Below are 60948 nucleotides of genomic sequence, written 5' to 3'. Positions count from 1 at the left end.
ACATGGGCAACATATCTTTGTGAGCTATCGAGCTGTACATTGCTTTCCCATGGCAGCTCTCATGCCTCAGGGCTGCAGTGCTACTCTCCCCTTGGATAGGAGAATACAGAAAGAAAGGGTTAGTTTAATCAGGGAAGCAACTAGGAGGGTGTGAAAGATGTCAGAGAGGGAAACTAGGAAGGAAAATGTAGTTCAATCTCAGGAAGTCACGTTTGTATTGAACAGTGCTGGAGCTGACTGGGAATAGAAGAAATTGAATAGTTAATGTATTAATGCCAGTTGGATAGTTTTGTGCAAAAGAAATTGGAAATTCTTACTGATGAAAGGATGTCTGTTGTAACTGCCATTGCAGGGAGTTAACAGGGTGATTCACCTGAATGAAATCTTTGAATCTCAGGTTGCAGTTCTCATAGGAAGGGCTGAGGGGGAGAGATGGCACCCTGCATTATCCTACCCCCTCTGAAGTGATCAGTGGCTGGAGGAGTGTGAAAATATGCTAACTACAAGCTCCAGAAGGGTTGTTGTGGACTGAGGGGGAATAAAGAGATGATGTCTGCTTCAAAACACTGAATCAAAACAGAAAGTAGGATGAATTACTCATAAAGTGTCTGTCTGTATTGTAAATTGAAAACTGCATTATTATGAGCAACTAAAGTTTGGAAGATCTGCAGCTGGTAGTAAAACAGTCGGAGTTTTAGTGATTTAAAAGTGTTTTTTTTTTTTTTTTTTTTTTTTTTTTTTTTTTTTTTATTTTTTCTCTGTGGAAAAGGAGATTGCACTTGACAGCTATGTGTTTGGAGCCTCATTCCAACAGATAACAATAGATTAATTCCAGGACTATAAATCGTTGATTGCCTGGGGCTTATATTGTTTGGTTACATTCATTATGAACAAACAAAGGACAGTCCTAACTAGTAATCTTTATATTTGGAGTTTCACAGAATTGAATTTCTCATCATTAAGGAATATTAAGAGAATCTGACTGGAGGGAGGATGCAAGTCAGAAAATATGCTTGAAAATCAGGAGCTGTTTAAGAAGTTTGCTAGATGGGCAAAAAGCCATGGCCTAGAGTCAAGAACAAGGATGACGCTGGCAGAATGCTCATGATGGTTGAAGGAGGGAGCCCGTGACAACAGGTTTCTTAAGCACAACAGGCTATAAAGGGGCAGTGAACTGTTGCATGGAGACAACCACAGCATATGGCTTCTAGCACAGCACATAGACATCCTTGGATATTGGCACTTTTTCTACAGCCTTTCAGGCCTTTTGGAATGATCTGGTGCAGAAGTCTGTTCACTAAGAGGATGACCCTGGCTGAATGACAAAGGTAACCTATGCAGCAGCAGTAGCTCAGGGCTGGCCTCATAAAGTTAGCAATTGCCTTCAGCTTGGCATCCAAATTCAAAAATATCTTCTTTGGTGTCCCTGGTGAAACTACTCTTTCCTCTTTGTGAATGATGAGCCTGTGTTTGAAACATAAAACTATTTTAACAGGAGGAGGAAAAGAACATTAATTTAGGAAAATAAAAACAAAAACAAACACCAAAACAACAGAAGCAAATCAATGGCTCAGCTGTACAAATAACAGGTGAAACATCTGCCTACACAGTAACCTCCAGTAGTTTATTTTCCTGTTCTTATAGCTGCCTGACTGACCAAAAAATGACTGCACTTTCACATGCTGCTTTCCTCCCACACTTTGCTTTTTGATGCCCCACTCTCATCCCAGAATCATTAGCTGACAAAGTACAGCATAGGGACTCAGGCAGGTTTATCCCCAGCCCTAAGGAGAATTGATACTCATGTTTCTGTGACAGGGCTCCTATGCCACTTGTCCCTGCATGACCCTGTGCCAGTCTGGTCCAGTCCTGTGCACCAGCTGCTGCCTGAGGCAATGGGGATTGCAATGCCCAGCAGGGAGGGCAGAAAAGGGGGAGGCAGCTCAGTTCTTCATAGCAGTGCTGCCTTCTGCAGCTTCACCACCCCATCAGCCCTGCATGCTTCCAGCTCAGCTTCAGAGGTGGAAGAACTCAGGACTCAATGCGATCAGGTTACTAGGCTGTATGTGGGAGCCACAGTTTCTCAGTTGTCTCCACTCAATCTATTTGTAAAGAACCTGTTTATTTAAAAAATAAAAAACGACTCGGGTGTTACACTAAATGACCCTGAAGATCACTTCCTGAAGCCTCTTCCAACCTTAACCATTCTGTGATGTGGTGAAAATTCCCTTCTGGTCATGAAAACATGCCAACCAAGTTACTTATTAAACCACCTTTTGGAGTCAAGTTTATGAGGATCATATCCCTCACTTGGATCAGTGTGGGACTTCTCATAGCCAGCAGATAAAAATCTGTTCATTACCACAAACTGAATCCAAATACTTCCCACCACAAAAAAGCCCAGAAGAGCCAAGAAACCTTGTGGGAGTATGTCAAAGCTCTTCTGTTTGAGGGGATGAAGGAATCATTTGTGAGGAACCAGGCATCCAGCTTCAGTGAGACCACGTTCTGGTTTGGAGTGCTCCCAGCCTCGAGAGGCGGCCTGCGTGGTGCAACACCTTGGTAAGGACAAAGAAATGGAAGCAAAAACCCATATAACAGGCACTCCATGCCCTGTAACATGACAGGCCTTCTGTCCCGAGAAGCCAGTGCAAGACGTTTCACTTTGTATCAGCTTGCACTTGTGCTGGCTTGTCTCATGGGGTTACTGCCAGGTTGGGCTCAAACTCCCTGACCTGTCTGTATTTATTGCAATTTCAGCTGTGTCTGTGCTAGAACCAGACCTCACTCTCAATTCCAGCTGAGGGTTAGATCTAGCATTTAACATAACGGGATGGTTTTCACATCTTTTCCTGGGTGAAAACCTGGAGGTCTGGTTTATATCAGGTTCATTATATTCATGAATAATTCCACTTATAAATACCCCTTTCTTAAAGAGTTAAAGGGGAAGCTGTTCTCCACGGAGAGATGTTTCTGGGAGATGTATCAAATCCAGAATTCAGAAACTCTGTGAGTGTGTACATTGATGTGAAGAATTTTTTTTACGAGACGAGGTGAAAATTTCAGCAATTTCTATTAGAATTTGTTTCAGATGTGTTTGCTTACTTTTTATTGTCCTTGTTTAAATATGATATATATTAGCTAGCAAGAGTGATAGGTGAAACAAATGACATTTTGAATGATTACAAGAGAATTCTCATCGGAAGTAATTTTGGAATTAAAAAAGCATTAGAATTGGCATTGGAAAACTCTTACTATAAGAATGTCATATAATCATGGAACAGAAAGCTATCATCTGATACATGTTATCAATCAATATTAAACAACACAGCTCAACAAATAATGTTGAATACTGCTGTAAATTTCTCTTAACAAACTATAAATCAAGAATATATGCTTAAATTATATGTCAAATAAATTCCAGCAATGAATTACATTGAGGTGAAAAAAACTTCTATATTGTTTGCCAACAATTCACAAAACAAGTGGTAAAGTGATAGAGTCATTGTGAGAAATAAACCTTCTTCTAATTTTTTGTAAATAGTTTTGCAATTGCAATTATATTTTCTGAAATGTTATCAATTTTTTTGTAGCTAAGTAATTTTGATTCAATGAGATTCAAGCTAAAAGCTCTATTCTTTTAAAAATGATTGCTGTGTGTATGGAAATGTTTCAGAGCTCAGATAACTGTCCCACTGAATGCACATTGCATGAATATTAACCTAACAATATATACTGATGGTCATGTGGGTCTGGAAATTATTACCTTCTCAAATACAAAAAATGGAAAATAAAAATGTCATCCAGCATTTACCAAAGCTGGGAAAACCATGAAAATAGACATGACATTGACAGTCTTTCAAAGTGCTATAGGATGTACTTCTGGTGCCAGGAGGGATGTTTGGGGAATGCAGCACAAGCATTATGTTGCCTTGCTCCTAGTCACCTTGTAGCATCTGCAACATCCATGTTAGACTCCCTGCACAGCGCATGTACAGAAGTGCTTGCCTTGAGATGGTTTCCAAGGAATTTCTCTGCTGTGAGAAGATGAAGATGGGCAACAGCAAATGCTAACAAATAGTGCACCTGCCTCTGTTGGACTTGAGTGTTCAGAAAGGCTTTTCCTTTCCGGAGATAAGGTGTTGAGTCTCCCTCATTCTCTGAGGCTGAAGAGGAGGGTTCTTAGTTAGGAGGGCTCATTGACAGGGCTTTAAACTAGATTTGAAGGGGGAAAGGGATAAAACCAGGCTTGACAGAGACAAGATTTGTGGTGGCATGACAGTTAAGGGACAGTGTGCTAGCAAGGTCTATTGGTCTGCTGCCCCTGTTGAGGTAGGGGACTGAGAGCCATACAGCTGCAAAGGCACAAGGCACATTGACAGGGTAGAAATCACAGAAGTGCCCAGGAATGGTTATGTAGGAATTAGGGCTTCTCCCTGTAAAAAGGTGGCAGGATCACTAGCACAGTTGAAAGGCACCTACACCAATGCACTCAGCATGGGCAACAAACTGGAGCACCTGGAAGCCATTTTGCAGCAGGAGGAGTACGACACAGCTGCTACCACTGAAACATGGTGGGATGGCTCATGTGAATGAAACACTGCAATCGATGGCTAGAAACTCCTCAGAAGGAATAGGCTAGGAAGGAAGACCGTGGGGCAGCCCTCTATGTTAGGGAGTGCTTTAACCCTAAACACAAGAGTTGGGAGTGGGGTGGTGTAGCAGAATTGCCTCCGTGGGCTTCCAGAGGGCAGTTTAGGAGACTGGTTGGCAGAGTCCCTTAGGAGGCAGTCCTGAAAGGCAAAAGAGTCTAGGAAGGCTGGACACTCTTCAAGAAGGAAATGCTAAAGGCACAGGAGCAGGTTTTGAAATATGCTGAAAAATGAGCTGGCATAAAAGACCAGCCTGGCTGAACAGAGCTGTGGCTAGAGCTCAGGAAGAAAAAGAGCGTTTATGACCTTTGGAAGAAGGGACAAGCCACTCAGAACAACTACAAAATGTTGTGAGGTTGTGCGAGGACAAAATTAGAAGGGCAAAAGCCCGATTTGAGCTCAATCTGTCTATTGCTGTTAAAGATAATAAAAAAACATTTTTATAAATACATAAACAAGAAGAGGAGGACTAAGGAGAATCTCCATTCTTTATTGGATGTGGGAGGAAACATGGTGACAAGAGATGTGGTAACGGCTGAGGTAAATGTAAAGGTAATGCCTTCTTTGCCTTAATTTTTAGAAGCAAGACCAGTTGTTCTCCAGGCATTTAGCCTCCTGAGATGGTAGATAGAGGCAGGAGAGCAGAATGAAGCCTTCATAATCCTGGAAGAAATGGTTAGCAACCTGCTACTCCACTTAGATATATGCAAATCTATGGGATCCACCTGAAGGTACTGAGGGAGTTGGCAGAATTGCTCGCCGAGTCAGTTTCCATCATTTACCAGCAGTAGTGGCTATCAGGGGAGGTCCCAGCTGACTGGTGGCTAGCAGATGTGATGCCCATCTACTAGAAGGGCCAGAAGGAGGATCCAGGAAACTACAGGACTGTCAGTCTGACCTTGGTGCTGGGGAAGCTCATGGAGCAGTTTATCTTCAGTATCATCATGCAGCACTTACCAGGTGATCAGGCCCAGTCAGCATAGGTTTATCAGAGGCAGGTCCTACTTGACAAGTCTGGTCTCTTTCTATGACAAGGTGATGCACTAAGTAGATGAGGGAAAGACTGTGGATGTTGTCCACCTAGACTTCAGTAAGGCTTTTGACACCCTTTCCCACAACACTCTCCTAAAGAAACTGGCTGCTTGGGCAGGTGTACACTTCATTGGATTAAAAACTGTCTGGTTGTCCAGGCCCAAAGAGTTGTGGTGAATGGAGTTAAATCCATCTGGATGACGGTCACAACTGGTGTCCCCCAGGGCTTAGTACTGGGGCTAGTTCTCTTCAGTATCTTTAGGAATGATCTGGATGAGGGGATCAAGTAATTATGCAGTATGACACCAAGTTAGGAACGAGTGTTGATTCTTCCTCAGGGCAGGAGGGCTTGGCAAAGGGATCTGGTTAGGCTGGGGACTAGACTGACTGTATGAGGTTCAACAAGTTCAAGTGCCAGGTCCTGCGCTTGGGGCACAACAACCCCATGCAATGCTACAGGCTGAGGGAAGAGTGGCTAGAAAGCTGCCTGGCAGAAAGGGACCTAGGGGTATTGGTTGATAGCCAGTTCTGAATATAAGCCAGCAGTGTGTTCAGGTAGCCAAGAAGGCCAGCAGCATTCTGGCTTGTATCAGAAATAGGGTGGCCAGCAGGACTGGGAAAGTATTTGTCCCTCTGTACTCATCTCTGGTGAGGCTTCACCTCAAATCATAGAATCATAGAATATCCTGAGTTGGAAGGGACCCTTAAGGATCATCAAGTCCAACTCTTGACACCGCACAGGTCTACCCAAAAGTTCAGACCATGTGACTAAGTGCACAGTCCAATCTCTTCTTAAATTCAGACAGGCTCGGTGCAGTGACCACTTCCCTGGGGAGCCTGTTCCAGTGTGCAACCACTCTCTCTGTGAAGAACCCCCTCCTGATGTCAAGCCTAAATTTCCCCTGCCTCAGCTTAACCCCGTTCCCGCAGGTCCTGTCACTGGTGTTAATGGAGAAAAGGTCTCCTGCCTCTCGACACCCCCTTACTGTGTTCCGTTTTGGATCCCTCACTACAAGAATGGCATTGGAAGGGCAACAAAGCTGGTGAAGCATCGCCTAGAGAACATGTCTTACGAGGAGTGGCTGAGGGAGCCAGGGCTGTTTAGCTTGGAGAAGAGAAGGCTCAGGGAAGACGTTACTGTACTTTACAAAGGAAGTTGTAGCAAGGTGGGGATTGAGCTCTTCCCCCAAGCACCAAGTGATAAGATGAGGGGAAATGGCCTCAAGTTGTGCCAGGACAGGTTTAGGTTGGATATTAGGAGAAATTTATTTACTGAAAGGGTTATGTAGCATTGGAACAGGCAGCATCAAGTGCCCCCTTCCCATCTCTCATTTCTAAGAAGAGTTTGATTATTCTGTGCTAGAGAACTTGCCCAGGAGACAGGCCAATGAGCCTGTGGTTAGGGCAGCTGACAGTGCAATTGGTCTAATCCCTTTGGGTATAGGGGGCTGACTGCACCATCCCAGCTGAATCCCTGAAATGGGGTGCTGGTGCTTGTAGAAAAAGCACCTTTGAGAACCCTGCTGCAGCAAGCCTGAAGAAAAGCACAGCCTCTGGTTTAGGGGTCCCAGCTGCACTTCTTGTCTGAGAAGGAGCTGAGCTGTGCACTGGGGCTGTGAGAGAGGCTTCTCTGGAAAGAGACAGAATCAGATACTGGTTGAGTAAAAAGATGAGTGAGAGCTACAGCCCTTAGGTGCTTCCAGAGTAAAGGGAATGGGGCTTACAAAGACCTGAGTTTTGGAAGCAGCATTTTAATGCCTGTGTGGATGTAGCTTCTCTTCTGGAGAAAAAAAAAAAAAAAAGATTTATTGTATTCAAATGTAGGGTTAATTAATGGAAAGGTGATGTTGAATTTATGACCAAAAAGAAAGACAAGAAAGAGTTTGATTGTCAGGAACCTCGTTTATACCTGTCCTACTCCCACTCCTGGCAGAAGTTCCCAGACCTTAGGCAAGATAAGAGAAGTGCAGAGAGAACAGATGAAACTGTTCTTACAGCCATAGAGTGGCTAAAAGAAAAGCTTTGAGAAAAGGGGTAGCTTCCAGTCTAAGCATATAAAGTGTGTTGTACAGTCAAGGCCTTTTAGTTTTATTTCCACAAAAGAAATCTAAAGATCAGCCAGAGATAGCTTCTCCCCCTCTTTTTGCCTGAACTTAATTACTTTAAGGTATACTGATGTTGTTCATGATAACCCTGTTGCAACTACATGCATGCACTTACCATTAATAAATAATATTAATATAATTAATAAATACACAAAGCTCTAAGTCTTTCTTAGCTAAGTTGAACAAATTTTTCACAGAACAAACTTTTGCAAACGTTTTTATCTTCATGACACTAAAACAGAGCCTTTTAAAAAGTGTTTCAAATCACTAATTTAAAAATGGCTTTGAGATACCATCTATTAATAGATTTTCCTGCAAAAGTGTTTTAATGTGCATACAGATAGTGATGGGATGGACAATTAATATTTGACATAGTAAAAATTCATATTGCAGTTTATGGAAGCTGTGGCCTGCACATTCTGGGGAAAAAATACTGAAGAAATTTTATCTTCCCTTCCTTTTCTGTGTGGGTGCCCCATATCACTGGCTACAGGAGAGAGAAGGCATCAGGCCTCTACGCAGAGGATGCTAAGAGAAGGGAGTTTATTTCATATTGCTGCTGCATGGTGGCTGTCCATACTTGTCTGGCAAAAGGAATCCTCTTCACTGCTTCCAGGTCTGGCCCAAGATCTCTCTGCTTGAAGCAAAAGTCAAGTAGGGATTATCTGAGTCAGCATAACCCCCTTGCTATTCCACATACCTGAATTAGGATTTATGTGCCCTTAAATGTAAAGGAGGAGGTAAATCTTAACCCTAGGGTCTTCATAGAATTTGGATATACCCCCAATGGCTTAAATTATATTAAAAATATCAGATAAAATACATCAGATAAACTATAACCATAGGTATATGTTTGTATCAACATGTTTTTCTGTACACACATGTCAAATTCAGAGGTTTTAAACACATATGTGGTTAAAATGAGTGTTTTCCATATATTTTAGTAAGATTTGTACAAGAAAACATTTGCTGTTAAGACAACACAAGAACACTCAGTTGCTAGACACTGCCCCTCACTTAGCAAAGATATTATGACAGCTTCATACTCTGAAACAAAATTCTACCAGTTTTAAATGAGCTTTTAAAAAATGGAATGGAAGCCTTAGCAGCAAGCAGGTATTAGCCCCCAAGACAAGGTCTTCAACACTGGCAGCTTTTTATCTTTGCAGCTGAAAGTTACATCATCAAATGCCCAAGCTGTGTTTGTATGAACATCCTTTTCTCCTTGGCCTTCCCTACACCTACTAAGAGAAAGAGCAGTAACATTTTCAAGAGGATGGCAGTGTCCCACATGATGTCTGAGTGAACCCAAATGGCACGGGTTATTTTGGGCATGGCAGCTTTCCACTCAAGAGTCATCACTGCAGTCATTCATGGCTCTTCTGTCATTAGACACCATCATTGGGATGGCAGAGACTCCTGCATGACTGCTGGTGGATTAGTGTTACACTTGTTAAACATACAGGTTCCCTGTGTGATTATTCAGATGAGCAATCAGGTGATTCATTTCCTCTTTTAAGCATCTAGACACCGAGCAGAGCACCCAGACTACTGCTATTATTTGTATTTGCAGCTGCGTGTAATGGCCTCACTCATTACTGCCTGTGCAGTACCATTAGTGGGTAGTGTATTACTGACACAAAGACACACTTGCCCTGAGGAGCCTACAGTCAAAAGCAGACACCAGCATAGTGTAGGCAACAAATATTCAAAAAGCACAGGAACGAGGGTTATAACACTGAAAGATTATGAGATATGCTTGTTATGTTCACCTCTTGCTACTGCCTTGTTTTTTCAGTCGGTGCTGACACCTAACCTGAAAGATCTTGCAAGAGAATCATGTTCTGAATTCATATAGCTTCCTGTGATAAGCTGTTGATGTGCTAGTGGTATTTTTAAGACACAGAGGAGATATGTCAGAGAAACAGGAGCCTGATTTCACTGCAGATAGAATATTCTAATCAGCAAGCAGCTTATCAACACACTTACGGGCAGCAAATGCTTCACAAATGCTGGGGAACGCCAGCTGAAAATCCCCATCATTACTGACATAAATTTCTCGATAAGCCTCCTCAACAATATGAGCTATTGTTTATACCGAGAAGCACTGCTGAGGTTCAGTGGAAAGGTGTGCGGAGCTTTTTCCCCCCCCAAACAAATGATGTACTGGATTCATGGGTGAGAAGCAGGCCTGCTGGCATTTGCAGCTCTTATTCTATTCAGTGGTCACAGCAAATGACGCCCTTTCATTTTCCTTTCCTGCACTTCACAGCACAAAAGAAAAACTTAAACCTAAACCAGCTATTTTTATTTTTGATCAAATCTTTCTTTTCCCTCTCCAGATGGTACATGCAGGGGCACGACATTAACCTGACACAAAAATGAGCATCCAGAAGCAAGTGTTCCATTAGCTCAGCTCAGCGTCTGATGTGTTTATTTTCAGAGGATCTGTGAAACAGGCTGACAAGCAGAATCTTTTGCTTCACATATCACTTATAGAGCTCCAGTGAGCAGACACTGTAGGAAACAAGCAATGGAAAAAGATTCAGCAAGACATGGCTGTTTATTTTATTTTTTCTTTTTAGGCACAGATACAGTCAATCAAAACCTCGATTGATGAAACAGGTTCATCAGAGAAAAAATTGAGATAATTGTATCATAACTACAAATTGTTATAAGAGATATTTTATGACACAATTATGTGAATTAGAGACTATTTACTTTAGAATGGTATATCTAGGCAGGAAAAATAAATTACCCTAAAAGAGTTACAGGTCCTCTGAATACAAATGGTGAGCTGTTTTTCAACTTCTTTTTGACTTCTTTGAGATCAGGTAGGATACTTTGATTTGCAGTCACCAAAATGGAGGGCTCAGGTTTCCAGGCTACTCTCATGTGCAGCAGACCCAGAAGGTTCACAGAGTGAAATCATATGGCTTTTTCTATGCTAGGGAAAGAAGCCAAACCAAGACACTGGTGTGCTTGTTGGCCCGGGATCATTTATACTGGAAGTTGCTTAGCAAGGTCGCTGACGTGGTTTTGTCCTGTGCCAGTTATTATCCCCCAGGTTTCGGGCACAGCCCTAGGGTTAGCACAGGTTAATGATCAGCAAAACTGCAGTCCACATGCAGCTCCATGTTCTCCAGAAGTTTATGTGTATGAATGTGAACAGTACTGTGCTAGTGGCCTCAGGGTCAGAGAGCAATCTCTGCTTATTCCTATGGCTGCACTTTCTGATATCAGAGAGAGAAAAGGCAAAAAATGTCTTCAGCACTAAAATCACAAAATCATGGAATGGCTGAGGTTGGAAGGGCTGAAGATCATCTAGTCTAGCCACCCTGCCAAGCAGGATCACCTAGAGCACATTGCACAGGATGACGTCTAGATGGGTTTTAAATATCTTCAGAGAAGGAGACTTTACAACCTCTCTGGGGATCTTTCCAGTAAATAGTTTTGGTAGCTGTACTTTCTTGTTATTGCGTGGTGACTGTGTAAGAGTGTTCTGCTGTGGTAAAGCATCTCAGCAGGCATGGCTAATTTGGAAATACATGTACAAAGGAGAAATTGTCTTCCTTTGAGCTATTTCCAGAGCTGGACATGCAGAAGGATGTGACGTACAGAAGAATGTACACTTGTTAGATGTGAGCCAGCTAGCACTTGGAGGTAGTGTAGGTGCACCATGGTGCTGCAGCGCACGGGATGAATCTCAGCTGACAAATACCAACAGCATCCCTGTGTGAAGGTTTTGGCTCAGGTCTCTGCTAGCTGGTGGATATTGCCTTTATGGTCTGGTGCCTTCCCCAAGCTTTCTGTGTCAGCCAGGAGGCATCTTTTCTTAGGTGTTTGTATGCAGTAGAGCACTAGGGTGGGAGGGGGTTGACCAAAGGGTTTAGCTATTATAGAAACAAAAGTAATAGATAACGGGAGTCACTAAAAATGAAAATTAACAGCATCAATTAGTGTGAAAGTCTGACTCGCCTGGAGAGACAATTAGTGGCTCCAAACCAGACAAAACTGAGATGTCCTCTGCCACCTCTAACTTCATTAAACCAATGAGGTTTTCCACTGAATGTACTTGGCAAGCACACCACAAATCCTTTCTGAATTCTCTGCTGCTTTCAAAAAGTAGCACCTCTTGGGATCTGAAATCTGCTGACACAGGTGTTATAAAAGAGTTTTTGTAGGATTGACAGCAAATAAAATATTCTGCTACTTATTGCAAGCCTTTTGACGGCATAATTATGGGTATCCTTGCTCCAGGCTTCCTGACTGATTCCCACGTGACAGACATCCTCACAGATTTTATGCATTCAACAAATGCATCGACACTCTCCACAATATTTCAGCATAAATCCAGGAATGGAGCAGGCATCAGATGACTGTCTATTTTGAATCTGTCTCACAGCTTTCGGTGTTGCCGTCTTTTCTGTGTTGCAGAAATTCTCGCTTTTGCCTCTCAGCTTTCTGAAACAGAAATAAAGGGATGTATCACAAACACCAGAAACAAAAGATGAGAACCACGGCTGAATCAGGGTTCTGTATGTGCACATGAAATGCATATTAGAGTGAGCAATTCAATATAATGTTTTCTATTAAAGATAGATTAAAGGGAATTTGAGAGAAACTAGAAAACCAGAGCCTTCTCTTCACAGGTGTTGAGCACCTGAAACTTCCATTAGCTTTCTAAAGGCCTCTGTTTCTTTTAGGTTCAAGGTGCTCTGGGAACAAAAAGCACTTAAGAGAAACATGCTGCTTTGTAAATGGCAGTGGCCAATGACAGACAATAACAATCTGAGGAAGGACAAGGAGCACTTTTCTATACAAAGACAGGAGCACCTCTGGGGGAAAAAAAAAAAAAAAAAAAAAAAAAAAAAAAAAAAAAAAACAAAAAAACAGGACAACTTGATTTTTTTATTTTTTTTTTTTTCTGTGCTTATTTGAACAGAATGCTCTAGAGCAAACCTATTAAAAATCTTCACTAAATCTTGTTTCCGTTAAGGATTTGATATAATTTGTGAACATGGAACCCATCTTCAGCTTTGACTCAAAGTACACTATGCTGCTTTTCCCTTATTCTTTGTAACTTTAATTGTGCAGTAAAGTATTCTTAACCTCCTTATGTGGCACTATTCTAGGAGTCCGCTTTCTACTGTACATCTATCTTCTTTTATCACATCTTTGGCTTTTCGTTCCATAGCTATTGCATCTCAGTACTGCTCTCATTTTTAGTAACCCGTAGCCTAGCTTTCAAAAATCCCTCTCTTTTCAAAATATGCTTTATACCTTGTATAATCATCACTTTCTACAGGCTTCTCCCAGAGCAACAAATTTCAGTGCCAATGTGCAAAGTGCAATGCTGTTTCCTTTCACACTTATGCAACCATTGAGATATGAGGAAGTTGTACAGGTGTAGCAAAGGCAAGTTCAGCTCATTATATTTGCATTCCCAAACCCCTTCTTGCTATTTCTCTGAAGTGTATATCCTCAGACATCTTTCTTGCTCCCATATGCCATGGAGCCCCAGGGATTGATCCCTGAGTGTGGGTGCTGCTGGAAGTCAGCAGTTGAGAATGCAGTGAAGACTGGAGGCTTTTCTTCTCGGCTTGTCCCTAATGCTAATCATGCTTCTTTGTAGTTACTTTCCCCTGGGTAATGTAAATGAGTGATAACTCAGCCTGTAGCCCTGAGACCTTTCAGTAGAAATTGTCATACCTGTGTTTCAACAATAGTGCTACTAAACCAATGTTACTGATAATGTAATTGGCATATAAAAGGAAAAATATTGTAATTTTGCATCCTAAAGCTGCAGAGAAGAGGACTAGAGCCTCTTAAATAACACCAAAGTTTGTAATATAACTGCAAAAGCAGTGGGAAGGCGAGGAGGAGGAGGAGGATATCCAGCTTAATTTTGACCTTTCTGAAAACAATTGGTGAGCTAAAGAACTGCCTGAATTTGTGGTCTGGAGGTGACAGGTAACATGTAATATACAGTTCACAGTTTCCTTCTTTCCTTCATCCTGTGTGGTACTTGATAATGCAGCCAACAACTCTCTTCCCATAAAGGACATTGCTTTAAGCATGGTTCAGTAATCCCCAAACTCATTCCTCATTGTGGCTTTGGAAAAGGGTTTTGCCTATGCTATTCTGCCCATGTTTGTGGAAATGAGGGCAATAACAATCCCTTACCTTCACCATGAGCGTGTTACAGGGAAGACATTATTCCATGAAGATGAAAAGGTACAGCCTATTTGAGATTTCTACTGTTATCCATCATCTTTCTGTTAACTTCCACATTCTAATTCTATTTCACCTTCCTAATTTTGATAAAAGCTTGATAAAAAAGGGAAATGCACAGGCACAGCAGGAGGATATCTAAGAGAATTAAAGTGTTCCACTTGGCACGGTGCTTCTGTAATTCTTATTTCCTATTCAGGGCTTGGGTGTACCAGTTCAGGGTACAAGATACCTGGGATTGAAACCTGCCTAATCACAGTGCTCCCTGTGCCTTGCACTCCCTGTGGTACCTCTGCTTTCCCTAGAGCATGTTCCTGACTTCAAAAGGTCTGAAAGGAAATTCACATTTCTGCATTATAAAGAACACTGCAATGCCCACATGGAAATAGCATTACCACACAGTAAATAAAGGGTGGGGTGAAAGGATACTATCTCTGCTCCAAATACCTGATATTTCTTCCAATAGGGGCAGTACATCAAACTCTTCACTCTATATAAGCATGTTAGGTTGAGGAATAGAACTCAGCATAGACTGGGGATGGTGCTGGGCTTTACACTGAATGAGTGAAGGACCAAAGGAGAAGGATAAAAGTTATTCACAGAGGACTGAGGTGTTTTACCAGGGTGACACTGAGTCCAGTAGGGAGAACAATCAATAGCAATTTTGCCAATTGTTACTGCTTAATATAATGTAATGAGGAATGAGCACAAGCTGTCATTTGAGAACCAATATTGCTTGTTAAGACCAGCAGTCCATTGATACTGCAGGGCTGCAGTGCAACATCTGGCAAGAAGTGCCATCACAGGGGTTGTCAGGAGCAGGCACCCTCACACAGGGAGCACCCAAGTGCTGTGGTGAGAAAAGCCAAAATTAGTTACATCATTGTCTCTGTGGGAGTTCTGAGCATGAAAAGACTCTGCTCCGCAGGACCTCCAATGTGATATCCTGGTGCTGCTGTCTGCCAAGCTCAACAGGCATCTGCCACCAATGGGGAGCCTCTTGGGCAGACAGAATTAAAAGGTGAAACAAATACTTGTGTGTATGGCCTATGAGAAACATTGACACTGAAAACTGATAAGACAAGGAGGCAGCAGGGAAAGAAGAAGTGTAAATGAAGTCCATTTTTGAGGGAAGCAGCAATGACCAGAACACAGTAGCTAGCCCTGAACTCTTTCTTCAAAAGCGGAAAGACCTGCTGAAGAGCAAAATCACGAATGTTCAATCCTGTTAAGTGAGCTCCCAGTAGGAGTAATTTTTAAAATGAAAAGCATGCCCACTGTTCAGAGATACAAGCAGGAGAATGGCAGGGGAATCTACAAAAGGAGAGAGGTGATGAAGAGAGACAGCAGGAAATCAAACTCCACTCAGAATAGCAACCTGCAAAGATCCAGCACACTCCTGCCTACAAAATAACAAATAAAACTCTCCCCAAGATGAATAAACTGCTAAAAGCACTGGTAGAAAAAAAATGAGTTGTACCTACAGGTACCTCATGGCCCTTTTAAACGGTAACAGTTAGAAATCTTAATGTGAATACAAACCTACTTTTTTTTTTTTTATTATTATTTTTTTTTCTTTCCTTTAATTCACATTATACATGCTTTTGTACTAGCAATGTATTGAATACAGAGTTTGGCAACTCAGGAGAAAACATTTTGTTTCCAACAACCTACATCACCGATAAAGTTTTTTTTGTGATTTTTGTTTTTCATTTTATTTTGATATATTAATCCTCAGAAAGGATATCAATTATAGATCCAAATTACTGTGAATGAGATACCTTCATATTAGATTTATACTTGGTATAGTGAGGGACGCCAGAAGCTAGTGTAATCTCTGTCTTAATCAGAAGAAGTCTGCTTAAGGAATATATTCTTGATTTGTAGGTGTTCTCACTGCCCACATTCATTATTCAGGTGTAAAAATTGCTCCATTTGTTAATCCATGGCATTAGCTTTCTGATAAGGAAGCTTGCAATGAGTTGCATATAATTTACCATTGAAATAGCTGTGACTCTCATATTAGGAATATCAAGCATTATTTCAGGCTGATAAAGTAAGTAGATTTATTTATTTATTTATTTATTTATTTATTTATTTTATTTTCAACTTCATTGCCTTCACCAAGTTCAGAGGCATTTACTCTACCCTTCTCCAAAGTCTGACACCATCTAAACTCATTAGAGTGAGGAGCTTTGAGTGGTCAGGCATGGTACTAGGCCATAAGGACTCGATCAGGAATTTAAAGTCACTGCTCAAAACTAGAAAGATAGGTTGATTTCATTACTATTGACAGGCAGGTCCTTGAGACGTTTACCACAGGAGGAACTAATTTAGATAATAAATTCTCACTGGTGTTTACAAAGTAAGCTTTAATTCCTGTCCAAAAGAAAAATAAAGGATTTCTTCTTTTTCCAGTAATGATATATTGGGATTTAATGCAGACATATTTAGATTATAGGCTGGTCAACAGTTTCACTGGGAAACTTTTGTCCAAGCAGTAATTTTCACTAAGTATAGCACCATTGTGTCACTTCTGCTTCAAGTTATAGATATTTCAGTACTGTACAAAACAACAGGATTACAAGACAGTTATTAACTTCCCATAGATATTTGTGAATTCTTCAAGACCAAAATGCTTGATTCAATAGTATGAAACTTCATTTAACTTACTACCTCCAGTTAATTTATCTTGTCCAAATTGCTTAGTAATCCTAAATCATTAAAGTGCTTAAAGTAATTAGTTTCAATTTTTATTTTGGCCCATTTTCATTAAAGCAGTTTCTTTTTCAGCTGGTTAGAGAAATCTGGTGAGGAAACAATTGTGTTGAGGTGGTATTTTTTGCTTCCACAGGTGTGGTACTTTTGGTCAGTGTCTGTTTATATGGCATCCTCTTCCACAAATACGCTGTGGGTAACTGAGCTAGGATGTCCCCGTTGTCTTTGGGACAGTCACTAAGTACATATTAGCAGCACATTAACCTGGATTCTGCGCACTTGACAGAAGTGGGGCTAGGAGAAGAATAAATCTTTCCTCTTCAGCTTGTGAAACCTAGCAAAGCGATTGTGGCAGCAGCTGTGAATAGCAAACACATTACTGATTTTTATTTAATAGGTTTAGTTGTTTTAGAATCCATGCAGGCACACCTGGACTCTTCCTTAAGACTGTTCTCTTTTCTGTTACTACTGCCTTAGATACAATAACTGAGTATTTCCTGATGCAGGTGGCTAATTTGCAGCAAAACCCAGAGAAGCATTGAATTTCCCCAAGAATGAGTTTCTAAGTAGTTAAAACAAGCACCCAAATTTGAGGAATTTTTAGGAGGGCTACAACAATCTATTGGGATGGTTTCAACTACACAGGATGAACTGGCTCTACAGCTGGAGGTGATTGTCCCTGTGGTCTTCAATGTATTGAAAATAAAGATAGTGCTCAAAATTACTGGCATAAGTAACTGTATACCCAAGAATATTCATGACAGTTGCACTAATTTAGTGTGTGATCAGGATTTTGAGATTGCTATGATAATTAGGTTGGAAAGTGTATGCCCAGGCACGTAATGTCTGGCTTTTGAAATAGACTGAACATGCAAATAGGCACTCTTGTTAATCCTTTACTTTGTTTAAAGCACTGGAGATCACCAGCTCTACTGTTCACTTTAATGGGTCGAGTAGTACCCTCTATACCTTTTTTTCTTTGTTTCTTTCTTTATAATAGAAATAACCAGTAGGCAGTATTTTTTCCAGAATGAGGTGGAAGCCAAGTCAGAGAAGTAAGTCTGCATACATACTCCTATGTGTAGAATCATAGAATGGCTTGGGTTGGAAAGGACCTTAAAGATCTTCTAAATCCAACCCCCTGCCATGGGCAGGGACACCTCCCACTCGGTGATGTTGCTCAAAGCCCCATTCAACCTTGCTTAAAATTTCCTCTTTAAAGGATACGACTGTTTACAAAATGAAGCTCTGAAAATTTAGGAAGTGACAGAATCCGGCTTGCCTCTGCACATTTTGTAGAGGTCTGCTCTGTTTTTTTTTGTTTTGTTTTGTTTTGTTTTTCATTATGATGAGTGCTTGATTATATGGCTACATGTTTTTTTACTCACAGGTGTCTGGGATGGATTAGGATCACTTGCTGAGCAGCTTTTCAATATTCTGTTTTATCATCATCGTTCAGCACGTGGCCCCATGTCTCGGGTATTGCTCTCCATTCAAGCTGTGCTCTGGATACATAATTATTAATTTCATCAACAGCTTTTTGGTGGCAGTTACTGCTATTGTTTTCAGGTGGCTTGCAAATAGTGGTGAATTCTATTTCACCTCTCTGAGATGACGGAACATTGTTATCTTCATTTTTCAGGTGGAACAAAAAGACGCAGCAAGATTAAAGTCCAGAGGCTCTGCTAATTTCAGCCACCAAAGATCTTTACTAATTACCCTTGTGGAAAGCTGATAGCATTAGCAATAGCCTTCATGTGGTTCAGTGCTAACAAAGCCTAGCCAACGGCTGTCACAGACATTTACTAATGGGAGAGGCTCTGGAGGCCTAAGCTCCTTCCAAACTCTGAAGGCAAATGTGCTGTAGACAGACACAGGCTTGCTGGCTTGTCCCCTCTGCAGCGTATGATCCATGAACAGCCAGATGCTCTGCTCTCCACCCTCGCCTCCAGCTGGAAGGGGGAGCTTTTCCCCATGTGCTGCCGAGAGCCAGCTGAGTCAAAACTACTGCTAGCCCTGGTGACTGGATCTTAGGAAGGCTTATAATGTGGTCAAATTTGGGCTGATTCACACAGAATTAGCAAAGGATCTGTTAACCTTTCCAGAAAATGATGCCAGGGTATATATTGTTCCTTCAAGTTGTTCTTAGAAAAAAAAAAAAAAAGAACAGTCTGGAGTTGGATATTTCCCTACATATTTAGCCTGCAGGAAAATCTGCCTAGAATACTTCAGCCCCACAGGTTAAAATGTAGCAAAATTAAGAAGCAGGGAAATCCTGGATGACTTTACTGTCGAAGAGTACTTGTAGTGGCCTTGCTGCTAATAAGAAGGCATATACATGCACAGATGCACCCACGGAGACTTCATGCACATACACAAGCACAATAATTAGCAGGACGCTGGATGCCCTCTCATTTATTTCACTTGTTCTTCTCTGTACAGCTTAATCTTGCAGACAGTTTGCTTTAATCCTGAGTGGATGAAAACGGCAGGAGTTTGTATAAAATTGGTGTAAGTTTTCAGCCACTGAGAGCAGAACACATCAGAAGGCAATGCTGAATAAATCCAGAGGAATACCATGGCATTAATTGTGCATCGTGCTGAGCATACCTACTGTGGTAGAAGGTGACTCCCACCCCAGTGATGGATGGCATCCTGAATGAGGTAGGACCTCCTCATGTTTCACCTACACAGAATTGCTGAAAGCTTCATGTTGTGGTCTAATGCAAATTAATTGAATTTAAATGGTAAACACTGAATTGTACAAACAACAGAAGTACAAAGTGAAAGAACCCACCACGGTCATTCCTCTTTTGGAAATGTGGTAACACCTTCAGAGAAAAAATGATTAAATGTGTAGGGAAAAAAATCATTTGCCAGTGGAAAAAAATGCATTAGACCTTTTAAAAAGTGACCTGCCAGATGTTTTGTATATTAATGATATCTTTTACATAATATAAGTGAGGGTAATGCATGAATCAGTAAGGGCTCAAATTTACAAGGAGTGTGAAACAATAATTTAATTCTCCTGAGATATGTTATCAACTCCAGTCCCATGCTTTTTATACACATGTAAACTTCAGTGGAAACCATCTTAACTGCTTTCCTTCTTATTAAACAGTCTTCCAAAATCTATAATTCAGTGAGACATTAAGCAGTTGGCATTTGTTGCTATACAATCCAATTCCACAAGCCCCACTGTGAATTCAGCAGGGCATTCTCTACTAGCCAGCTTCTGTTATCAGTAACTCTACATGAAAGAACTTGCATTTTCCTACTAATGAAGAAGACTGAAGAATAATAAAGTTGTTCAGTATTTTAAAACCTTAGTGTGGATTGCAGCCTTGAGATTTAAATGCAGAGAACTGTTGAGATGCTTTTGAATAGAAGTGTCTCTCACTAGTAAGTGCCCGTATACTTTTACCTCCTACAGATGAACATATACAAGTTACAGTAACATTTAGACATCAGGAGGATATCACTGAATTCTGTTAGGAAATCTTAAATATTAAATGAGCTGTATCTGTATTAGAAAATTATGAGTATGATCTGTGTCTTTTAGGAGCATTATTTTTGCAGAACGATAAGTTTTGCCCTTCACACAATTTATTGACTGATAAGCATTTGAGCAGCACTCCTGACATAGGTTCTGACCTCCAAGGCCTCTACAGACATACAGTGCACTAAGGTCTTCATTACTCCTTCATTATCAACCTTGAGTTTGCGTGGTGTGCCACCATCTCACCTACATGAGCCCACTGGAGCTTGAGGAAGCAACTTTCATTAAGTGAAGCAGCTGGCGGTGCTCCCAAGATGACCATTGTCACTACATGACAATGGATGTGTCAGGTAGCAAGCTCCCTACCGATGAAGCAGCTAAGCTGGATGTGGAGGCATGGGGCTTGTATTGGGTCTACATGACAAGGTTTTTGTAGTGTGGGGCTGTAGTGGTGGCCTCTGTGAGAATAGTTCAGAAGCTGCCCCATGTTAGGTAAGGGCCAGTTTCAGCTGGTTGATGTGGCCTGGAGGAGGCTGCAGCCCATGGAGAGCCCCCGCAGGAGCAGGCCCCGGGCCAGAGCTGCAACCCGTGGAGAGGAGCCCACACAGGAACAGGGGGTCGGGGTGAGCTGCTGCCATTGTTTTCTGGTTACTTGCCTGAAGAACAGGATATTTACTCTCTGGTAAAACACGTAATGCCCTGCTTGTTTCTTGGGTTATCATTTCTGCTGCAAAGTCTTCCCCATGCTGTCCTACCTGTCTCTGTTAAATCAAGGGGTACATCATTGCTTTTAGAAAATCACAGACCTAGTTTACTTCCTTGGATATCAGTCTATCTGCCTTGGTCCTACACAACCAAAGAAGGGAATATCAGCATCGTGGGAGTAATGTGCAACATCACATTAATCTGGAGAAATGTTTTCAACAGGGAGGATTTTCAATTTAGCAGATAAAAGACTGTTTTGGGGAATAAAGTGCTCTGAGTTTTTGACTCTCTCAGTGGAGGAGAGCCTGTATCCCAAAATCAGTAATATTAGGGTGAGTTTGCACCACTGAAACCAGAACAAGTTTTGCCTACAGGCAGGCTGGAGATTTTGCTTTTCTGGGCTTGTATATTTCTTTCTTTCTTACTTTTTTTTTTTTTTTTTTTGACTAGATAAATTATTGCCATAAGAACATTGCTAAAATCATTGTCAAGTATCAACTGCAAATATCTTTTACAGAAAAATGCTCCATCTCCCTACCTTCTGCACAAACAATTATGAGGTTAGAGAAGTTTCTGCATGGGGCTTTTTTTTTTTTCTTTTTTTTTTCCCAGTACAACATTGTGCCAGCAGAAGATTTCTAAGATGCACAAAAGTATGTAACACATTAATGATCCTGATTTTTAAATGAATTTTTAAATGAATTTGTGCTGGTGCAATCAGTTTTGTTAACTGCTGAGCAACAGTGTCTGTGTTCACAATTAATTGTGGAAGTAAAATGACAGCCACGTAGATAGAAGCTGGATTTAAATCAGCAAGTTCCAATTAAATACATGACTGCAAACTACACAACTGCAGATCTGTAAAAATGATATTGTCAGTAAAGATCAGAGAGGTGTTTGAAGACAATTATGACATCAGCTTAAGGGTTGAAATTCTGTACTTTCTCATGTCTGTAAGGAGACCTGGATCTCTCACTTCAAAAACCTAAACTGTAGGGGTGAATGGGAAGCACAGAGAAAGGCCATGACAGTGGTGTGTTGCAAGGACTCCAGATATGCCAGGACAGGAAGGTCGCAGGGCCTCTGTTTTGTTAATTGGTCTAGAAAAAGAAGGTTTGTTCCTCCTGTGGACTACTGTAGAGACAGAGTGCCAGCCTCTGTGTGCAATAATTGCAACTTTAAACTCTCCTGTTTGGATAAGATTTCTTAAGAAACAAATTGTTAAGCATATGGATTGTTCTGGCTAAGAGCAAAAAAGAGCACTGCATTTTAGGACATTAGGACATGGAAAGGTGGCATCCATTGCCTCAGAGAACAACTCAGGATCACTGCTGCATTATTTGAATTGCCTTTATTATTTATTTATTTATTTATTTATTTATTTTCCCATTTTGGGACATACAGGAATGAGGAATAGTTGCCTACGTTTAGACCTTTTGAAATTTACTTGTTGTATAGCAATTTCTGAGAGAAAAAAACATGGAGTAGAATTGTTCATTTGCTGGAACACTTTTGCTCATCTCTTTTTGTAGATTTTTTGGCAATGTGTGAGTAAGATGTGTGTCACACCTGCTGCGGTGTAGGCTAATGTGCAATTGTCCATCAGGAGACCCATCTCAGTGGTATTCTTTAGGATACTGCAGCAGCTTTGAATAACCTTCAGCTGTGCTATTGTTGTGTGTTGGAGAAGAGTTTGTAAGCTTCCTGAATTTGCGGATGTGGGGGACAATCAAAGTATCTTTCTTTGTGAATTGTAGGCACCCCACAGAGATGCTCCTTTCCTTCAAGTTATTCACCACCAGCAGCTGTGAAGGGGGGGGGCAGCTGAGAACTACTGTCACTTCTCAAATGACGTCCTGTATTTTTGCCATTGCAACATGGGGACTCGGAAACTTTCTATGAGTCCCTGCTGTTGACAGCCAAGCCTGGCTTCCGTGGGTCGCTGGGTTTGAAGACCTTGAGGTAGGACAAAGGACATGCCCACAAGAATGGTCTTATTTCATAGCTAGTGAAGTAGAAAACATTTCCTAAATTTATTACAAATCTTGAAGAAAAAAAGGAGAGGGACATTCATCCAGCCCCAGGCTCCTTTCATCCAGCATGAATGTCACGTGACAGTGAGACATACCAAAGATAGAAAACACTGGCCAGATTTTTTTCTTGCCTGCTTCTGTTTTCATCTGCATGTAGCCAGCTGGAGATGCAGATTACAGCTGGTTTATTATTTTCTTGAAGAAGTGTCTATTTTTTGGCAGGCCAAATGCAGGCAGAGACACAGTAAGAGACACTCCACATGTTCTCGGAGCACCAAGGAGATGGGCTTGGAGCAACATCCAGGTCCAGAAGTGAACATCTGTCCTAGCCACTGGTGCTGCAGGGACAGGAGGGTAAGTGGAGGCTCGGTGCTGGGCAGAACATGTGCTGCCTGCAGGCTGGTGACCCTGGCAGCCTGGTCCTGCTCTAGGGGTGCACAGACCTCTGTGCACTGGGAGGAGAGACAGTGACAGGTCTTGTCCTCTATTATCCTTTGAAATAGGGATTATCAGTGTTAGTGATGCTCAGCTATTCTTCTGGGCACATTTGTTATCCCTGTCTATGCCAAGCTCTGATACAGTTGCAGGCCCAGCTGCAGTTGTCTGGCTTGTTCACTTTGCCAAGGGCTAAAGGGAGATTGATCAGAAAGAGTTGAGTCACTGGGATGAAGATACAGGGTGGATGGCATGGAGATGGCATGCCATGGCATAGAATAGAACAGAACAGAGCAGAATATGTTTTTAAAGCTGATAGTTGCTTTGCTGTCCTGTTCCCTGGCCTCCTGATCTTGAGGTCTATTCCTCTGCTGTGACAGAAAGAGCAAGAGAGGTTAACTGGGGAATTAGCCACTCCTTATACAGCTGGCATATTTTCTGCACTGGAGAAACATAAGCAGCAAAATGAGTGATCTTAAAGGAAAAGTGGAAGTGTGGATTCTTGACAGGATGGAGGAAATAAAGTGATTTTAGTCCTTTGGACTTTGGACTGTAGTTAAGTGGCTTTGGGGCAGTTGGTCTATGCAAGAAAGATAGGTCACACAGAGGGGCAGTTCAGGAAGTATTACTTAAATATTAGGATCACATGACAGTAAATATTGGGATTACAGAACAGCATGACAGTTAAGCAGTTTATTTATTTGTTTGTTTGTTTATTTTCAAAACTGATTTTAAGGGCATCCCCTGCCTCAGGTGGTCAGCCTCTTCTTGCACAGGGTGTGAAAGCATCACAGAGACTTATTTGTGACCACAGCTGAAAATGGTATCATAATAGCCAGACTTAGACTGTGCTTCAAGGTCCTCCTTGAAGAATCTGATGCAGGGCAGAGAAGTGACCAGGGTGAAGTAACCTATTTTTGCCAAATTTTCTGTGATTTTAAATTTTTGCTGCTGAAGAAAATTGGACCAAGACAAAAATAAATCAATTCTGTATGCATAGGCAATAAAAATCATTTTTGTACTTGTTTTGCATTGCCTGTCCTTCCCCCCACACCTCTTTGTCATTCAAAGTATGCTCATAGGAAACTTCAAGGGAAGCTGCCAACATTATCAACATCAAGAGAGACAGACACACCAATGACATAGGATGTAAGTGAAAGGGTACCACTGAGAAAAGCTACACAGATGGTATTATAGATTAAAAAACCTGGCATTTCTAAAGCTCAGGATTGTTAAAAACAGAAACAGATAGAAGGTGAGAGGGTGAGAGAGAGGAGTAGCTTGCTTATTCTGTCCTTCTGGTTTGATATTTCTAGAGGCCCCATCTGTACTTTGCAAGAATGGGTTTGTGCTTTTGGTTGTATTCCCAGCTTGTTCTTCTTGGTGTTTATAGACTATCCCACATGACAAGTTCTTTGCCAAGCATGCTGATAGGTCCTTGCAGCAAGAATTGTTCTGTTCTGGGGCTGTGCTGAGGTGTTTTACATTCCCAAAGTGAGGTACAGTCCAGAGAAACCCTGTGAGGAATGGCTTTGCTGTTTGTGGGGCAGAGCAGTACTAGGTCTCTCTCTTGGCCTGCCTTGCTTTTAACTAGAATGACAAATTCTGTTATAGCCATTGCTCATTCATTCCCTCTTTTCCTAAAACTAAATCATTTACTCTAATAGTTGCCAAATCATAGCCTCTTGCACCCTATTAAAATGTGTTTTCTAGGGTGCTCTGAAGTGTAGATTTCAGGAAGGGAACATGTTCTGAGAAATGTTGGTAGTGCTATATTTGAGCAAAAGTTTTCAAAAACCAGACTAGTCTCTTTCACAAGGCCTCTGGTATTACTGGCACTGAAATTTCAATAAGGAAACTGAAAAAGGCAAAAGGGGCTCTGTGAGCCTTCTGAAATATTTGCCCAGAATCGCAAAATTTCAGGAATTCTGACCTCTGAACAAACTACCCCAAAAGAGCCATCTCTTTCCTAGGAATTTATGACAAAAAACAGCCCCCTGGTGTGACAGCCTGTCCCCAGCTCACTGTTCTCCCTGCCTCTAGAAAGAACAAAGCTCTTCTCTCCCTCTGAGCACTGCAGCTTTGCAGTATAGCTGGTGCCACCTGCTACTGCTGGGCACCCCATCCACACCTCCTGGCAGCTTCCCTCCTCCTGGCTCTCCTGCCAGGTGATACACCCAAATGTCCACAATGAAGGTGCACATCCAGCATCTTGCCTATGGTCCCAGCCAACAAGAAGGCAATAAGGAGATCCAGAAATATTTCCTTCTCTCCCAGTCCCCTTTGTGTTGAAATTTCACCTGTCCATCTATACATCTGTCTGGAATAGCACTTTTTTTTTCAGGCAATATGCTTTGGGTGACCAAGGACAGTTTGTGCTTGCAGTTAGTCTCTGAGACCTCTGCAGTCAGCACTTCATGGCACTCCATTTAATAAACCAAGCCCAAGTTTGCATCTTTGTCATCGTCTCTCTTTAAATGTTTGAGATTATGACAAGTATTTGAAGCAAAAAGAATTTCTATGTGAACAAATGTTATTTTCTTGCTGAGGACTAGATTCTACAGATATGAGCCTCTGAGAAATAAACAGACAGACAGAAATGTATAGAAAGACAAATGCGCGATTGATAAAATTGGTCTTGTACTCAGATCTGTTTCCAACATATTTCAAAATAGCAGCTTTGGAAGATGCCACTTCCTTTTACAGCCCTGTTCACAAATGGTAAGTATAGTTTGCTAGAATTTTGGTCTAACAATTTAATCACCAAATTACCTTGAGCAAAGGTTTGCCTCCCATCATTAAGTGATTCAGTCAAGGTAACAAGTAAAATAAAGCCTGAGGGATATAGTAGTCTCAGATATAAGCCTTATTTTACAAGAAAGAACAGTGTAGTTAGGCTTTCTTCTGAGTTATTTTTGTGTTTTTGTGCTTTATCACAGCTTGCAAAAGCAGGGATTACAATATGTAGCTGTTGATCAATATTAAACTAGTAGAGAAAAATGTCAAGGAGAAAAAAATTTGAAATCATACTACATTTCAACACCAACAGAGAAAATCTCAGCATTGTTAAATGGCAGCAATAAAACTAGCAATTGTTATTTAGTTTTAAGTAATGAACCAAATAAAAAATATGGAACTTGCTACATTGCCTCCCAAATGGAGCTTATTACACTGCTGCTTGAATGTTTGTACAATCTTTAATCTAAACATTTTCTCTTCAGGTCTTAATAATAGGCATGGGTAGTTGCAATTTGCTCCCACTTCAAAGGCAAAAATGAAAGAGGAAAACAAAATGCTCTAACAAATCAGATGTGCACAGAAGTGGCTCTTGCAGCCAGAGGAGGTTGGTTGTTAGGGCTGAAAGTCAGAGAATTTCACCCCACAATTTATCTTTCAACCAGGTAAGGGCAGGATTAGCATGTGGGCTCTCCAAAGCTGCTCCCCCAGTGAGAAGGAAGAGCCATTCATCACTATTTACTGGGCTTTTGTTCTGCTGCAAGCCCTTGCAGAGAAGAAATAAAAAAGAGTAATTTGTGTTTCTCAAAAGGAGACCAACACACATTCTCATAGATGCTTCAAGGATTTTTTTATTATATTTTTAATATATAAGCAACCGAGGAAAACATTTAGAGGTGAATGTTAATATATTCCACTCCTCATGGCCCACAGTATTCTCAATTCTCAGTTCATTTTTTTTCATTATGCATCCTTTGTTTCCAGAATTACTGTGATAGTTTACTGGTTTGAAGGATTTTAGAGTTGCAGTCATAAATAGAAGCAAATCTTAACCTTGAAACTTGAATGACAAAATAATCCTATTTGAAACAACTCCTGAGTGGCACATGGACAAGACAGAAAGAAATTAATTCCTTTTTTTCCTGCAAATGCCTACCTCAAGCTTAAATTGCTGTTTAAAACTGATCATCTGATAAAATCCCAAATTTTAAAATGTTTGGCTCTGATTTCTGATGAGGGAAGGAGGCAGGCTGGGGTATTTATTCCTGTCCTTGGACCTGTGGTTACATGACTCCTCATATTCCCCTTCCCTCTGGGACCCTGATGCTCACAGCTCCACATGTGGACAGAAATCTTTACGAAAAGCATGGATTTAGATGCTCACCTGCAAGGTAAATAAACACATCTCCCTCTTGGGCTGCAGTTGGTTTCTTTAGATATTTTTCTGGTGTCTGGCGTGCTTGTTGCAGGGAGGTATGGCTCTCTATTCACCCAGCTGGGCTGGGAGCAGGACCTGCCTGCTGGGGCTGATGCTTTGCCTGGGTACTCAGCCTCTGTCCACGCGCCTTCTCTTCCGGGTGGCCTCAGGAGCCAGGTCAAGCAGGTGATGGAGTATTTTGGGGGGGCTGGAGGTGCAAGAGACCCACCCTTTGCAGCCTGGGACATGGTGCAGTTGCTGCTGTGAGTGCTTGTATCTGAATCTGTCCCTGCCCTTGTTGATCCTGGGTACCCAGGGCATGTTTAATGCTTCCCTCTGTGACCCAGAGCACGTCTTGCTATGGGACATATAAAGCTACAGATTATGAGCTTTTTGTGGAATACTGTAGTGACATTTAATAAATTCATGACATTTAGTAGGTCAGATTAGAGAGCCTAGTGCAGCATTTGTTGTTAATTTTTATTGTACCTATAGACTTTACCCTTCCTTATAGGAACTCTCCCTCAAGAGAGTCAAGTCTGTATTAAAAATAGAAAATGTATGAATGTCCTTATCACCATAAAGTAGAAAAGAAAGTGAAGCACAATGCCATGGAAAAAGTTGTTCCAAATAAGCAGGCCTTGACTTACTGTACTTCATTAGTGTGCAGCAAAACCAAGACCTGGCTCGCCCTTCTGCTGGGCAGCCAAGGTTGCCCAGCTCAAACCTGATGTCACTTGGGCTGAGATCCCACTACAGCTTCCCAAGTATTTACATCCACACTCAGAAGCCTCTGGAACACAGAGGGTCCTATGCTTCAAACTAGTCACACATACCTAACCTGTAGGATCCTCTAGGATCTGTTTCAGATAGGCTCATACAACCAGTTTAAACATTACACTTTTTTTTTTTTTTCTTTTTTTTTTTTTTTCTTTTTCCCAGATTATGGACACAGTATGCATTTCTGCATTTCTGGCTTCCACATTCCTTGCAATGAGAATTTCTAGCACATTCAAACTATTGGTCAGCCACTAATCTGTAAGCCACAAGAGACTGCCCACTAGGAATTGGGATAGCAATTTATTTTCCAAGTTATGATAGAGACCTTTTCCTCATTCAAAGTTAAGTTAAAGGAAAAAAGCAATTAGAAAGATATTATTTAAGCCTGAGTATACACCAGGCAGAGACAGTTCTTGCTGCCAGCAACAAGACTCTTGGGATCTATCAAATACCGTAAGTTGAATATAGATCTTTAAAATCTAGGACCAATTAAATACCCAGAAGGACTACAATTTAAAAGAGACTGGAAATTTCAATTAAGTATAAAAATTTAACAAAGGTTACCTATATTTAAAAGGACATAATTCATTGCTACTTATGCTGAGGGATGGAGATGTTGAATGGCAGGTCTGTATGTTGGGCGGAGAAACCTGAATCCTAAATCTGACTGGTTCAGTGAAAGTCAGAGGTATTACATCAGTGTAGATAGAAAAGATTGTTACAACAAAACTAAATCTCATGTGGTTACTGTTCTGAGAGATAAACTGTTTTAGGGAAAAATACCCACACACGTACATGCACAAGACACTAGAAGCTTTAATGATTTTTTATCCAGTTTTATTAAGTTTTACAGACATTATGTTCTTCCTGGGATCATCCAGCATCAACATTAACGGGGAAGACTTGCGGCCATATCAAGTGACCAGAAGTGTGTGTGACACAGCTGGATCAGCTAAACCAGGTTGTGATCTTCATAATTTTCCTAGTAATTCCTTGCTTCTTTTTTTTTTTTTTTTTATCAAGATACATGCCTACATAAACCCAGGGAAAATGCCTTGTGTTTCTACGGTCACCTAGGCCAGTGCTGGGTAACTACTATAAGCCAAGGAATTCCAGGCAGTAGTTCCTACGTCTTAGGATGTTCCATCCTTGCCTTGGAGCAAGGGTTCTCCTTGGGATATCACTGAGCAGTCTTTAGGTGTGTGATGATTTCATGACAATTTCAGGAGATGTTAGCACCTTCCTTCTAAGATGGGCAAAGGTAATTTATCTTATCAGGAGCTATATATATATATAAAAAAAAAAAAAAGAAAAGAAAAGAAAAAAAAAAAGGTGATGAGAATTTCAATCTGGCTGATAAAACTGAAGTCTTGCACCTCTTGGGAAATGTTTTTGAGTCTGGCTCAGATTAACAGTGATCAAAATACATTTTTGTCCTGGGAAGGTAAGAGAGTGCTTTTGTCTCAGGCCTTCACTTGCTGACAAAGGTTAGTTTTTTGCACCTACAGATCTGACCTAAGGCTGCTGAAGTGCTCAAACAGGAGAATGGGGAAAGCAAGGAGGAATTATCTGCAGCTAAAAGACAAGCCTCCCAACACAGGTTAAAGCTGTTTTGCTTTCAGCTGCTGCCTCTCATCTCATGTTGTCTGATCTAGCATCTGGCTGACAGTCAGAGACACCCTGCAAAATGAGCCACAACAAAGGCAGGAGACAGAGGGGAACTGCTTCCCTCTACATCAGTGTCTTACGTTTAGTGCCAAGGAGGAGAGGAAGGTACGGGTGTGAGGTCTGAAAGCTTTCTCCCTGCTAGGTGAGAGAGGAAGAGCCTGAAAGTGGAAGCCTTGTGAAAATTTCCAGTTTTTATTGGGGCCACAGAATAACAAAGGAAATTATGTGTTGCGAAGGAAGGTACACCTCTCTGAGACAGGAGAAAGGCAGAAACATAATCCTGAATGAAGAATTTCCTTGGAAGGAAAGAGCAAAAAGAGATCGTATCCCTGCTTGGAAGATGAGACAAAAAGGAAAGACAAACCAGGAAAGAGTTACTTAATTAGGGAGGAAAAAAATGATCGCAGTAGTAGAAATGATGTAGTTTGCACCATAATAGCAAGCACCAAATATAGATAGTGAATGAAACTCTTCAAGAGAGACAGTGGGACTCGGTGCTTGTTAACGGCTAATGCCAAGCAATATTCATTTACCCCCACAGGTATTAGTGAATATTAATATTATGTCGTTAGCAAGCTTTCAGTACTACTGGCAATATGTTGTGCCTTTTCTGTGGAATAAAAGAACTCAGTTTCTAGCCCTACTAATTTTATATCTTTTATGAGCAACACATTTACTTTTAAAAATAAAATACAACATGTAAAAGTGGTAATTTACAGCTAAAGCAACTAATTTCTGGTGTTCTCATTAAGCCTATTTTATGCACCTGTCTTCTATTCACTCTTTTGAAATTGTAGACCACAAATAAGTGTACTGGGAGTGAGTAATTAGCCATAATTATTGTTTCTTTGTAATATTTTGGGATGTTGAGAAGATTTCTTACGTGAGGATGCCTTTTGTAAGGAGAGAAATATTTGTAGTGATTCTGAAGCTTATGACTTGAGCCTGCACATTGATAGCAGCCTGCAGTGAGGAGAGCAAGAATGAATTAAAGCAGGGTGCTTGTGACTGCAGGTTTCACCAAGGACAAATCCCAACATAATTTAATCACCGCTAGGCTTTAAATAATTTTCACGAAATATTTGCATTTTTATGTCTGCTAAAGGCTTCAATAGTTGCAAGCTCTTTGATTTCCCAAATTTGCCATAATGGCGTGTATGTTTAAATACACCTGTACATATAATGATCTCCAACATTGCTGATCCTCTGTGTAATGAATTAGATTTTTCACTGTTGTAAATAGACATGATGCAAGATTAATAAACTAAGCCAAAGAGTATTGATATGTGGCATTGATGTAAAGCAGGTTAGAGGGAAGCTAATTAACATGCTTGAGTGATTTACAATCTAATCCTATACAAAACATTGGAAAACAAACTTGTGAACACTGAAACAATGAATCTCAGCTGAAGTATTAAAAACCATGGTTCAAATTATGCCATGGTTTTTCCCCTCAGCACTCCTTAATATTACAATAGGTATGATTTTGCAGACTAAATATAAGCATTGGTATTTATTTTAAAGTTGGATTTAAAGTGAAATCTCTTCTTCTCACGATTTTTTTCAAGAAATGACTGGATTTCTCCATCAATTTGCAAATCTAAACTATTCAATTCAAAAAGTAACTGCAACAGTGTGAAAAGCTATTTACAGGTCTGCAGCCATCTCTGGTTTCATCAATTTGTTTTTCAGTCTTTGCTGTTATTTCTTGTTTCTTATGGATCTCCTGGGACAGCTTCTTGCTTGAGGAGAGAATGTCAATAGCTCATTCGTCCTCCAGGATGTTTCCTTGCAACAATGAGAACACTCCCCAAATTTAATCTAGTTCTTTTGCCTCTTTTCTGTAAAATCAGGGGGAAAAAAAAGTTATTTCAAGAAACATGAGCATCATCTGAATAAGGCTGCTATGTAATAACTGTCTGGGTTTGCCTGTTTTGTACAAAGGGATATTAAAATAGACCATGACTTTCAAAAATCCATTAATGAAATTCAGAACTATTTTAGGCACTAAGTTTGGAGTAGCTCAGATGCTAGACAAAATTTATCTGCAAAAAGCTTTCTGCTTTGTTTTGGTTTTGAATTCACTTACATAATTCCTCAAACATGTAATTAAACTTTATGTACCTGTAGGTTAGTCTGCTGGAATATTTATTTTGAGGAACTACTTTATATTTTCTTGGGGCTGTAAGATATCTCTTAGCATGTGCAATACGAGGGTGTGCTGTAATATTGGTGGTATTGTAAAAAACAGAGATAAAGAAGTAAGAGCATCAATGCAAACAAGCATCTGTGTTCTAGATGGGCTATAGAGAGAAAAAAAAAGCTGAATGAGATGGAGGACTTAAGTTTACTAAGATATAGTATGTGGAAAACCACCTGTTCTTTGCAATTTATAAGAAAAGATTATTTCTTCTGTTTGGAGTATGTCTGCCAGGGGAAATTAGCTACAGAAGCAACTCTGGATTAACTCTCCACACAGATGCTGGGTTAATATCAATCAGAAAAGGGGCATTCTTCCTCCAGAACTGTAGTGTATACATAAGGGAAATAGTCTTGCAAAACTATTCTACATTAAATTAATTCCTGAATTTAATCCAGATTCATTTCTTTACAGCACTCTAAAAACAAACAAACAAACAAACAAACAAACCCACAACATTCTTTCTGTTTTTCTGTGAAAGACTTCACCACTGTGGATCCTCTAAACTTGGGTAAGTACTGTCAGAATAAAATTGCCCATGAACTGATTTTAACTTCTTCCTGCTGAATTTACTACTTCAGTTATCTGGTTATCTTATGGATTTATAGTGCATCAAATGCTTGGAGCAACATACAACAGACATAAACTCCATGCTGAATCCATCTGAAAAAAAAAAAAAAACAAAAAGTGAAAAGTATAAAATGATATTCCCTTATATAGAACAGATTTATAACTAGAAAATAATATTAAAATAATAGCTTTTGATGTGCTAGTAATGTATAGCAGCTGAGACCATGGCTACCCTGTCCACATCTGTACATACCTGTAAAATTGTAGGACATTTTGTCTTCTGAGATCCTGACAGGTTCTTTCACTCTTTGCTGACATAAAATGGCTACTTGGTAGGGGTACCAGATTCTTCTGTTAGTTACACGATTATTTTCTGGCATATTGTAGCCTAACCCAACTTTCCCTTCCCCTCCCCCTCAAACAAAAAGCCTCTAAAAACCTATGGGAAATCAGGTGAGAAACTGTATTACAGAAAATCAGTTCATATATATACAGACCGACAACCTTTTGACCTTTCTTGCCAGAATACACATGATAAGCGTAATTGCCAGCACTGTTATTTGTTCTCATTTTATTAAGTCTGTTTTTACAATAGGTGTTAGAGATAAGTACTCTGATGGCTATTTCTCCAGATGTCTGCTTTAAATGTACCATAAAACACGCGAGATGGTGTATCCATTAACACCATATAGTGAAGAGAATACCAGATTAACATTAAACACAGTGTTAAAGGGGAAAATGTTTCTAAATTACATTTTCTTGGGTTAGGCACAGCAACGTGAAATAATTAAAACTGAAACAATTTGAAGAGATTTCCTTCTGTACACATTTTATTTTATTCCCCCTCCCCCCCTCTTCTTTTTTTTTTTTCCTTTTCTTTTTAATTCCAGGATGATTTTAGAGCCAGAATAGTCAAGTTGGGTGCTTCTGATGCTATGCAACAAAGTGCTTATGTTTGTGCTTCCAGAGCTAAGAAGGAAGCACAGCCATCCTGCCCTCCTCATGCCCTCATTATGCACAGACACTCTCTGCCATTGCACATTAGCTTATTTTATATACAAGATAGATGCACAGCATCACAATGGGTAGGCACAGTTGTTCAAAAATCAAGAGTCGTCTTCTGTGTTTTCACACTGAATTTATGCCTTTGAAAGTCTCTTATGTGCCCCAAACCTAGCTGTTGTACCTACACTTCAGGGAAACAACTTTGCCATTTAGGCCCTGGAAAGTCAACAGTTTTTAATTCTAAGAAACCACGATGCTTTTTATGAAGCACACTTTTCTTCCAAACATTATCTCTCATCTTCAGTTTCCCCAACAAAGCAGTGCACATTTTATAGTTTCTGTCTGCATCACTTTGTTGCCATCCCTGCCATCCAGGTTATGCCTTTCAGCTTTGCTGCTCTGCTCTGCCTTTTTCTATAACTCCTAAACAACAGTCTCAAGCTACTTATTCCTTTCCTTTTTTCTTTTTACCCCTTTCTTGGATCATTTCTCCTTTCCATCTCTCCCATCAAGTGTTTCCAACAACAACTGTGTCTGATTAGTCCCTGTGATTTCTTTTCCCAGTAACCTGTATAGAGAAAACATACTTTGACAGATACTTCAGGCAGATAATGAGGATTTTGGAGATGGGTGGTCATGTGGTGCTTGAAATCCCTGCTGTAATGAATAACAGCCTTTCCCCAACTGGATGTGTTCCATTTCACTTTGTTTAAACGTCTGTCTTTGCTTCACAGACTATAGAGTAGGATTGAGTTCCTCTGAAAGGTTTTCAATTAGCACTATGTTCCCAAACTATCAAAGAAAAATGTATCAGAAGGAGGGAAAGAAAAAAAAAAAAGCAAACAATTAACAATTATATTTCAAAAGCCTTAAACCACTTTGGTTGCTTAGCATAGCAAGAAACATCATTTGAATGGAGCCTAATGAACTAATTTTGACAGTCCTGTGCTTGTCAAGCATTTCTTTCTCTCTCTCTCTCTTTTTTTTTTTTTTTTAATCGATACAACGCATTCCTTTTATTTCTAAGTAGTGAGCAGAAATAAGTGAAATGTTTTAATTGAAAACTGAGCTCATATATTCAGGATAAGAAAAAAACATAAAAAGAGAAACAGCAGAAAATGATCCCTTTGCCTCAGCAGATGATGAAAAGTTTTCTCCTCTTTTTATAACGGGACTTGATTCTGGTTCCTCAGTGTAACTATTATATCTGTTCACAATGTTACAGAAATTATTTTTCCCTCAACTTTGGATGTTTATCTTCTTTTTAACACCAACTGCAGGGGGTGGGATGGCAGCTCTATAACTGCCATGCAAGGCTGGCCCCTGCATTTAAACTGCTGCATGCAATGGGAGCTCCTGGCACAAGAAGGGCAATGCCCAGAGACACTGGATGACTCACGACTGCCTGACAGCATCTGCAGCATCCATCCAATGGGAGCAGTAGCAGGAGTTGCTTCACTGAAAGGAAAGTCTCCAAAAGATTAACTTCCTGGTGGCTACATGAAGATATTTGGTAAAAAGTTTTCATCTTCTGACTTGATAGACGTTTCCAGGTGGATTTTATTGCTTCTGACTGGGGATGTAAGCCAGAACAGAGCCCATGGGGCATTTTGCACCAGTGTTCTTCAGCAGGAATACAGACATCTGGTATTTGAAAGAGATGGAGATTATCTTTTTCCCTATCTTCTGATGATTTGTCCCAATAGTGGGTCTGGGATGCTGGCTGAGGAAGTGCAGAGTGGTCATTGTCATAGGCCTGAAAATCTTCCCTACAGACAGGAATTTGGGGAGATAATCTGAATCTGTCACTGCTTCCTTCTCTCTTGACAGCTCATCAGCATAGCCATAATGTTTATTAGAGATTTTAAACACAGAGAAAAGCTATGGACTAAAATTTTGTTTAATGGATTTCACTGCTTTGATAAGCAGGGCTTATTTGTAATTGTGATAGCCTCGGCATCTCATGATACTCCAGTGTTTCCTTCTCGATTCGGTTGTTTAGGCAGGTAAGATCAGTGTCCTTTCTTCCTGAGCAGCTTTCTTGGATTCTGCTAATCTTTTCAGCAAACCTAGCTGATCAAAGAAAAACCAGAAAAACACCAAAATATCATAGATCACACCTGGGTCTGAGTTTGGGGGAAGGCAAGCAGGGATGTGTAATCAGCTGACTCTTAAAATCAGTGTAACAAAGTTTTAATTCCTGTGCTTGCGTGCCTCAGCACCACAACAATTAGTGACCATTTGTCCCTTCAATGACACATGGCTGAGAGAGTAATGTGTCATTGGACATGCACTGAGAGAGCAGAGAAGCCACAGATGGCATGAGAGGAGTCTGAACACCCCAGGGCCCACCGATTTATGATAAAACACAAGAAGGTGAGCAGATGAAGGACAGGGAGCTAAAGGTAAAGAGGAACAGGAGGAAGAAAAAAGAAATAGAGAATGAAGGAATAGTTACAGTAAGACAAATAGCAGTTGGGTTAAATTATCATGCAACAAAGTAGGAACAAGAGACATGAAAGCAGCATAGAGAGTGGATGGGAAATGACAGAAATCCCTCCATCCTCTGATGTGACTGCCAAGAACACCACTGTGCCTTTTCTGACAGGAAAAGCTTCAGTTAAACATCCAGATTGCGTTGTAGGCTGGAGGAGGAAGGCCATTTCTTGCTGTAATTACCCACTTAAGATAGAAGGAAAATTTGTGCAGGATTTTGGGGGATGACACCATTCTGTGCTACAGCATCTATTTTAAATAGTCTTTTCAAGTGGTGCAGCATTTTACCTGCTCACAGGAATACAAAAATACAGTCTGAAAAGTTAGATATTTAGTGCATTCAAAAATTAGAGGGGCAAATTACTTCATTCAAAGTGATGAATATAATGCACTCCACTTATAGGAATAGTGTTTAAATAGACATGTCTTCAGAATAATGAAATCGGATTATTAAAATAAAGTTACCTACTGTCCATTTTTTTTGCTGGTGATAAGAGTTTTTAAGGATTTGCTGGTCTTTTTATATGTTTTTTTATTTGTGACTAGTACTTCTCACAAAATTCCTGTACTGTGCAAATGCAATTAAGATAAGCATTTGGAAACAGGTATGTTCCCTCTTCTGGATAGAAAACAGTACCAGAGACCAATGTCAGTGAATAAATATAGAACACAGGCCAGTCTTTGAATTTCCTAATACATAAATGAATAAATCTTTTCTACATAAACCACTTCTATAGAAGAAAGATTTCACAGTGTCATTGGACACTGTGGGCAGCAGTAATAGCTACCTCTTTTCTCTCTGTCTTGATGCCTCAACATCTGATAGATTTACCCTGACTTTCAACAGTAAGCTTCTTTCAAATAAATATCACTTTCTCTGGGTATGAATGGATGTCGAGCAAACACAGACACAAAATAAAAACCAAAACTCAAAACCAAACAGTAGTTGCACATTTCAGAAATGTTGTAAGCATGTTTTAAAAGTATGTGATGGCATAAATATTTTGTTGTGGTTTCACAGTATTGAAAGTTTCTAACGGGAACCTGGTAAGCTTTGAAGCACTGTCTCCAGACGCAACTTTATTATTGAAGCAATTTACTACTGTTCAACAAGAAATTCATCTATGAACTCCTCTGCTGTTAGTTCCCCAGACCAATAAGCAGCAGCTGGACCTTCTGTGGGCCTTCCTCATGCTGGAGAATACACCTGCTTTCACCTAGCCAGGGAGGCAGCATTAATACTCTGCTGCAGCCAGGAACACACGTATGAGCTACCAATTAGGAAGCCTTTCAAAGTGTGGCTTTGCAGCCCATCTGTGATCTGCAGACCTCAGCTTGGGAACCATTATTCTCCACTAATGGCACCTGGGGAGCAGGAGGGATGGAAAACTGTGGGGTTTGGGAGAACAGAGTCTATTAAATGCTATGGCAACAGGTAGCAAAACAGCATTCTCCCTTTCTCCCTTACTAATTAGTGGCTGTTAGCATCTGGAGTTGACTGTCTGTTGGTGGATGTAATTTGCTACACTCCGTCTTGTGACGGTGCAAGGAAGCTGAAGGATGATGCAAGGAGCAGTCAAGCTGAGAGGCAAAAGAAATATTAGGAATGAGCTTCCATATACTTATTTTGCAATACCATGTTTGAAATAACATCGTGCTCCTGGAGGCCTAAGAAAAATGTGACTTACGTAGTAATATTTTCTATCCTTTCTAAATTGTTTTGCTTACATTCTCTTGGCAGAAAATAGTCAAATGCTGATCTGTTCACATGTTCAGAATTTCCAGAATATAAAATTGTCAAATGATAGGAAACTTCCCATAGTAGGTCTGATGAAAATCTTTCTCCTTATCTACTGGTGATCCAAACCTACTGGAAAGGAGAGGTTTCCAAGTAAGCTCTGTCCTGACAGGATGCTGGTAGAGAGCCAGGGAAGGAGCCACAAGCAGAAGATTGCCCTTATCCATGGCAAAAAGCAGGTTCACCTGTCCAGAGGTGCAAAAGTTGAGTGTTTCCTCTTAATGGAGATAAACATTTCAACACCACTGTCTCTCTGTTAAGTATCATTCATTCTGGCCCATGTTCGGTGTTGTCTGGAAACAGAGGAGGAAATATCTTTGAAGGCCCAGATGCAGTGTATTTGCAGAAGTTTCATTTCCGGAGGGAAAAATCAATCAATCAATAAATATATATATATATACACATTTATTCTTATATATATAAGAATTTCAGTCTTAATTATTGCAGGGTCATGAATGCTTGGTGTGTCTGAAGGCAAGAGTGCAATCGGATCTCTTTTTTCAATTGAACTAATATTTTATGCTTGGTTTTATTAATCTTCATTCGGTGCTCAATTACTGCCAAGCTCAACTGTGTTTCCTCACTGAGCTGGAGAAGAAAAAGGAGGTGGCACTCGGAAGAGTGGAAGGAAGGACCTCACAGCTGAAACTGTGCCCAGGACCTAACTCAGTGGTTCAGGGATTCTATACAAAAATAAATGGTGTGGTTCATATTCATCAGTTAAGTACTGGGGTGTGCCAGGTACCATCTTGACATTACTACAAAGAGAGGACTACTTGTTGGAAAGTGCTGCTGATCCAAATTGCTTTCAGCTTTCTGCCCACTTCAGTAGCCTAGAGATACAGTACAAATTAGAATTATATTCCGTCACAAAATCTGTGCATTTTATATGACCCTGATCTGCACAAATTTATTCATAGATTCGTTTTGGTTGTACAAAGTTCCAGGTACATATATATGCATTTTCAGATTGTAGACTCATATCCTGGCTTCTAATGATATATGTGAAAATGCAACACTCCAATCAATTCATTGTCATCTGTAGACAGATGACTCAGATAACTTCTATTGGTTTATTAAGCACAATTCTGATTAGTTGTTTACTTATACTCACTTTTGATACTCTGTGTGGGTTTTGAGTTTGGATGAACAACATAGCAGCTCTGCAGGAACTTGGATATTCTGAGAAACTGTAAGAAAAATTGAATTTATTTTAAAATCAAAATTCACAGAATATTTCTTAGGTAAACAATATGGCTTAATAGAAGTAGGGCATTTCCATTTTTAGCTACGTAAATAGAAGCTGCAAAGTTCAAATATTATCAGCTTTGCAGAAATGAATTTTAATTTCCCCCAGTGTTTTTAATTTGTGTATCAGCTTGACCTTGAAGGCCTGCCAGACAGATAAAACTATCTTCTGAAAATGCAAAAGAAATGATAAAAGCAATGGGAGTTAGGTGATGATGTGTATTTGAAAATCCCGCTAGATACCCATCTGCATTTTAGGTGCTTAAAATAAGAATCTACTTCAAATCTGCAAAGCAATCAGTTTCTCATTTGGCCTTTGTGATGGCAGATTTAAAGATCTGCAGGTGCGCTAATAAGAAATCAGCAGGATCAGAAGCAACACAAATAGCTGTGTTGTATGAAAGAACTGAAACCATAAACAGGGATAGGCTACAGGAATGACTCCAAGAAAAAGTCTCTGGAGTCTCTGGTGAAGCTTGAGGAGAGGCTCTTGATTCTGATTTTTTTTTTTTTTTAAGACCACAGGGAAATATTTGATTTGTGGTTTATTATTATTATTATTATTTATTTTATTTATTTTTTTGCTGTTATCATTACTGTTTGCTTCATATGTTTTACAGTAGACAATATGATAATTTTTTCCCAAGACCAAATGGATGGCAGTGGATTAAACCACATATTATAAAGCAACACTGAAGTACTTTCTTTTTCTTTAAATTATGCAGTTGAGAGGAAAGCCTTGAGATTCAGGCATTGTCTGTGAGACATGAAGATTATAGAGGGGAGAAAAAAACTGTACAAACCATACCAAAATAGTTTTAATGACTACACTTATTTGTAGTGTGCACAAGTCCTTGAGATGGAGAATGGGAGAGAAAGTGCAAATGAAATAAATGTGAAAGAACACAAAATAATCCAAATGTTTACCCTTATCTCCAAGTCCTGCCTGCAGTTTCTTTACATAAAAAGTATATTTCTGAAATACCATTTTTTTAACACATACATAATACCTATGTTAAATGTAGACTAGTACTTTACAGAACTAAGGTAGATATTCCAAACTGCAGGGTTTTTCTGTCTGTGATTATGGAAATACATCTGTACTGGATTTTTGGCTCTGTGGCCCTAGCTTGGTCTAGGTTTTTAGCCTGCAAGAATAATGACAGTCATTTTATAGGAATGAGTTTGTAAATCAGTTACTTTGACAGGTCAACATTTTCCCCTAGCATTCTTTGAGAGCATCTGAAAGAGCTGAGCCTGGAGGACCGTACTTCATTCTTTCCCTAAGAGTGCCTCTGGCATCTTGTTTGTTTTAATTTGTGTGTTTTAAGGTAGTTTTTCTATGCTTCTAGTTGCTGTCACTTTGTAGTACTTTTTAAAATATATGTAGAAAGCAATTATCTCTTGCCCAGAATGACAGGCAAATTTGAGAAGCAGTTTTGGATTTCTACCATTAATATATTCTGCCCCCCTTTTTTTATTTTTTTTTTAAATCCTACTTGAAAGAAACCAAATTAGTAAAAAAAAACCAAGTAAAAGATCTCAGAATCTAGCATCTGTTTACATTACCTGTGGAACAATTAAAAGGATTTTCTAGGAGATGTTTTATCAATATTCAAAGTGTTAGTCATGTCAGACAAAGAAAGAAAGACAGAGCCAAGGTGGAGAAAATTGCATAAGTACACAACTATAAATGACAAGCTTTTTTTATTATTATTATTTTTATTTTTTCCTTTGAATTGAATATATCATAACCTTCTTAAAGAGGAGCACAAATATAAGCAGAATTTAAGATTAAATAGTCTGGTAGTGAGACAGCCCCATTTATAATTGCTTTTGATTGCCACACCATTTTGATATGTTCTGTACCACAGTTGCAGGTAGTCAAGCAATATCATGGTGAGCTGTGATGCACTACTGCACAAGAAATTTTAATAAAGTATTGTAGTTGTTACTCAATATATTTATTGAGAACCAGAAAAAGCAGATATAGTATATATCTGTATATATCTGTAGCAAGGTGCAGTCAATATGGAAAGTTAAATTCTCCCTTTCTGGGGAATTTAACTGTGCAGTCTTACACTGCAGGGACATTTTTTCCCCCATCCATTTACATATATTACTTTATTTTAAACAAAAGTGAGAAAGTGAGAGAATTGTCATTGCTTGATAGTATAATATGGGTCCTCTGGCCTTGATTCAGGACAGTTGTAAGGAATAGTTTAGCTGTCCTGAATAACAAAGCACTGAAAATGCCATCAGCTCATGTTTCATCTGTACTGTGAGAGGAGTTTGCAGCCTCCCATTCTGCAAGCTGCACAAGAAGCAGAGAAAGAGTTGAGAAGCAATGATGGCTGGAGAAGGATGGAGGAGACAAGGAGCACTAGACAGGATGAATCGGTCTTGTGTGCACAACCCCAAGAGAAGCTGCTGGAGAGACTTTTTTTGGCCAAATGGAAGCAGAGGTTGCTCCTGATGTCTTCCAAAGAGCATCTCTCCAGGGGAGCAGTACACAGCCTGAGCTCCTGCATGAGAGGCCTCCTGTGCTCCAGACCTAGAGATGCCCAGCACCAACCACTACATCAAAGGTGGACGCAGCTGAATTGGACTCACTGCAGTCCCAGTGAGCCAGGAGTGCTTAGACCACAGCTAAACTACTGGGGCCTTCCTGAGGGGTAACACTGAATTATTTCAGATGTACTTCAAATGGACCTGAAGTGGAGATTTATTTCTTTTGACACGTGATAGTTTCAAATACATTAGGAAGCCTTTGCTTCAGCACTCAGGTAACTTAAAATGGAGTTACTGGTAGCTTTTTGGTACCCTCAGGTATGTCGTAGTTCTTTGGGACATTGCTTTTTGATGTGTGATCACAAAGGCAACCTTTCAGATTGCTTTTGATTAACAGTGCAGCACATCGAAGACAACCATTCATATTCTTCTTGCGTGCCCTGCAGTGCCTCCAGGCACCTCATTTGTATCCATGCTGCAAGGCATGTGGGCTGCCAACAAGTCTGATGTCTGTCCCAGAAGCACTTACATCACAGCTAGAAAGGACCTTCCGTTTGTCCTGTCCACAAGTGGTCTGCAGCATGCTCACCTGTGAGTCTCTCATGTACCTTGAAGGAATGGCTGAAATGCTGAATGATGTTGTCAGCGTCCACACTGACCTCCCTGCACTGATGCAGATGAGCAGGCTGAGGCTTGCAAGACAAAGGTGATTGGATGACGTGAAGCAGCACAATCCAAAAATCTCATAGCAAGGTTTGAATATACCATAGCCATAAAGTCAAGTGATTATCTGATTTCAGGGATTTTTCAGCTGGTATCAGCTGTATCTTGCATGCTTGAACACCCTTTAACGGGACCAAGTCACTCCTCCAGACAGGGTGATGGGCACTGAGATGTTTATTGCAGAATGAAAAATGAAGCCAGATGGCTTCTGGTTCAGGAGAGACATTACTTTCATTTCTGGTTCCCATCAAGGTCTGGAACTGGGCATATATTCTCTCTGCAAGGTAGCCACATAGGACAATTAAGACACAACAGTTTGGCATCAGTATATCAGCTATGACCAGCATTATATCAGAGGTCTGCAAGCCTCTATGCCATCTGGCCTGTTTTCTTCAAAGTTTTTGTCTTTGCTATAGTATTGGCAGCCAACCCAACCAGGAAATAGTCATTGAAGTCTGAGCTTAAATTTCTTGCCAGCAGACCGCTGCTTGCTTAGGCTTGAAAGACATAACGAAAAGTTTCTACTTTGCTACTGAGCAGCATAGGTGCAATGAGGGGAAATAATTTTGTGCTTTAACATCAAGTGAGAGAGAGGACATCCCTTTCTAGCTACAGCTCCCTTGGTTCATGACTAGGAAGATTCATGCAGCCCTCAGTCAAGAGGAGTTCAGCAGTAAGAAAAGGACAAGTCAAGTGGACAAGAAGGCCACTTCTTGTGGAGGTAAAAACAAAGGTAAAAACTTAAAGCGGAGGTAAAAATATACTGATAATGTAGACTGAAAGAAAACCCAGGCTCTTGCTATACCAGGGATATATATTTATGCTAAATGGGCTATAATAAACCTCAGACCCATGTCACAGGTTTCTATTTTGGCTATTTATTTGCCTGAGCTGAAATTCTCTTACAGCGTTTACTTTAAAATGAAGGTTCATTCAAATTAGAAGGCACACTGAATTATAAAGTAACACCCCCCCAGTCCCAGTGACAGGGTTAGAGTTTACAGGTTGGTAAACAATGTAAATAGAAGTAGCTTGGTTTATAACAGAAAACCATTCTCACTTCGTCAAGAAAAAGCACACTTTAATGTGTGCGTGCAGTGAGAGACCTACATTGTTATCTTGTGAATTGTCTCAGGGACTACTTTCACAATTCTTCAACCTGCGCCTGGACAAAGTGTGTCGAATGGCTTCACAGAAGGGTTGGGGGTTGACTCAATTCTGCTTAGATTTAGCCAAAGATACAAGCATTCTCAGAATGGACTTTTAAGATATTTTTCCAATTTTAATTTTTATCAGTTGTTTAAATACTTTTATTTGATTTGAAGGAAATTCACTGTGCAAAAATCAAGTCTTTTGTATAATGGCATGAATATTATTTTAGTTGCAAAACTAAATTATGTTTTAAAGATCTTCACAAGCGACTGAGACTCAAAATGTAAAACCTGTGTGTAAACAGAAGGGAAAGAAAACTTCAAGGGCAAATAAAACTGGTCTCAGAGCAAACTTTTCAGAAAAAAACTGCTTAAGTAAGAGAACAGTATAGCTGCCTATAAAAATAAATAAATAAATAAATAAAATGTTTTATAGAATATGTTTTTCAACTGAGGATGTCTTAATTGGAAAATATTCTTCTGAAGAGAATTCCTTTTGGCTTCTAGGTTGATAGTCAGTTCCATACTGTGCCTTTTTGTAGAAAGAGGGTTTCTATTAGTGGAAATAATTAATAGTATTTTGATCAAAGTAAATTGAAAAGAAAAATAAAGTACTTCATATTATGTCTTTCTTGCTTGATGCCTGCATTTCTCAGATTTAGAAGCCAGAAAAAAAGATTTATTCTTCATAAAAGTCCCCTCTGATATTTTCTTCCTTGACTCTAACCTTACTGGTCAAGCCTCTTCCTTACCCTTGGAATCCCACCAACTAAAGTTAATAATTTAACTTTCTCCTGTACATCTAGTATTTTTTTTTTTCCATAGGGCAAAGAGGCCCAGGACAGCTATTTGATCTCCAAGGATGCAGTGCACCCTCAGCAAGTTTTTGGATGACAACAAAAGTGGAGAAAGAAGATGGTTGGAGGGTGGGGCTGCCACTCAGAGGCATGGACAGACTGGAGAAATGGACTGAACTCATGAAGTTTAGAATAGATAAGTGCAACCAGAAATGAATTAGCTCTCCTTAGAGTAAATAACTGGAATAGATGACCTCCAGAAATTCCCCAACCTTAATGGTTCTCTGATTCTATGATTTTATGATTCTTGCTCTGCAAGTGGCTAAATGAGAGGAGACACAGATGAAAAAGCAGATTTGAGTAGCTATTCAAATCCAGTCTATTATGTTCTCTGAATTAGACGGAGAAGAGGATTGTAGAGAAGTAATACATTTTACTAGATCAACTGGTATAGCTGGAAGAGAAAAACAGATATATCTTTTATTAGATTTGAAAGACAAGTGATGCTCTTCAAAGCTGAATATGAGTAGAGAACAATTGCTCTGAATTTTATGTTTATATTTAGCAGTGAAAAAAAGGCAGTAGGTACTTTCAGAGCAAAGAAGGATCTTAGGCTAGAAAACAAGCATTTGTAGGATAGAAAGAGCACCTTGAAACAAAGACTGTCTCACACATTTTACCATTAGCACCCAAAACTTTGCCTTCAATAACAAACACATTCCTCAAGCATTGTCACAGCTGGGAAAACAATATACCCCTGCAATATGCTATAGGAGTCACCATGAAAAAGAGATTATAAATTTTCTGGACTGAAAACCTAGAATCCCAATTGATTTCTACCACAGCTTCATTAATCACTTTCTGTACAAACCCTAATTTCCTAGTCACAGCCAGCAACATAAGAAATGGATAGAATACACCCAGAACCAAGACCAGCACACCTACCATTGTGATCATCTAATCACCAAAATTAATAATTTAAAACAAAACAGGGCTGAGGTATGCACTTAGACCCTGAAGCATAGGGTGTATTAGCTTTGAGGAAAATCTTACAACTATGCAATTACCCTCACAGCTAATAAAACGAGATTAATGTAAAGGAATTCCTTTGCTAAAATAGATCCCACCTTTAAACAAAACACTACGATACCAAATACAAACTCCCTTCCATTTAAAGCATCACAACAGTTGTGTGCAACTAATTGGCTAACACTGCAACCTTGAAATACTGAAATATCCTCCATAGGGAAGGAAAGTTAGAATCCTTCCTTGGAAAACAATTTCCCATAACTTTCCCTCCCCCAGTCTCACTAAGTTCATTGCCAAAAGTAAGTTTCCTGGAGATCAACATGCACCACTTGTTCAGTCCATTGTTCAGGAAGACTGGGAATTTTGGCAGGAGGCCCACTTGGCTAAGAAAGAAGCTTCTTAATGAACTAAAATGCCAAGCACATAAGAAGTGGAAACAAGGGCAGTCAACAAAGGAGAAGTATAAAAGTATTGCTCAGACATGTAGGGACAAAACCAGAAAGACCAAAGCCCAGTTGGAGCTAAAACTGGAGAAGAAACATAAAAGGTAACAAGATGTGATTTTACAAGCATGACAGAAGTAAAAGGAAGCTCAGATAAAATGCACTTCTATTTCTGAATGGGAGAGAACCCAGTGGTGGAAAAGCCTGAAGCACTCAATGACTTTTTGTCTCGGAGAAAACCTGCTCTCAGATCTCTGCACACACTGGCGCAATTTGGGAATGAGAACAACTCTGTGGGGAAACAACAGTTTGGGACTATATAGGGAAGGTGGGTGGATGTATTGCAGTCCATGGGGCTAGATGGGGCTCCTCAGCAAGTGCTGAAAGAAGGTGCTGATATGCTTCTGAGGCCACTGTCAATTGTGAAAAATCATAGCATTTGAGGGCTTGCTGATAACTGAGAAAAGGCTGATGTTACACACAACCTGTGTATTGGATTTACAGAGCTGTAGGCTGGTTAGCCCCACTTCAGTACTTTGAAAACTAACAGAGCACATCTATTTCTAAACTCATGAAGGACAGGTTGTGACCTGGAACAATCAACAGATTTAACGAAGTAAATCATATTTGTAGAAGTGCAGTGTAACTGAATACTGGGCTCCATTAAAAGATCACAGCCATGCAGATTGAGACAGGGTGGTGGTTATTTTCCTCTATTTGTGTGGTGGTTTTACTAGGGTGGGCAGCCGAGCTCCACCACAACTGCTCTCTCACTCCCCCTTCTAAAAGGGCAAGGGGAGAAAATATGATGCAAAGGGCTCCGGGGTTGAGACAAGGACGGGGAGATCGCTTAACAGTTATTGTCATGGGCAAAACAGACTCAGCATAGGGAGACAGTAAGATTTATTGCCTATTACTAACAAGCTAGAGAAATGAGATACAAAGAAAAGAAACCAAAAGTGCCTTCCCCCTATCCGCCCTCTTCCACCTCCTCCTCCCAAGTGGCACATGGGAATGGGGGAATGAGGGTTGTGGTCAGTCTATAGTGCTTCTTCGCTGCTACTCCTTCTCAGTCACTCTTGTCCCCTGTGCCATGGGATCCCTCCCATGAGATGCAGTCCTTGCTGAACCGATCCTGTGTGGGCTTCCCACAGGCAGCAGCTCTTCAAGAACTGCTCCAGATATGAGCCTGTACCACGTGTCGTGGTTCCGCTCAAGTGGGCAGCCGAGCTCCACCACAGCCACTCTCTCACTCCCCCTCCTCAAAGAGGAACGGGGAGAAAATACGATGAAAAGGGCTCTAAGTTTTAGATAAGGACAAGCAGATCATGCAGTAATTATTGTAACGGGCAAAACAGAATCAACATAGGGAGATAATAAGATTTATTACTTATTACTAACAAGCTAGGGAAGTGAGAAACAAAGGAAAGAAGCCAAAAGCACCTCCCCCCCCCCATCCACCCTCTTCCACCTCCTCCCCCCGAGCGGCGCAGGGGAACGGGGGAATGGGGGTTATGGTCAGTCTACAGCACTTCTTCTCTGCCGCTCCTTCTCGGTCACTCTCGTCCCCTGTGCTGTGGGGTCCCACCCATGAGATGCAGTCCTTAATGAACTGATCCAGCGTGGGCTTCCCACAGGCAGCAGCTCTTCCAGAACTGCTCCAGATATGGGTCCGTACCACGGGGTCCGTCCCTCAGGAGAAAACTGCTCCAACCTGGGTCCCCCACGAGCAGTAGCTCCTGCCAGGTCACCTGCTCCTGCGTGGGCTCCTCTCCACGGGCTACAGCTCCGGCCCGGAATCTGCTCCGGCAGGGGTCCTCCACAGGCGGCAGCCTCCGTCGGTGCAGGGCCACCTGCTCCACCGTGGTCTCCTCCATGGGCTGCAGCGTGGAATCCTGCTCCACCGTCGTACTCCATGGGCTGCAGGGGGACATCCTGCTTCACCATGGTCCTCACCACAGGCCACAGGGGACTTCTGCTCTGGCACCTGGAGCACCTCTCCCCCTCCTTCTTCACTGACCTTGGCACCTGCAAGACTGTTCCTCACTCCTCTCACTCTCCCAGCTGCTGTGTGGCACAGTGTTTTTTTCCCCTGTCTTAAATATGCTGTCACAGAGACGCAAAACAATATCTCTTATTGGCTCGGCTCTGGTCAGCAGTGGGGCCCTTACCAAACATGGGGCAGCTTCTAGATCCTTCTCATAGAAACCACCCCTATGGCCCCCTGCTACCAAAAGCGTGCCACGTAAACCCACTACACCATGGAGTCCATCTATCAGTAGCAAACTGCTCCAACCTGGGCCCCCCACAGGCAGCAGCTCCTGTCAGGTCACCTGCTCCTGCATCGGCTCCTTTCCACATGCTACAGGTCCAGCCTAGAATCTGCTCTGCCAGGGGTCCTCCACAGGCTGCAGCCGTCAGTGCAGGTCCATCTGCTCCACTGTGGTCTCCTCCATGGGCTGCAGCGTGGAATCCTGCTCCACCGTGGTACTCCATGGGCTGCAGGGGGACATCCTGCTTCACCATGGTCCTCACCACAGGCTGCAGGGGTCTTCTGCTTTGACACCTGGAGCACCTCTCCCCCTCCTTCTTCACTGACCTTGGCACCTGCAAGTCTGTTTCTCACTCCTCTCACTCTCCCAGCTGCTGTGTATGGCAGTGTGCTTTTTTTTTTTTTTTTTTTTTTTTTTTTTCCCCCTTTCTTAAACATGTTCTCACAGGGACACAAGCAACATCTCTTATTGGCTCGGCTCTGCTCAGTACTGGGGCCCTTACCTAACATGGGGCAGCTTCTAGACTCTTCTCACAGAAGTCACCCTTATGGCCCCATGTTACCAAAACCTTGCCACATAGACCCGCTACAATTTGACACTTGTGAAACCACATCTGGAGCACCAGTTTGGCTGCCCCATTTCTCCTGTATGGACCCAGCATGAAGAAAATACTGACATACTAAAGCAAGTCTTGGAGGGAATTGCAGTTTCACCCCAGAAAGCAGCTAAGTGTCACACAGTCGCTCACTCACTCTCCCCAGGTGGGATGGGAGAGAGAATCAGCGAGGTAAAAGTGTGAGAACTCACAGGTTGAGATAAGGACAGCTTACTGGGTAAAGCAGAAGCCGTGCACAAGCAAAGCAAACCAAGGAACCCATTTGCTGCTTCCCATCAGCAGGCAGGTGCTCAGATACTTCCAAGAAAGCAGGGCTCGTCACGCAGAGCAGTTCCTTTGAAAGACAAACGCCATCACTCTCAGTGTCCCCCCTTCCTCATTCTTCACCCCAGCTTTATTGCTGAGCATGATGCCACACGGTGTGGGACACCCCTCTGGTCAGCCTGGGCCAGCTGTCCTGGTTGTGTCCCCTCCCAGCTCCTGGTGCACCCCCATACCCTTGTTGGCAGGGTAGTGCGAGGAACAGAAATGGTCTTGGCTCTGTGCGAGCACTGCTCTGCAACAACTGAAACCATCCATGTGTAATCACGGCTATTTTCATCAAAAATCCGAAACATGGCACTATTTGAGCCTCTATGAAGAAAATTAACTCTGTCTGAACCAAAACCATAACAGGGAGGGCCACCAGTGTAGCTGGGGTTTGGAGGAGCAGGGCCTGTTCAGCCTGGAAAAGAGAAGGCTACAAGATCACATTGTTGATTTCTACTACCTAATGGGTAGTGCAGGTAGAGACATACACTTCTTGAAGATGCCCAGTGAAATTATATGCTATAGCAAAGGTGATTTTCGTCACCAGAAATGTTCAAAACTCAGTTGAACAAGTTTCCAACCAACCAAATCTCCGCTTTTAAGTCAGTCCTGTTTTGTTTATTGGCAGGAACTTGGACTATTGTGACCTTCGGAATTCACATTCAACCTAAACCCTCCAATGTTTTTGTGATTCTGTGTTCAGCCAACCTGGTTCGTTTTTGTGGCAGAAGAACTGACTACATGGATGAGATAAGAGTAGCAACCATGGGTTTTCATACCATCCCTTGTATCATTCTTGCCTGGAAATTGAAGTCTGGACAAATGGACTGTTAGATGAACTGAAAACTGAGCCTGACCACCAGGCTCAAGGTTGAGGCAGCAGCCAGTAGCAAACAGAGTGCCCAAGGGCTTGAAAACAGTGCTGATACTTCATCATCAACTTGGATGATGATATAGAATGCATCCTCAAAAAGCAGTGGATGATAATAAATTAAAGGTAGTGGCTACAGTTACTCAGTAGACCTTTAGTTCAGACAGAGATTAAGAAATTTAATCTCCTGAAATTCACCACCATGGCTGGGAGCCTACAGGCAAAGTGTCAGGTCTACCAAAACATAGGGCTGGTGATCACAGTGGACATTAAGGTAGTACTTGCCAAAAGTATGTTCTCATTACAAATAAAACAAACTGCATTCTAGGCTACATTAGGAGAAGCATGCCAAGAAGTTTAAAGCAAATTTTTATTTTCTTCTGCTTGATGCTTGTGGGGCTACATCTGGAATATTACATCCAGTCTAGAGCCCCTAAATTCCAGACTGGTACTGAGAACTGGAAAAGGTTTGGTGGAGTGCACCATGACAGTCTTGCTCTTGAGGCATACGACCAATGAAATAAGATTGAAAGAGTTGTTCTTGCTTAGTTTCGTAAAGAGAATATTTAGGGGGAGAATCCAAGAGCAGACTACAACAGGTTGAAAGGAAGTTACAGAGACAAAATCTTCTATTAGGCAGCAGATGGCATAAAAATATGCAAAGACCACAAACCATAGTTTTGAAGGTTCAGAGTGGACATCAAGAATGACTTATTCACTAGGAGTGTAGAGCAACAGTGGAACAAACTTCCCAGAGAGGTGGTGAATCTCTGACTTTGCAGGTTTTTGATTTTCACTTTTTTCACTTGCTAGGCTAGACAGAGATGCAAATCTTGATTTAGTGTTTACAGTATACTTGCTTAAACAGGACTCAGGACTAAGTGACCACTTCCAGTCAAAATTGTAATCACTCTATGAGGCATACTGCGTCTGAGCAAAACAAGAGACTTGACAACGTTTCCATGATCACCATGGTAAATGCACCACTACAGAAGCATCAACACCCCTGGCTTCTACATAAGCACATCCCAGAAAACATTATGCACTGATCAGTGAGACAGATGCTCACACAGTTTCCATGGGAGGAAAATAACAATAATCTCACACTGGAAAAACTCACAGAGATCATCTCTAAAGGACAAAACCTCCCAGTTAGCAGACAGACTTTTTTCACAAAACAGCTACTCCATCTGCTACCACTCAGGCCTAACTCTCCAGGGAGATGAAAAAGCACCTTTGAAGAGGAGTGAGGGTACTAAAATGCACACCCCTGCTGGACACTAAAAATTACAGACTAAATAGAGAGATTGGCTTTATGGCACATTGTAATTCCCTCCTCAAGCCCCTTCATCTTTCACAGGCAATGAATTACCTGTCTTTTTCTCTTTTTCCCCAATAGGAGCTAATAATCTTATCAACTTTTTCCTTGCTCATACCACTCTTCTGCTCCACAGGTGCCAACCACTTTCTCACCCAGATAGTCTAACTATTTAATGTAATCAAGTTAAACTCAGACCAACTGTTCAATTGCCTTTAAGACTGAAGATACTGCTTGTATTTCAGCCTTGAAGAATAGCTCTTGAATCTGAAAGGCTGTCTGTTTTTTTTTCCCAACAATCTGTAAGGTCTAATAAAAGATACTATCTCCCCAGCAAACCTTGCCACATTTATATCCATAGATTATCATGCTATAAAAACAGTGCCAATTTTGTGAATTGTATCTTTTCAAAAAAAAAAAAAAATTCAAATAAAAATGCATAATTCCCTCTTCCACAATGACCCATTTTCCTTTGTGGAAGAGCATGCCCAGACTCTGTCTGTAAACCGAATTTTCTAGTGGAGCCAGCTGATATGACAAAAGTTTAATTTACCCTAATGTGGAGTGCTCTAGGTCTTAATCCTGATATAGGTCAAAACTTACTTCTCACGGTCTGCTGAAGGCTGATACAAGTCAGCCATTGAAAGTTATTTGTTTGTCTTTATGAACTGCATCAATCTAAGGCTCGTCAGTACAAACACAAGACGATGTTGTAGCAGACTTCTGTGCTCCTGGAAATTGCAGAGCTGAGCAATTTATAATAGTCAGATGGTCTGTCAAGCCTGTACTGTTTAGGGCTAGAGAACTTGGTTAAGAAGTTGTTTTTTTTTCCAAACATTTTATTTTATTTTTATTTTTTTTTACTGATCTAAAATCAAACCATTGGCTAGTTTCTGAAAATACAAGGGAAATTCTGAAACCAAAAAAAGTATTACAGTCCTCTCTTGATGGATCATATCCCATGCCACAGTCACAGCATTTCATCGTAAGACTAATTTAAAGTGAAGACTTGTGTAAAATTCGAATATTGCCTCAAAGAAGGATTGCAGCAATCGATAGTTAAAGTACACTAACTTCTATAACTTTTATTGATGTGCATATACCAATTATACTCTTGCTAGAAGCCAGCACCATCACTGAAGCTATTCAGGATTTTCACTTTCCTTTGGTATAAACAGTTTCACTATAGGTCAGGGTTCGCTATAAGCTGCTCCACTGTATAATGAACTAAGCCAGAGGGGTTGGCTTAGTAGTTTAAGTATCAGCTTTGAAATATCCAGACACCCTGGAAACAAAGGTTTAAATCCCAGCAGGGTTGACTCAACCCTTCCACTTTTTGAGGTAGATAAATGGCATGCAGTGTGCTAGACTATCTATGGACCTCTCTGATAAGGTGACACCTGAAAAAGAGACATGTGATCTATTCTCTGTATAGATTAAAGAGCTTATTGCCTTTTTCTTAAGTGAAAGTTTGTTTAAAATTCTTGGCCAAATTTTTTCAGCTCAAAGAGTTGTGCAGTTTAATCTGTATCACTTGTTTGATTGACCATTGCCTCCTGTTTTAGAGACAGAAATGCTCCAGCGAGACTGCTGGCACTTCAGCCTGATCCAAAGCCTGTCAAAATGAAGGTCCTTCTAGTAACCTTTACGTGTTTTTTTTTTTCTTTCTTGTGCAGCACTTTCCAAAAAAACCTAACACCCACTCCTCCAAACCCAAATACTATTACTGACAATCCCTGTGGTTTAGTATATCAGAAGCACAAATGCATGTGTAATACCATATATTTACATCCTATTAGATATGCATCTGTGCACACACATAATACAAAAATGAAATCAAACAAATGTGACTCAGTCCTCCTAGCTACCTCAGCCCACTTGTCCCAGTCGTGCAGCACATTAGCATTCATCTCACAGTGATTTGCCTACAGAAATTTTGTGAGATGAAAGTTTGATGCATAAGAAGGATCTCAGGACACAGCGGTTCCCTTAGCAACCCTGCAGCCGGCTCCTGCAGCCCTGACCCAGCTACAAAGCCTTCCGCCAGCCGCGGAGACATTTAATGACAGCTGGCTGAAATTTGGGTGCACTGGTAAATTGCGTTCTTATTTTGAAATCACCTTAGAGGAATATTATCTTTATTGACTTGCTTTAAAAAAAAAAAAAAAAAAAAAAAAAAAGCCTACAAAGCGGCTGCTACAAATTAGTACATAATAATAAGCAGCGATACCAATTTATTAGTGTGCCCTCCCTCTCCAGCAGTAAAGCACCTGGGGCACTGAATAACAGAGTAAAAATAAACACGGCATAATTAATTATCACTGATTGCACTCCCTCCCCTCCAGCCCATCGACTCTCCAGCTGTTGGGGCCTGCCTGGCTCACCATGTCAGGCCTCTGCCCATCCGGCCTCTACAGGTCCTTGCCACCTTCCTCTGCTCTCCCACTGCCCGCACAGGCTCTGGCCTCATGTCTTGGAGCTGGCGTACAGCTCTGTCCTCTCGCCATTTCTGTCAGTTACATCCCTGCTTTCCAACCCTGGCCTCCACTTTGTGAAAAAAAAAAAAAAAAAAAAAAAAAGCCAGTTTTGTCTTTTGTTGGAGAGAGCAGTGAATTATGGATATGACAGTATAGGAACACTGTGGAAATATTTAGAGAATAACATTATGGCCTGGACAAATGTTGCAATGATTTTTCAGGTCTTTCTACCCACAGTGCTAAAACTAAGTACTATCAAAAGTCTGTTTTTTAATGACATGTCCACGTGGTATCTCTGGGCCAGACCTGAGCCTCCTCTGACAACTGTGCTGTCCAAATTAGCAAAAATAAAGTATCTCTCTCCACAGAGAGTTTGCAGTTGTTGGCCTCTCTGCTTGGTGATGAGGTGCTGCCTTCCAGCCTTCTGAGCTTTTTTAATCTTCTCCACTTCACACTAGAGCAGGCTCCTAGACAAAGACAATGTTTAGCCAGCAGGGATTGCAACAGAAAACTTTTAATGTGTTTGTGTGCTTGTGTATTGAAGATAAAGGAGGTTCAAGAGAGCTCTGTCACAGAATGCAAGAAGATGTTTTCTCTGTAGGTTATTCATCATCAAGATAATACCAAAAAGATGAAAACAGTAAGTTGTTATATGTCAGAAAACCAAAAAGTGGCCATTAGCATCTTAGTTCTCTCTGGTGTGCACCTTTTCATGCTCAACCCCTGTCACCACCTCTGGTGCACATCTCTGCAAGCTAGAATGAAGCAGTGAAATCCCCAATAGGGACAACTGTGCCAGTGCATAAATACGTGAGAACTCAGTAATGCCTTCCCACCTTAGAAAAAAAAAAAAAAAAAAAAAACAGACAAAAACACACACACACACAAAGTGTTATATAATAGTTACTACATGGGGTAAAATGTTGCATGTTGCAACAGGTTTGACTGAAGCTTGTAGTCACTTCCTTTACATTACTCATATTAGTATTAAGACAGAACTATAACAAGATTAATAAAGTTCTGATGGGGATGGACCCCTTGGTTTCCAAGATAAAAGTTGCTCATGTAAACAGAAAATCTGCATGTCAAAAAGGAGATATTCCCTTTCACAGCTTGTGCCAAGTAAGAAATTGCAAGAGTTGTGTTTGAAAAACGAGCACTGTGTAGCCATGCAAGGCTGTGGCCAGCGATGTGACAGTGCGTGTGACAGCAGCCTCAGTGGTCTGTCATGCTGGGGTGAGCATGAGCCTTCTTTCCACAGATTTACATTTTGAAGGGCTTTATTGTGAAGATGAGGTGTTTTAGGACTAATACACTCAATTTAAACCACCACTTATTGCAGGCCTCAATTCTGCATCTGTAGACATTCAAGAATAGAAATAAGTAGGTTTAGATTAAATGCTGATAGATAAATAAACTATGCTTTCATGCCTCATGTTATTTAAAGCGATTTTTATCAGATTACTCACCAGTCTCCAAAGTGAAAAAATATCCCTTGTTATGAATAGACACATATATACAGTTTATCCTTTTCAATCATCCTTCCACCTTGAGATCAGCTCGGACAAAGTTTAGGCACGGTCAGAGCAGGTAGCTGCCTTGGATGGCTAACTGCTGGTGGCTGCAAAATTATGGTCAGCTCTGGCTGCTGCAGATTTGGCTTCTTTGCCTGCTTTGGCCTATATTTTTGTTTTTGTTAGAAGGGCTGGGGACTGGCTGCCTGAGCTGTTGAGGTATCTGCAGAGAGGATATTTCTTGCTGCCTGCACAGGTGGATGTGCAGGGAGGAGACCTGTGTCATCACCCAGCAATACCATAAATCTTCCTTAGTCTCCCCAAAACTCCCCTAGCCACTGAAATTTCCATCCCTCTGCAACACGCAGCCCTCTCCCTTCTCTCCTTTCTCTCCAGGCATGTCATTCCTAGTCCCTGATACATGACTTCCCAGTTGGCACACGCCTTTCCCCACAATCCCTATGCTGCACCTGTGTTGCTTCTTTTCACTCAGGGTTTGATCGCTCCTACCTCTATATTTGACATAAGCTTTCCTGATCTCAGAGCAAAGTGCTCCTTTTTTTCCCATCCCATTTGTGTACTTCCATCCTCCACAAATCATGCCAACTTCCTTGGCTCTAGGAGCAGAACCATGCCAATGTGTTAGCTTTGCCCATGCACTGGCATAGCTTTGGCCAGTCCATGCTCTTGCCGTGAGGCCATGAGGAGCAAACTGGAGCTGTTGGCTATGCACGAGCCCCTCAGCATTGGTATGCCAGTTGTGAAAAGCTGACAAAAGCTCTGGCCATGAAAGTCACTGCGATGAAAAATTTACAGTCTCGGTAGACAGGACGAGCACAGGCTTGTGATAAGGGAAACAGTAAAGCAGAGAGAAGAAATATGACAGCCCAACACAGGATGTCGGTAATGTCTTCAGAGCTAGATGTGCTAATGTGTACCTGCATCTCAAAAAGAACAGGGTATGGCTAGGGGACCATCACTCACAGAGAGCAGGGGTATCAATATTTTATGATCAACTATGAGATCCTTGAAAAGGTTGCATTTAACCCTCTAAAAACCTAGCTCAAAAGAAAGATAATTTACGATGTTACATGAAAAAACATCAAAACCTATTAGATATCCATGGTGGTGCCCTAAGTTTAAAAGCCATGACTAAAAAGTTTCAGACATTTGAAACAAAAAGGGAAGTGTTTACTCCAGGGACATCACCTCTGAAGTAGACCAAAATACTTACAGAATACATGGTGAAATATGTAGGATAAGAGAAAGGACATTCTTGCTAGCACAGTACTCTAAATTAGGTGTGATTGAAAAGACTTCAGAATTATATCTGATTTTTTTCATGGAATGGTAAATCAAGGAAAAGAAGAAATGTGTTTGTCTCAAATATGCTAGTTTTGTGTTGTTTTGTTGATTAGAAATAACCCAATGTGTTTTATGATATCATTTGTTACTGTACCACAAGGTTCCAATAAACACTTTAATAAACATCATAACCCAAGAACTCCTCATCCCTGGTTATATCTCCATAAAATTTATTGCCACATCATTCTGCCAAGGCTCCTGACTGAAGAATTTAACTTAAAAGGTTATTTATGATTTTTGGGTGTGAGGAACACATTTGTGAAACAATTGCCATGCAGCTGGCTAATCACATCAGCTGCACAGACCCATAGCAGCAGACATTCAGACATTTGTTGAGGCATTTTGCATCTCCTGACCCCCACAGTGGCCTAGTGAGGGAAGGGATGAGAAGTGAAGCAGTTATAAACCTGAGCCTGGACTCCAGCTCAATCCATTCGCTCTAACTTGACATTGTCCTGCTGGGTCCAACTGCTTGTACTGGGGCTGGTGAGTGACTCTTTCTAGTCCCTGGAAGGTGAATTCCAGTCCAAGTTGCCTGACTATTGCTTTAAATGTATCTCTTACTTGCCTGATCTTTATGGTTAAAACACTGATGAGAAAATGCTTGAATTGACATCACCCCACAAAACCAATTCTGTTCTTTCTTTCTAGTTCATAGTTTCAGCTAGTAGTTTTGCATATTAAATTCATATTGAAACAGTGAGATTATTTGCTTACATATTGTAACAATACATAATGCTATCAAACTATTAAAATAAGCTCTAGTACAAAGACGTTCAGCAGAGATAGACTCCAGGGATAAGGGAGCAGAACAGCTGGGATAGAGAAGCAGCTACAGAAAGACAGGGAACTCAGAGGTAGCTTCTTAGATGAATCAAATGATAATGTACGCTAAACAGAGGTAAAGGAAATTTTAAGACAGTCATCAAAGTCTAAAACAGCTGGAGCAATCAAAAATAGAGAATACATGAATACAGCACTTGAGGAAAGAGATGAGGGGTGAGATCCATTTTTGTGCTCTGGTAACTGTGAACTGTTGGAATAGTTCCCTCAGGAGGCTGGTAGGATCAGAAAAGCTGCCATCCTGCTTCCCTCCCTGGTCATTTCCATCCCCTGGAAAGCCCACACATGGTGGCCCAGGGGACCTGTGCTCCTCTCTGCCAGGGGGACCAAGACTGGATCTACCCATGGCTCTAGCTTTGGTGGGAACCAACAACATCAGCAGAACAACTCATAAGAAAGGGCATGAAAGAAATTAACAATGAACAAGGAAGAAAAAAGGGGTCTGCTGCTGTTTGGAGCCTCCTCTTTTTAAACTTTTATTTTTATTCAATTGTAGTTGCAGCATGGAAAAATAAAATATGAGGAAGAAATTTGATACTCTCAAAGACAGTTCAGCTTAACGGTAGCAACAATCTGTCACATTCCCAATATTAATTGGCCATGTTTGTCTCCTCAGTTGAAAAGAGACTTTATCAGGAATGTGATTTATATAAAAGATAGCTGGTTTTATACCTCTTTATACAAAACAAGCAATCTTGGCATAAATCAGCATTAAGGCATTTAAACAATAAGTTGTTAACTCATAAAACAATAAGTCAGCTTCCAACACAAGCCAAAATCTGTCACTGTCAGGTTCTGCTCACTTGGTAGGAGTCTCCAGGCAAATTCTCTCACATCTGTGCCTTAAAAATAGATTTATCTTAATGCGTGGGGGATTTAGCTCAGATTCCAATTGCAAAGAGGTCCATTTCCAGGCCATTTTTATAGCAAAGTCATAGATACACACAGGTGTGGGGCTTTTTTATTTGTTTATTGGCTTGCCTTTTTTGTTTTTAAAGGAAATGACACTGTTTTATTTTTCATGGGTATTGCACCACAGAGACCAAAAGTATATGGGCTTCACCACTGTGCCTTCATTTGTAAGTTCTCCTATGGCTCAGTATATGACTGTTCTTTACTACATTGGCTTATGCAGCTTTTTCCTTTTCAATTTTCTTAGTATTAGTTCCTACTGTACAGCTCAAGACTAAAAATAAAGGATAAAATGACAATAAAGGCTCCCAGGGAAAAACAAAAGGGAGGAAACATGAAAAGGACTTGAGAAGAAAAGGGTACAAAAGCACGAAGTACAAAGGAGCCTAGAGTTGAAAAGATTATAGAATTACAGAAAAAAAAAGTGCTAATGTAATCTTAAAAAAAAAAAAAAAAAAAAAAAAAAGAGAGAGAAATAATTCAAATGAAAAGCTATCAAAAGGAAGATAAAAAAGAGGAACATTTAAGAAAAAGCAGAGATATTTTTAGACAGCCTGCTTAACCTGAGGGGACAGCCTTCAGGAAAGCCAGATGTAGTTTACTGAAATTATTATCCTAATAAAATGTGTAACAGAACACAGAGCACCACAACAACACTTCTAATGGCACACAAAACCACGTTCTCCCTCTCCTTTCATAATGCCTTTATTTTGAATAGATCATGAGCACAACTTTCACACCAGATGCTGGCATCCCTAGCTTGTTAATTCTCTGGGGAAATAATGCCTGCATGGTTTGTCTTTATTTTCCTATGATAAACATCGAAAACTTGGGATTTCACACTTATAAAATGGTCATATTATTTTGGGACCTGCCATCATGGAACAGGAAACTGCTAAGGACCAGCAAGACCCATTGGGGAACCCAAAGACTCCAAACTTGGCAATTTTGGCCAAAATGAACCACACAGGCAGCTCTGGAAGGCAGGTGACAAACAGCAAGGGGTGGGACCTCTTAGCAAGAGGGAACCCCCATTGCCATGCCTGCTGGTACCTCAGTGGGTGAAAGGGTGAAGACATTTCAGTGCTGGGCAGGCAGGCTTGAGGCTGGTGGGAAGCAGTCACTAAGTCCTTTGCACATGGGGAGAGAGATAGGGATGCAGCCCTTCAGGGTGGGAGCAGAGTCCCCAGCCCTGCCCGCCCACTGCCCCTTCCACTCATCCCACCTGGCAGCTTTAATTATTTACGTGGTGCTCTTAAGCAGGGTTAAAATTGAATGGCCACTCTGAGGGCAGGAAGGGAGAGTCAGTTCAGCCTGCTAAAATGCAGTCATTAATTTTCTACATAATCTCTCATTATAGTGCTATATTTAGAGCAAAGAAGTCTCTCTCTTTTTTTTTTTTTCTCTTTTTTTTTTTTTCCTCATTCCAAGTTCTTATTTACAGCAACACATATACCTTTCCCAAAATATCACATTTTGACTGGAAGTTATTATGTTTCTCCTCATTGCAGAAATAACCTGTTTTGAAAGATCTAGAAAAAAAAAAAAGTGTTAAACTTGTGTTTAAATGATATCAGTATAAAAAGATAAGAGTGGAGATTCTCGTTAGTAAACATCTCATAGAATCATAGAATATCTGAATTGGAAGGGACCCACAAGGACCATTGAGTCCAACTCCTGGGTCCCCAAAAGACCGACCTCCAAAACAAAACAACAAAATCAGATCATGTGTCTGGGAGTATTGTCCAAATGCTTATTGAACTCCAGAAGGCTCAGTGACAGTCTTCATTTCCCATTTAATTTCAGTGGTGCCAAGGTATATCTCAGTTGAAAAAGTGTTTAGATAAACAAAAGAAACATCCATCAAGGACTATTAAATACAAAGGTGCAAATTCGGTCTTTGTCTTACAAAGCTACTAAGCTAAGTCTCTGGGACTACTGTAAACTGAAATAACTCTTAGTTCTTACCTTGCTTTTATTCTTGAGTTTGACCAGATGGAGCTGGTCTAGATATACTACTGGAAGTGGCTTATAACATATTTTTATGTCATAAAAACAGAGCTCAAAGAACCAAAAATACCTTTTTAATGTATTTTTCATGTGGATTTCTTTGGCATGGAGTGCAACAGAAACCAGGAGCCAGATTCTTACCACTACACACACTGTAAGGGGAGTGCCTATGGAGTTCATGATACTCAGCAACACATAGCATTGTCTAGGTTGGAGAAAATTGGGCAATGGAGACATGGAGATACACCTTTTTAGGTTTTCACACATGCAGGGAAAAGCCTTGCCAAGCGAGTTAGAAGACTGCATAAATATTCAGAAGTGGTGAGTGCAATTCCCACACAGGGTGAGTGGTTTGTGATGTTCATGACAACTTTCTCATTACGGGTCACACATCACCAAATCCTTTCGATAGCTGACCTAATCATTGAAGGGATGGGGATAAAGGAGGGAAGCAA

General features: G+C 40.8%; 1 long non-coding RNA gene across 1 annotated transcript; it reads left to right on the top strand.

Moving 5' to 3' along the window:
- The first annotated feature begins 2311 nt into the window (after window positions 1-2311).
- Window positions 2312-39836, top strand: LOC137850283 (uncharacterized). The gene is made up of 4 exons (XR_011092435.1): window positions 2312-2562; window positions 19184-19405; window positions 32629-32725; window positions 35070-39836. It is a non-coding gene; the product is annotated as an uncharacterized lncRNA (long non-coding RNA).
- The last annotated feature ends 21112 nt before the right edge of the window (window positions 39837-60948 follow it).

The sequence above is a fragment of the Anas acuta genome, chromosome 1 (assembly GCF_963932015.1).
Source record: "Anas acuta chromosome 1, bAnaAcu1.1, whole genome shotgun sequence".
Lineage (NCBI taxonomy): Eukaryota > Metazoa > Chordata > Aves > Anseriformes > Anatidae > Anas > Anas acuta.
This window is presented reverse-complemented; position numbering and strand designations above follow the sequence as displayed.